We start from the raw sequence: 69,202 nt of genomic DNA, 5'->3' as shown, positions 1-69,202 counted from the left end.
GCATGTAAGCATAGTGGCTCATTTGTCAGTTGGATTTGCTCTTAATTACTAGGCGATTTTGAGTCTACTCTTGTTAGTAAAATAAAAATAAATAAAAAATATTATTTATGCTCTCTATAGTTTTACCAAGAGCATTTTACAAGCATAAATAATTGTAGATGTTAAATTGACAATTTTACCCTTTTTTACAAATGTGAATTCGGGATGAAGATGTGACCGCTTTCACCAACGAAACAAAGAACCGGTTTGTGTTAATTCATTACCCGATTTAAACATGGTTTTTAAAGATTTGAAGATCTAATTGAATCTGTCAAAAAGGAAACAGGAATGGATAGTTGGATTGAACTTTGAACATGAATAGTTGTGCCTGTGGCAAAAAGGAAACATGAATAGTTGTACTGTATCTATGCAAGGAAAGACAGGATCTGACATGGCCTATAATGTAATTTAATATCCGGGGTGCCCTTTTATCAAAAAGCAGAGCGCCCATTTACCCTATGTAAAATAAGGTAAAGACAATGCCGTGACCACTATGCGGAGGTGACAGAAACCCAGCAATATAACAGAGCAAGAGGGAGGGAGGGAGAGATAAATTGGTTCAGAAGAAAGAAAAAAAAAGCAAAAATAAAAAAAGAGATTGGAAAAAAAATAAAAATAAAAATTGTAGAGAGAGAAAGAGATAGGGACTAGAGAGAGATGGTGAGGAGGGAGAGCACACTTTATTACCTTTTTTATGATGCACGCATCCATGGCAGAACAGGGAAGGGTACAGAGTACTCTCTGCTGCGACACAAGGGTAGAAGAAGAGATTAGAAGAAACAACAACACCACCTCTACCCACAACAACAACAACAGCTGCTAAGTCTAGAGAGAGAGAGAGAGAGAGAAGAGAGAGGGAGTTGAAATGGAACTCTGGCAAATAGTAAAGTAAGATATGATGGAACTGAGAAGGAAGACAGAGAACTTGTTCAGTAATGGTGAGCTACAGAAAAGAAAGAATCAATTTTTTGAAATGGGTTTGTTTAGTTTGAGCTGAAAAGATTTCATGGCATGCAAAGAGTGGATGGTGGGTGTGAATTTGAGGAAGACTCAGAAGAAAAACGAAGAGCTTTTTCTGCACAAATCTAAAAAGAACCCATTTTCTGAGCTTAACCCATTGCTCTGCCTCTTGTTCTTGTTTCCCTGAGCAAATCTTCTGCAACTTGGTTTGATCTTTCCAAAGGTTTGAGCTTTTTTTAATTTTAATTTTTGGGTTTGTAATATTTATGCAAGAGGGATGCCCTTTCATTTTCAGCAAGGGAAGGGGGTCTTAGAAATCGCAAATACAAGCTTAGCTTCAATTTTCACAGACAACGTCAACAGCAACAGCAACAAGTACTTGAGCCAGAAAGACGACTGCTTTTTCTACAACAACAGCTTTGTGAGCAGCGAACCCAACTCTGTTCTTCATATGAGAAGAAGCCCGAGCCCACCCACTTCTGCATCGACTCTCTCTTCGTCTTTCAACGGCGGTGGTGGTGGTGGGGGTGACAAAACGACGCCGCTGGCGGCGGAGACATCGCCTCCGGTGGGACCCGCGTCGACCAAAGACGAGTGGGCCTGCGAGCTTCAATCGATTCCGAGCGGCGGGTTGGAGGCCGTGACTGGATCAGGAGGCGTCGAGAGATGCGGGCTTGGGCTTGGTGGGTTGGAGGACTGGGAGACCATGCTCTCCGAAACGGCGGCGTCTCCGGGTCAAGACCAGTCGCTTCTCCGGTGGATCGCTGGGGATGTGGATGACACGTCGTTTGGGCTCAAGCAGCTCTTGCAGAGCGGGAACCAGAACGGCAGCAACAACAACAACAGCAACCCTCTTGATTTTGACGGCAATGCCGGTTTGGGAATCGTCGATCAGGGCCCGGGTTTCGACCTAATCGGTAGCAGCGTTTCGGGCACGAGTGTTTCGGGGCCGAATTTCGGGTTTTCCAGTTCTGGGTTTGTGAGCAACGGCAATAATAGCAGTAATGGGAAGGTGGGTTTTGTGCCTGGCTCTTCTGGGTTGCTAAATTACAAGGTTTCAAATGTTGGGTTGATGCACAACAACAACAATGGTGGGGGCAACAGTGTCAATTGCAACATTCAAAACCCCATTTTCTTTAATTCATCCAACACTATGGCTCTTCCTGTTTCTTTGCCTCTTGGTCATGTGGTTTACCAGCAGCAACAGTTTGAGAGCAGCCCAGATGAGAAGCCTCAGATTCTGAACCCACAGCTGTTCGTGAACAACCCGAATCAGCAGTCTCAGCTTTCTCAAAATCCAAACTTTTTTATGCCACTGGCTTATGCCCAGCAAGAACAACACCACCTGCTTCAGTCCCAGGCCAAACGCCACAACTCGGGTGGAATTGTAGACCCTGGCTCGCATCAGATCCAAAAAGTTCAGTTTTCTGATCCGGGTCATGAGTTTTTGCTGAGAAAACATCAGCAGCAGCAGCAGCAGCAATTTGGGTATCCTCAAGGCATGCAATTTCTGCCTCAGCAGCATCATGTTCCGCAGAAGCCATTGATGGTGCCGAAGCCGAAGGTTGCGGTGGGCCATGGTGAAGAAATGGCTCACCAGCAACAGCTCCAGCATACTTTGCTCGACCAGCTCTATAAGGCCGCAGAGCTGGTAGGGACTGGGAACTTTTCACACGCGCAAGGGATATTGGCGCGGCTCAATCACCAGCTTTCCCCTGTTGGAAAGCCCCTTCAGAGGGCTGCTTTCTATTTCAAGGAGGCTTTGCAACTCCTCCTCCTCATGAACAATCCAGCTACCTCTCCTCCACCAAGAACCCCAACCCCATTTGATGTCATCTTCAAAATGGGTGCTTACAAAGTGTTCTCTGAAGTTTCTCCACTTATTCAGTTTGTCAATTTCACCTGCAACCAGGCTCTTCTTGAGGCCGTCTCAGACACAGATCAGATTCACATTGTCGATTTTGATATTGGGTTTGGTGCTCATTGGGCTTCCTTTATGCAGGAGCTTCCTGTCAGGAATAGGGGTACTGCCCCTTCACTCAGAATCACTGCATTTGCCTCTCCTTCGACTCACCACCCGGTTGAGCTCGGGCTTATGCGTGATAATCTCACCCAATTTGCCAATGAGATTGGGATAAGTTTTGAGCTTGAAGTGGTTAACTTTGATTCTCTGGACCAGAGCTCTTACTCCCTGCCCATTTTTCGAGCCAACGATAATGAGACAGTTGCTGTGAATTTCCCCATTTGGTCTACTTCAAATCAACCGGCTGCGTTGCCCAATCTCCTTCGCTTTGTGAAGCAGCTGTCTCCCAAAATTATGGTGTCCTTGGATAGAGGGTGTGATAGAAGTGACCTTCCATTCCCGCAGCACATTCTGCAGGCCCTCCAGTCCTACATAAACCTTTTGGAATCTCTTGATGCGGTTAATGTGACCTCAGATGCTGTGAACAAGATTGAGAGGTTCCTTCTTCAGCCGAAGATTGAGAGCACTGTTCTAGGGCGTCTTCGAGCCCCGGACAAAATGCCCCTTTGGAAAACGCTTTTTGCCTCTGCCGGTTTCACCCCTGTACCCTTCAGTAACTTTACTGAAACGCAGGCAGAATGTGTGGTGAAGAGGACTCCAGCAAGGGGATTTCATGTGGAGAAGCGTCAAGAGTCACTTGTTCTATGCTGGCAGCGTCGAGAGCTCATCTCTGCTTCAGCCTGGAGGTGCTGAGGAGCAGCATTTTGACAAGCAGGGGAGGTTGGTTTTTTGCAACTCACAATTTATCGCAGAGGTCCAGCTTAGTCTACTCTGATAATATGTCAATAAATATTGAACTATCTTCTTGGCGCCTCTGTTATGACTTAATCCTTGTGAATTGTCACGTTTGTGAGTCTCCTTTGCTTATTGTGTATCTAGTCTAGACAGACTAGTATTTCAACAAATCGTCTAACAGGGAAGCCTAGTAGAGTCGTATTTCTTTTGAACATGGATATTGGTGCTATGGTACTTCAATGTTTAAATAGGAAAGCTGCATTTTCTTCTGGTTAAGGTGGTTATAATATGTTGTATACTTGGCAACAAATGAACGATAAATGGAAAAACAACTTACCGGATTTCAATTCATTTTGCGAGTTTTCTAGATTGACGTTCATTCTGTTGGTTTTAGAGACAGTAGTTCATTTGCTTGCTAATTTAATGGTTTTATCGATAGAAGTTCACTTATATAGAAATTGACTGCCAGATTTTCTGCTGGGTTTTATAAATAGAAGTTCATTCTTGCTAACTTGATGTATGAATTCCGAACTTGCACGTCATGTTGAGAATGCACCTCTCATTTGACACCTTGTTATGTTTCTTTTAACATAGGGTTTCTTGCACTCTTTTGCTCCTTGGTATGTTGAATTGAAGCTAGTTCTCTGTGATTCCACTTAGCAGTTAGTACCACCCAAATGAAGTATTTCTAGCAGTTCTCATGGTAACTAGGATTAAAGTGATTCATCAAACTCCTGTCACTAGGAACCGAACAACTTATAGCGATACTGCTGCATGCGATTTTGGAACAACTAACCTAGTTACTTGAGATTTAAAAAATAAAAAGAAGAAAAAGAAGAAGAAAACTTGGTGTTGGGTGTTTCATGGTCTTAGGAACAGGTTGTGTAGCCAAAGATTTTGAAGAAAGTGTTTTTGACTCCAAATAAGCAAATACCAAATGGGCACTTAGTTGTGCTTTGAGTGCTAGGACTAAGATGATATGATGTCTCTTTTTGGCCCTTTTCTAGTCTCTTACGGATAAAATGAAATTTTCTATAGATGGATTGTTGTGAACTCCTTCAACATGCTACTTGGGAAATTAATGGATCCTCTTACCATATGTTACATTCCTTGTTTGATTTAAGAGGAGCTTACTCTGAGCTTATCAGATTCTGCGAGGAATATGGTAGAGATGTGAATCACTGACAGACTTAAAATGCTTGCTATTCTTGGCAGGAATATGGTAGATATGCTAATTTCAGAAAACTTAGATGTGTTGCTAATTTTGATTGAGAAGTTTTATTGGCCATGCTTTTTTTTTTTTATTTTCCGTCATTGTTGATAAAATAGCGATAGTATTTTATTGATATGATAAACAAACAAGTACATAGCAACTAAAGTGCCAAATATGAATACAACTTCTCCTGTAGCCAAGCTAATTAAATACAAAAAGGTGTCACAGAAAACAGTGAAACAAAAACACATAATTTATTGACATTTTAAAATTATTTTTTTATAGCTTAAACAAACATTTGTTTTTATAATAGTAGTGTCTTTAACAATGATAAGGGGTAATAACATGGTTGGGTTGAATTTTGTCATACCATGTCTGATGATAATGCTCTTTTTCATGCATGTATTACACCAAACACGTAACGCGTCATCCTCCTCCATCCTCCTCCTTCAAAAGCAACATTATTTTTTTATTTTTTTATTTCAATAATATTTTCTCAAGACATTTTTTTTAAGTTAGAATTCTTTATGCTATTATTATACACAGTGCCCTGTCTTGTAGCCTATTGAAATTTTCCCTAATTTTTTTGATTAGTTTTATGGACACCTACTAATCAAGCCACATGGGCCATGTTTGATTGAAGCACCCACTTGATTACTTTATTCACCTCTTAACAGTTCTGGTTTTGGAGGCTTTTGTTTTGTTTATTCAAATACATGCATAATAAACCGAGTTATTTACACTAACACGCCTTGAGGTTTTCGGTGTTTTCCAAAAACCTCCTAAGGTTTTAAAAATTACACGAACATCTCATGAGGTTTTAAATTATTTTCACAAAACTCTTTTTCTATTGATTTTTCATCCAAAGATTGATGATTTTATATAAAACATTTCTCCAAATGTCGAAGTTAGCCTTTGAGATTAAATAGCACATGCATTCATTAAGGTTAATTTTTTCATTTGCATAAGTTTATTTTTTTTATTTTTCAAATGAAATCATCAAGTTTCGGACGAACAATCAACGAAAATGGATTTTATGAAGACAATCTGTAACCTCAGGAGGTGTTCGTATAATTTTTGAAATCTCAAAGGGCTTTGTGAAAATACTGAAAATCTCAGGGAGTGTTAATGTAAATAACGCAGACAAAAGTTAAAAATAAAATAACAAATAACAAAAAATAAATTCAAGAACATGCCTAGTATCGACAGCGACAAAGATTAATCACATTTTCTTGCCTTCAATAATTAAGACAAATTAAGAACTGAGAAAACGTCGGTTTCTTTGAAAACGAACTCCTATAAAAATACCTGCGAACAACCTCGATAATACCCTATAGATTGAGATTAATTAACTCATTTAAGTGCATTAGTTTATCTCCATTTGGATTAAAGAATGAGGTGTCTGTGTCTGAGGATTTTGTCATTCCCCTAAGGTTTTCCTATTTATTAGTACAAAGGTTTTTTTTTAAATTGCTTCTTATTATTTTAATTTCGTGGGTCCACATGGGGTGATTAAGACTTCAATAAGGTGAGCTTATAAACTTTAGTCAGACACAATAAAGATGGTTCATTTTGATTTTTATGTAGGGCGGGTCTTAGGGTTAATGCATTGTCTTGCAGTGTAATCACTTTCTAATTATGTTACCACACTTCGTTTGGTGTTTAGGATTATATTGTATTGGATAAGTCACTAAATCTAAAGTATGTTGAAGGAGGAAATGAAGGTAGAAGTGAATGATTCTTAAGTAATCCATCTTCTACCTTCAACTTGGTCTACATTTTTTCATTTCTTCCTTTAACATACTTCAAATATAGAGAGTTATCCAATTCAATCCAATACTAGGCACCAAACGAGCATCATCAAACATTCATGTATTATTTTCCCTTTTTAACTCAAAAAATAAAATTACGAGCTTTCTTTTATAATCCATAATTGCCTAAGATCATATAAGTGTCACAATATTTGAAAAGTTCCGAACCTAAATACAAAGATTTTCAAGAAGATGATTGATATTAGCAGTTCATCTGCTATCATGTTAGCAAATCGCAATTGACAATTTAGTACCAGAATATAAGATATTAGATTAGTTAATGAAGAAATAAAAACGAAAAAATAAAAAGCTTTTGTTGTAGACCTTAAGTTGGAAGAAAACTAAATAATAATTTTCCCAATTTATTTCACAAAATTTGGGAAGCCCATGGCTCCAAGCCCAAAGGGGAGGGATTTTTACAACAAAGACCCTGCACTGCGTACGCTGTGCGGCTAGTAGTGCACAGTAGAGCTGTGAGCCATTTATTTATGGTTTGGGTGCGCAGGTGGTCCATCCCAGCCAAGCCATTGGGATGTTGGCTCTTTCATCTTTGATCTTTGATCTTGACACACAAATATATTTTATATTTATATCTTTTTCTGCCAAAAGAAAAAGAAAAATTTGTTGGGAAGGAAAAACAATCATGGGCATGTGTGGAAAGGTGATTGGTGCTTGTGATTATGTTTTTCTTAATTTAATATTTATAGCAAATAGCAATTGACCTTTAGGCCTAGTGGCCATCCTCTCTCTCTAGCTCTCTAAGAACAAAAGGGCAAACATAACTAAGGATGGAGATTGGAGTTGGAGGGTGAGTTTTGGACTTTTCTGGGGGTGGATGAGATGGAGAGAGGGTTGGTTGAATGATAAGGACCCCTTATGGCAATGCACCATTAATTTATTTCAAGCATGCTAAACTTGCAGCTACTTGACATCTGCAAAGAAACTAAGCTAATTTATTAAAAGTTTAGCAAGATAAAAACATGTTGTCGTGGCCTCAGCGGTAAAAGAGTGCATACGAGATGAGTTATGAAGTTAAATGTTCAAGTTTAAATGCTAATTGTGTATGTAAAATCACGAGTTTCTGATGTGTGATTTGCGAGTGATTACACGTATTTAGAGTTTACTTTAAAATTTTATTTGATTAGTTTTATCTTGTATACTATATTGTTTCGATTCCAAAAAACAAAAACGAAAGTCATTGGAAAAAATATAATTAGATTTGAGAGAAGGGGCAAAAAGAAAACAATCTTTATAATGATCGTTATGATGTAATGGGTGACATGTTACAATTCAACCTTTTGTGTTTTTCAATCAACAACTCAGCCATTATAAAGTATTTTTAGCCTATAATTAACAATAGCAATTGATGATTATTATAATACTAATTTATGAAACATGGTAATTTGTGATGTGAAAAAAGAGTCTAAAAATGATAGATCACAGCCTTTGAATGTCAAGGAAATCAACGGCTCACAGAAATCAAGCCAGGCAAAACTGTGCTCAAGTCAAATTGTAGCAGATCTTCATGCGTTCAATTTATTATAAGTTTGGAGCCAAATTTAGCAAAAACTTTAGGTTATTGGGTTAAGTGGGCCCCATGATCTAAGCAGCCTCTCCTGATCTGATCATCAATTTATTATAGTCGTCTAGATTTGGAAATCACAAGTTTAGAACTTAAACCAGTTTTAATTGGTTGTTTTTAAAACTTAATTATGTGTCATTAATTAATTCCCCTGCCAAAGCATCGTATAAATTTGCTGCTGCGTGTTGCCCTTGTACAAAACTGGAACTCAGAATCAAAATGACTACGGAACTCAAATGGCCCCTCTTTGTGGGACCCCCGCATGAACTGACTTGTCACTCTCATAATCTGCCACGTGTGTACGGAAGATTGGTGGTGGGAAGGGAACGATTGATTCTTCTCCTTCATATAATGACACGTCAGTGTCTACTTGGGGATTTTCCCATCCATCAATTTTGCATCGACAATCAGTGGTTTTACACACCATGCGTGGAATTAATATTAAAAAAAAGAAAATGTTTAGAGTTGCAAATAATGGATTTTAGAGAAAATCAACATCAATAATTGCACCAAAGAAAAAGAAGAAGAGAAAATATATAAATTATGTACGATGTATGTTATTGATTGATTGTGTAAAATTAGAATGTTTTTTTTTATCGATTGGCGTAACGAGATTCAAACTTTTTACCTCTTTCAATATTGAGAAAAAAATTGTATAATTAGATTAGTAGCTATTTAGTTATCCCATGTTGATTGTGTTTATTGTACTTCACTTGCTTGATGTAAATTTGTGATGTGTTTTAATGTTAATCATTGTGATTAAGTAATCACTTTCGATTAGGCGTGACATAATATGTAAGAGATCTTTTATTTATCCTAAAAATACACAGAGGCTTTTAAATTTTGTTTTGTTTATGGTAGATTAAGAGAGAGTTGGAGGAATACGGGATAGACGTCGAACAACTTTCTGAAGGCAATAGAGGAGAGAGTTGGAGGAACAACTTTCTGAAGGCAATAGACGTCGAACAACTTTCTGAAGCAAGGTATATTCTAACAGCTCACACTTGTTAACAAAAGTTTTAGTTTTTGCTTCTCGTGTTTCAAATTTATTTCAAAGTTTTTATATATATATATAAAATTACTACTTTTAACCTAAAACAATCTATATATCAATTTATATTGTATCAAAAAAAATAAATTCACATCTCCAAATTTCAGAATTTTTGTTGTTGTTGATACAAACGATATCGAGCATATATATAAGTACTCTTAACTACTTGAGCTACAAGTTTCTTATCTGAATTCCAGAATTCTAAACAGTTGTTATTTTGAAGAATAAAAAAACAAATAGATACAACAAAAATAAAATGACTAGGTGCAAAGTTGGGACCTGGACCAAATAGCTGGCCTTTTAAACAAGTCCCTTCAAGATTCTGCCGCAGTAATTTGTACCATCCCATCTCTGATCTGATGCACCACCAGTCTTCCTACAGTGTACAACAAAAGGTAACCAGCTAGGGTAATTGGGTCACAGGTTGGCTGAGTTGACTTGAGCATGCTAAGGAGACCCCAGAACCCAACCATAACCTGTCATGCTTCTAAAATTTAAACATGTTTATTTATAAATTATAATTACAGGTTGACCCTAATGGTCTTTTGGGGCACCATTGCAGCCAATCCTGCAAAAATAAGTGGGTTTATTTTAAATTTTTTAAGGTTTGGTCTGACTTTGGCTACTAATGTTTTGGTATTATAGGACAAATTATAAGTTGACTTTTAAGAATTTCCAACATCATGGTGAGGGTTGACCTAAGCATTTTCTCAACCTACCAATAATGGGATTAGTTAGTTGAAATGAAGAATGAAAAGCAGAGTTGCTTTCCAAAGGGAATGGGTTTGGCATTCTTAAGAATGCATTTCCAAATTCTTTGTGAGTGGCAATTATTTTGATTTCAATTTCTTATAGGTATCTAAACAGTACACCTCTCCTTCCAACTGTTGGAAAGTGTCATAAGCTCGAATCTCCTCTCTGACTAAATAAAACAAACAAAAATCAATTTCGGGGAATGAATTTAGGGCATCTAAAATTTGTCTTCATCAAAAGAACACAACCTTTCTTTGAAGATGTCATCTCCAACTTAAAACATTTTCTAGCTCTAGTCTTGCTTCAGTTCTTCGTATTATTAGACAATACCAGTTCAAAAACGATGAGAAATATTTTGATTCATTCCTTCCTATGTCGAAAATACATGTACATATCTTAAAATTCTCTTCTAGCTATTATTACTGATACATTAAAATAAAACAACAGGTGAAAGATACATTGGCACATCTAGGTTTGATCACATCCCCATTCCAAACACAGTCATCATCATGTTCATCTTCAACGCATCATTATAATTCATGATGCACGTGCTAAACACTCGTCAAACACAATATTGATTTCGTTCTTGTACCTATTGCCGCAAAGAGAGATAAAAAGTTGTAAAAAGCACTTAAACAAAACCTTGGGGCTTTCAATTTTAAAGCCCTAAAAACAACACTACCCATGGAAGCAATATTGGAAAGTATAATGATCAAACTACTTTTCAGTATAAATGGGGAAAAGTGCTTTTGTCATGAAGAAGCCTCTCCTAGGAGTGAGGGATTTTGGCTTAGACAACATAGATGCTCTCGTGAGACATGAACCAGCTTTTGGCAAATTTTTGGCTTCCCTTCAATCATGTATGGGCTAAAACATATGCGGGTGGGTGACCACCACCAATCAACCCTACCTTTATTTTTCTTCTTCTTGCTGGAAACCAATCAAGCCCTACTTGCCCAACTATCATCTCTTATTTTTATTTTCATTTTCCCCACTGCCAAAGCCATCCACATCCCTTCCTTAATCAAATTTCTCTATCACACTAGTATTATAAACCAACCTTGTTTTCATGCACACTTTCCCTGTCAACAACACAGTTATTTATTGATTAAATTGATGATTAAAAAGTGAATTATTTACTGTCATGAGTCATCGTGGCTGAATTGTTGCAAGAACAGCCTCAACTTGATTGTGTGCTGTGCAAGTGTGCAAGTGTGCGCGTGCTTTTTTTGCTTATCCAGACGAGCAAACCTATGAGACCTGCATAACCATAGAGAACTTGAGCAGATGATATCAATGCCAAAACCATTTCATAATCACGATACAGACACTTGAATTTGAAGTAGTTAATGACATAACAATATAAATTAGCATTTCTTTTAAAGTTTAAGAAAATTTGTCAAGTGATTGAGTGATGAGATAATATAAGTAGCCTAAACTCTTTTTTATGAAAAAGAAACCTGAAATATTTCAGTCCAATAGAGAACATTAATATGCTAAATCTGAAAAAAATAATGAGTTGAGTACCAAGTCATTTCAAAGGGAAAGGGGGCATATAACATTCAAATTCGCATGTTAAGAATCATAAAGTACAGATGAAAGTTGAATTGGCATACTAGATATAAATAAATATCAACTTCAGATTAATGGCCAAGCCACCCCTTGGATTTTTGAGGTGAATGGCCGAAGCGAAAAAGAAATAAAAAAGATTGGGTTTTCATTTCTTATGAGAAAGAAAGAAAAAAGATTTTTGTTTGGTGTGCTTGTGCCAAAGAAAAGGTGGTAGTCATCACCCAGCCTTTTGCTTCCATCTTTTACAGATGCTTTGCCACTATATCTTTTCCAATCCAATCTTTTCAAGTTTCTTTTGTTGTTTTATTTCTCTCTTTTTCCTTTCTTGTGTTCATGAGCGTAAGAAAAACGCGTTCCTTGATTTCTTTTGTGCTAAATCCCAAAAGTAAGCACTCATGAATGTCAAAAGTCGTTTAAACGTAGGCCCCTAATAAACACCCTAAGAGTTCTCTCCTTTTTTGTGATCTCATTTTCTCACTGAGGCCCCATGCATGTTGGTCCAATTTTCTTTTTCTTTGGACCATACAACTCAATGGATCTTTGGCTCCACAGGCCCCTAATTTGGACAATTTCAGTGGCCTACAGAACAGAGGTTTTCTTCTTTTTATCACCTATTCTCTTTTGTTTTCTTATCTTGTCTTCACCAAATTATATAAAGTCATTAAAGGTCAACCTAGCATTTCACAATCGATGTCTCTTTCACAATCTCTCTCTGTGTCTGTCTTTTTCTTTGAATAATTATTGAAATCCACCAGACTGATCCACTTTTCTCTTAAGTCAATCCTCAACAAAATAACCTTTATTTTGTTAACTCTCTTTTCTCTTAGTCAATCCCTAATAATACAAGAAAGCTGGAAAGGAGAAAAAAACAAACAGGCACCCATTTACAACCTTACTTCACAAGCATTGGTATTGACATAGTTTTAGTTTTATATATCATAAGTACAATATTTCTAGCATAATTTTGGGCAGGGGGGACCTTACCAATTTCTTGAACCACAAAATCATGTCACTAGTAACAACAATAATGTAACTTTTGTAAACATCATCAGCAATCAGTAGAGTCTGGTGCACAAATACTACTGAAAACAAGTTTATGTATATGGTAAATGTAATGAAAAACTCAGTGCAAATCCAGTGAAGGAAAAATATTCAAATGTCATGACCATAGAGATATGACACACTCAACAATGTAATATATCAGTTATCAACTATCCCGGTTTTTCTACTTAAATAAGTCAAAGTGATATGAAATTCGTATAATACATGTCCACATTAGAAACTTGCTTAGGAGAAGTGAAACCCTTCTTTGCCACTCTTTCTTTCGGCTTATGGATGGGGAAAAGTCTATTTCACCTCTTGTGATCTTATGCTGTGAACTAGAAATATGGTCTACTTTCAGTAGTTGATGATCAACTATTTGTGGACATCTCTCTCTCTCTCTCTCTCTCTCTCTCTCTCTCTCAGCGGACTCACAGAAACAGTGACGCAGAAATAGTGAACTATGTCGACATGTTTAAATGATAACAACATAACAGATAACGAAAGTTGATAGCCACGCACAGTAAACTTGAGTAGATGACTCAGGACTTCCGAGTTAAAGATGAAAAAGAATTTTCTTTGAAAGAGTAGAGTTGGGACAGTAATTATGTAGTAAAAAAGAATTATATAGTAACATTATTTGCAATTGAGTAGAAAAACTAGATGATTTCCATTTCCCATAGAGACGTGATATTACTATATTGAGCATCCAAACCATCCTCCACCATCATCTTTCTAAAGCCAAAAATTGTTAATAAAAAGAATACGGAATCAACTACACAAGTAGAAGTTAGAACCATCAAAATACCAGTAAGATCTTGTAAGCAGCACATAACAACTAATAGAAATTGATATAATATGATTCTAATTATTCCCTGTTCCAGTAACAAACAAACCCTCCTAACCTTTACTGTGCTTGTGCTAAATTTGTGATATTCTAGGCTTGTTTGTAATTGCTGAATACTTTTAGTACCCAGATAATATAAACTGGAGCGGCTCGCATTTACAGGTAGAAAAATGCAGCTGCTGATGGACTGCTAACTATGGATTGGAGCTAGAATTGGGCTGCACTATCTTGAATGTTCTCACTCCCACTCCCTCTATAATTGTTCACTTACTAACTAAGAGAAGACCTGGTTAGAGTCCCAAGGCCCAGAAGTACTGTGAGTTAGTTATTTTGTTGTTGGGCCTCTGGCCCCTATTCAACCAGAAAAAGAATAATGCAAGCATACACAGGTCAGCATATCCAATGTCCAAGCAACAACAGCACACTGATCAATTCACACTTCTGTCCACAAAAGAAAAAAAATCAATTCACACTTATTACACTTCTTTATTCAAGAAATATATAGACTGAGAAATTTTCACATTTATTGATTTGAGGTATAAATTAAGAGCTCTGCTTCTATTTCCCAATCACATACTTGGGCTATATAACATAAATAATTACCAATCTGATGCAGGTAGACACACTTAAATTATAAGTATCTTGTCTGGTTACACACCCCTCATCACTCAGCATTGATAAAATTCTTGCTGATTTTGTTATTACTTGGTCCAGCGAAGAGCAAATGTAGTGTAAATTTACAGAAGACAAACATAGAGAAGATATTTTTCAATACCCAAGTATTATTTCTGAACGTAGTTGCTGAAAAAGCTCTTCTGCTAGAATGACTACAACAGCCCCCACTTCCAAATTTATAAGAAACCCATATAAACAAGTTCGAGAAAATGTGATCCTGAGGCTGATGTTCCCATAATGTTTATGCCGAGTCTGGAGGTTTATAACTTTATTTCCTAACCGTTATCAATCCCAACTCTAAACCTCCCATATCATTCCTCAAATTGTTGGTCATAACGACTTTTACTTTACATAGGTCCTCAAAATGTCAATTTCCCTCATCCTTCACTTGAAATGAGAATTTTCATTATTAAAACAAGGTATCCATAATGTTATCTCTACGATTGGCTGGTACCTACTATTTGCTTCTTTTATAAAACCTATATGTATGATATAATAAACCACACTCAGTGTATTTGGTCCTTCACAATGACACTAAAGACACCAAAAGTTTTTCTGAGTTTTAGACACCAATTGATGTGGCAGAGGGCATAGCATTAGGACCAAATGTAAGCACTCATTACAAGCTTGTGTACACCAACAGAGCACCCTAACACACTAATATTAATTGCTTCTCCATATGATCCTGGCCCTCAATTCAATTGGAAATATACAATAATGCAAAAACCTAAAGCTTCTTTCTTTCTTTCCTTTTCTGGCTGCAAAAGTGAAAAATAACAAGAAAATTCCCTAATAATCGATGTTGATGAAATGCAGAAAGGCAAACAACGGTACAGCTGAAACTTCACATTTTGATGAAATGCAGAAAGCAGAAATCGCGTAGATGACGGCAACAAACAAATACATTCGAAAATTTCAGAGAGAGATAGACGGAGATAAGAGAGATGAACCAGGTAATGTAATGTGATTGCCTCCCCGGTGGCGGTGGCTGCAGGAGAGGCCTTGGTCGTAACTTTCACCTCCCTCCACTGTTGTGGACTTCGGCTGCAAGATGAAGATGCCTGGACTTAAGAGTGGTTAGGGCCAGAAGCATTCAGTTGTAGTTTTCTTCTTTTGTTTGGGCTTCAGCCCACCCATTAATTGAACAAAGACAAAGAAAGAAAGAGAGACTGATAATAAGTTACACGCAATGAGAGATTCCTATAGGAAATGGAGCTAAATAGTTCACTAAAGGTAGTTTGAGTTTGAGATTGCTTTTTTAGGAAATACTGCTATTAATAAATGCTTTTATTGGAAGAACGTGCTAAAAACACAAGCGTTTCTAGAAAAGTTCTTGAAAGTGCTTCATGAATACATACTACTCCACAAATCTCTTTTAAGATCCGTAAGTACTTTTGAAATGTTATGCCAAACACAATATTAAGTGTTTTTGATTGTCTGAAAGTCCTTTTAGTCATTCGAAAAGCATTTTCAAACAGGCTTTAATTCATAATAATGTGTTCTATGTCTCTTTAATAAACCAGGTTTTGGTACATTGGTCGCATAAAGAAATAGGGTGAAGCACTCTAAAAGCAGCAATACTGTGTGATATACATCGCGACTCCTCAAATAAATAGAAGCCCAAATTCATGTTATAGCACCCCAACCAGCCAAGCTATGGGAAGCTAATTGCCAGTCATGCTACATTAGGTTGATTGATCGCATGATATTTTGATGCTGTTTGTGTGACATGACTTGATGTGGTGACCTTTTATTTATTTATTAGGTTTCTATTATAGGTCTCTAAAATTAACTAATTTAGGCACAATAATAGAAAAAGAAGATAATTATAGACTTTAATATGAACTCAATCCTTTGCTTAAACTCATATAGCCCATAATGCTTTGATGTTTTATACAATTTTAGGCAATAACACAGATTGGTCTTGCCTGGGTGGGAAAATCATAAAGAGAGGCAATGGCGGCTTAAGGTAGCACGAGGAGGGAGAGAGAACGACATCATCTAATTCCTTTTTTAAAAAAATTAATAAATTAAATGAATTGGGTCATACTATAACAGAAATGGTATGTGATCACTTACATCTATATGTACGAAGTAAAAGTAGAGAATAGTGAAACATTCAAAATACGAGAAAATTCATTTAGTTGATGCAAATATTAAGAATTAAAATTATTAATTATATGATGATAATATGATAAATTTGTACTTTTTCATATTAATTTTTTTTTTAAATTTAAAACAAATCAGATCATGGGTCCTAATCTTAAAAAAAACAAAAATAAAAACAAAAACCAAGGGGGTAGCATCCAATAATTTGGTTTATATGGAAGACAATTTGTCATGAAATTTAACATTTGAATAAAATTATGTGCATAGATGTATTCCAACCAATTTCTTTAAAAACTTTCAGAAAACAAAGAAGTTGACTTGCAAAAGGATTTATGTGCATAGCATTTAGTGTTGGGTTTCGATGGAAGTCTGAGCCTTTTGGTTTGGTCCCAGTAATGGATGCAATTTCTGTTGTGAATGTAGTTCTTTTCTCCGTTTGGTTGCTGAGAAAGTGTAGGAATTGAAAGGAAAGTTTTTGGGATTTTGTTCAATTGGCTATTCAATTTGGAAATTTGTTCAATGTGCATAGCTACCTTCCTAGTTCTTAATGCTAATGTCTGTTCAATGATTGAATTCTCCACAATTTACTGAGAATTTGCTTCCTAATCCTCCATTCATGAGCCTTGCATTTTAATCATCAATACCTATTACAAACCATGTATTCCTATCCAAAAAATAAAACCATGTATTCTCACATAGAGGGTGATAATCTGTTAGCTTTTCTGTGGTAGCTTTGCTAATGTATATTTATAAAACTACTGACAGAAAAACCAGGAATAAAAGTAAGCATTTATCATGGGAAGGCATCGATTCGAAAATAGATACGATCATGCTCTATAATTTATAGTTTTCCTGCTAGATAAAATCTCTACTACATATGTACATTAGTTTCATATATCAACATAAAGAAAAATGTAAAGCAGAAGTTGAAAGTTGCCTCAGCTATTTTTGTAGTAACATGTGAATCGTAAGCTGCCTCTGTTGTAAGCTCCAGGATTGTGCATTCTATTCAATGATCACGTAGAAGTCACTTGAAACAGAAGAGGCTGTGTCACCCTCTGATGGAGACGAAGAAGGGAAGGCCAAAGGGCTCTCCATCTTGTGCAACAAACGCCACTCATCAATGCTTGAAATCCGACGAGGGTCCATACTTGGGGGAATTCTCTGGTCTAGAATATTCAGAATGTTTTCAGTTTTACCGAGAATGCAAACGGCATGCCTCACACTTTCCTCCCTCTCTTCAATGGTGCTGTTCATACACTTCCTCTTTATAACTTGCTTCATATTCGTGAGACAAGCAGCCAGTATGTCAGATATCATGACAGTCAATGCCTCAAATAATCTCTCACCTGTCTGGTTGAGGCTGCCTTCATAATTTCGCAGAAGAGTTTCACTTATCCTATACATGGAATTAGCAGCCAATTCCTTGACGGGCCATTTTGAAGGGGTATCTCTTAAACATACATTCGTAGTCTTTTGCTTCTTTTTAGATTCTTCAAATATGAATTTTGCAGTTTCAGCAAGTCCTTCAAGTATCTCCTTTGAGCTCTTTCCATGAAGTGACAATTTACGGAGATCCACATCCAGCCATGTATGGTAGAGATCAACTCCTAGCCACACCATATCTGCTGTCTTTCTGATGTTGGTAACATCCTCTTTAGAATCCAGGAAATTTTCAACAAAATTTATGTACATGATCCCTTCATGGACACCACCTATTAACTCTTTTATTGAACAACTGCTGATGTTTGGAAGTGCAAGAGCAATACTAGTTAGTGTTACAACAGGTAGAGCCCAACTGTTTGGTGGTTCTGCCAAGTCTAGACAGGGAACTTTTTCACTGTCGAAATCTGCTACTCCTTTGAATCCTTGTGAAAAGGTTGATTTCTCCAACAGTTTAACGATATATTTAGGCTCTCTTTTCTTTCCCCTCTGAAACCAATGATCTGTAGCATCACAATTACTTCTCATCATGTGCTCAACCAATGCATCCTCACCTTCAAGATGCAGAACATAACGGCTAAGATCTGGCTTTTGGTTTGGCTGTGACTCTGGCCCTGAGTTGTCAAAATCAGTGTCGAATTTGAACTTCTTCTTCCACTGTTTGCAGAAGTCGCAGCATAACAAGATCCTGCTTACAAAGAAAATGGAAATGAACCGAATTGCTTTACTCATTATGACATTCCCTGTCTGCATTCCAATACACAAATCCAAAAATTTGTTTCTTGTGTCATGAGCAAGTTTCCGGCTGTGCCTAGTTTTGAATCTTATTAAAGATAATGGGCACTCTTTCAACTCTCTCAGTCTCTGTGTCCAGTACTTTTCTATTTTGAATTCTCCTTTGTAGGTGGCGTTTCCTCTTTTTGCACACCTGAAATTTATGGCGATGAACCATCTAGATGCAGGACCAATTGTACCAACTGCTACTGCAATTGTTTGTGTAGCAAGAACCAAAGTTGTTGACCACTTGTAGTCAGACTCACCTCTGCAAAATGTAAATGACCAGGGCATCAAGTAAGTCCGAAGCATGGCTTCTGCTAAAATCATGGTACTCAAAAGACAGATTGCTCCAGAAGCTGTGCACGTCGCTGAGCGCCCCATCACAAACTGGGGACTAGAGGTATGAGCCATCATCCAATGTTTCATCAGATGTTCTTTAAGTTTGCTAGCCACTCTTTTATCAGTTTCATTTTTGCCTTCTTTCAGAGCTAATTGGTACCTTTTATTGTACTTGTGTTCTAAAGAACGTTTAGATACGGGAATAGTTAAAGCAGAGAAATTCATCATGATAAGTAAAATAAGCATGATGAACATGATGAAAACATGCTCCTTGCAGAAAACAAAGATTGCACCAGTAGCTAGCTGAATGCAGATATTCACGATAAGGGTAATAACCAGTATTCCAAAAGCAATTATATTCATCATGATTTCTTTGTTTTCCATGGATCCAAGAGAAGGCATAGAGTTACCCATCACCGTGCAGATCAAGACAGAACTGCTAAGCTTGGCGAGCTGATCCTGGCGGCTAGGCATCGCAGTGTTTAGATCCACTGACAATTTAACTGCTACGCCTATCAAGGTCAAAGAAGTGGCATTGATGGAGAAGAACTTGCTAGGGAACCAGAGTTTCCAGTGTCGAAAGCCGTGGACGACATCTGCAGCCATTGCAATTAGGCAGGCCAGGGATGCTGCTGCTACATAAATGCCAATCCAAGGCATAGGAGCGCTAAAATTTTCCTGGTTCAGGTTCCCATCGACGTTGCAGCCACCCATCTTCTTGCTCAGGTGGTGTTCTCCTGGGAGAAAAGCTTTCTGCTCTGGTTGTGCAGCTGCTGAATGTTATTGGGTCAGGTATTGCCGGTCCACTTGGTTAGCCTTAATATCTTGACTACGTTACATGCCCTCTTTGATGTTCAGGTCAAGACCACTGCTGCTGATTATGAATGAAGATTAATTTTTTTTTTCCTTTCTTTTTTCAATGGTTGGTTGGACTTCTTGTTGAGAGTTGAGAACAGGCTAAACATTTTTGTAATTTTCCTCCATGAGAGTCAAGTGGACTAAATTCAGGCTTATCTCGTCAGGCTTATCATACAACTTTTATAGTATATTAATTAATCGTGGCTAACGTGCTTGATTATGTCACCCAACATGGTTTGGAGCAGATTGGACCGCACAATGAGTGCATTATTAAGGGGATCGGGAAAAAAAGGAGAGAGAAGGGACCTGTTTTCAGCAACAAAACAAGGCCCGGGAGCTAGGTGGGACCCATCAATCCGGGCTGGCCCCAGTGCCAGCTTGAGTTTTGATGTTGACGTCAGTCTTGATGTTCAAATGTTTTTAATGTTGGCACTAGCACGCGCCAGCGTTAAAAAAATTTGACTATGCCACTACATTACCGCCAACGGCTCTTTGCCACATGTCGCGTTTTGGTCTATCCGATTAGAATTTTTCCTCTAATCTAATGGCAACCAATTTTTGTGCAATAAAAAAAATGAAAAAAAGTCAAATTTTTTAATAAAAAAAATACTGAATTTTTTATTTCTATAAATACAAACCAATACTCTTCACTTTTAACACCAAATCCTCTTACATTTTCTTCTCCTTCTACTATTACTCACTTTCTACTCAATATTTTTTTCACTTTCAAGTTTTATTTTTCTCTATCATATTATGGTTTCTTCTATTGAAACCGGAGGAGCATGGAGCATGATGGAAGATGTTTTGTTGTGTGAGTGTTGGGTCCAAATTAGTCATTGTCCCGTAATGGGCAATGAGATGAAATTCTGTCATAAGTGGAAAAAAATTCATCAAGAATTTTGTGAAAGAGCAATTGGTTTGACCCGTACATAAATGACATTATCTAGTAGGTGGAAAATTCTCAATAAAGAGTTGGCAAAATGAAGAGATGCCTTGGCAAAAGCGATGGACAACCATAGAAGCGAGTAAAACCTTAGCAATGAGGTAAATTATTTGTAATTTTTCTTTTATTAATTTCTATGTCATATTAATTTTTATTTAAATGTTTCTTGCAATTTATATATTTTGTTAATATTTCTTGTATTTCCAATATTTATTTAAATGTTTCTTGCAATATTTATATTTTGTTAATATTTCTTGCATTTCCATTTTTTTTTATACTTGTTGCATTGCCAATAATTTTTTTTAAAGTTTCTTGCATTTACATTTTTTTATATATAGATTATGCAAGCACAAATGTGGTATGATGCTACTGGGCAAGGCAAAAAAACTTTCAACAATACCGAATGTTGGGAGGTGGTGAAGAATTGTAAGAGATTCCGAATTATTCCAACGGGTCCGACGGTGGTGTTGAACGAGACGCCACTCCATGATTCACGGGCATCTGATTCACCTATGGATTCTCTTATGAGTTAAGACTCACCTATCCAAAAGGAGCCGATGCCTATTAGGAGGAAGGCGACAAAGGCGAAGAGAGGGAGTAATTCTACCAATAATGCATCTAAATTTGGAGGAAATTTCAAGGCACCAAGCCATTATAATTGAAATGGACATGAAAACCCAAGAGCACGATAGGGCAATTCAATTAGAATATGCAAAAGAAAGGGAGTATACAAGTATAGAAAGGGAGTACGCCAAGAAAACATTGAAAAAAAGGATCGGGAAACCATGACCATGGATACAAGCCATATATCCCCTGAAACAAAACAATTTTGGAAGCTAGAAAGAAGGGATGTTGTGAGACGCAGTCTTCTCGAGAACCACGGTGGCTCTAGTTTTCTTCATCAAGCAAAGCCACTGCTATGACAAGTTGCTCATCTAGTTCTCTCTAGGCCCTTTTGCTTGCAGCTCATCTACGCATTCTTTCTCTAGTTTCTCGCTCTTGCCTCTCCAAAACCTCTTGAATGGCTGCCATTGAGAATGAAGAATGAAATCTAAAATCTGAGAAATGAAAATGTAGAGAAGATCTGGTGTGGAAGGTATGAGTTGAGCCTCTGATTTTATAGAAAAATTTAGGCAGACAGAGATGACAAGTAGCGCAATTTTAGAGGGTGAAAATCTTATTTGAAATTTGAAATTCATCAAAATTTGAAATTTGAAATTCATTTGAAATTTATCTGAAATTTGAATTTTGAAATGTATATGAAATTTGAAATTTATTTGAAATTTGAAACCGAAAATCTTATTCGATATGAATAGTATTGACACGTAGGAACCCAAAAATCTTATCCGAAAATATTATCCAAATTAATTGTTTAGGTAAAAAAAGTTGTGAAAAAAACAAAAAAATGAATAGTATTTGCCATGGCAAAGGGCAACTGCTGGAAATACACATTTCTTTTTGCAAGGGCATCCACTATTCACTTGAATAGTAGCTGCCCTAGCCTCCCCCATGGTAAGGGACAAACTGCTGGAAGTGCTCTGAGTAACAATGAGAGCATATAATTATTTTGTTTGGAAATCGTGAGGGTTAGTATAATTAATTATATTAAAGTGGAAGTTTTTGGTACAAATTCAAATCCTCTTGTAGGAATGAAAGCAACCATGGGGGCCCTCCTCAATCTACACTAAGTTGACTTATAACTACAATGCCTAAAGAGATTATATGAAAAAACCCTGCTACAATAACAATTGAATAGTCTGTGTCCATGAAAAAAATATTAAGAGTGATTCTTGCATACGATTGGTTGTATATAAGTTTGTATCTGTTTCTCTCGTCACATTATCAATCACTTGATGAGAAAGATATATTGGCTTTGTCACTCTCTGATATTAGAATTGAAGTGCAAGCCACCAAAGGGATCTTGGGTTTGTGTAACAAACGCCACTCATCAATGTTTTCCATTTGGTGGTTATCCAAACTTGAAGGAATTCCCTTGTCCACAATACTAAAAATCTTCTCAATTTTACCAAGAATGTGAACTCCTTTGCGTAAACTCATATAGCCCATAATGTTTTGATGTTTTACACAGTTTTAGGCGATAACACACGCTTGGGTCTTGCATGGATGAGAAAATCAGAAAGAGAGACGACGACGGCTTATGGCAGCACGAGGAAGGAGATAGCACAATATCGTCCAATTCCACTTTAAAAAATTTAAGAAATTAAATGAATAGGGTCTATGCCGTAACAGAAATGATATGTGGTCACCTAAATCTATATGTACAAAGTTTTTTTTTTTTTTTTTGGTTTGAGAAAAGATGGTATTTCATTAAACCAAAAGGAACATTACATGGTAATAACTAGCATGTTAACTGTGGTCTTGTTAAAACCTTCCTAGAGAAACAAAATCCCGAAGTAGGAAAGAGTACCACCCATGCTATTGACTAAACAAAAGAGCTAAACAACTTATACTACAAACCAACCTAAAACCCAACCACAAAACCCTTAAAACAACATCCCATCACTACGTAGATACTGTCAAAGAAGTCCTCCTATGATATAGAAAAAGCATCATAGTTCTTCGTACAGAGTCAAAAACGTACTATGATTATTAGAATAGATCCAACTAATCACTTAACCGCAAAACCATTGAATCACATCTTATCACTACGCAGATACTATCAAAGAAAGCCTCATATGAACTAAAGAAAGCATCATATTTCTTTGTTCAAAGTCAAAAATGTATTGTGAGCATCATAACAAATCCAGCCAAATATCAACCGCCACCTCCAATTTTCTTGATCCAGAACCCTATCTGACAAGCAAGGGAGACCAAGATTGGCCTCTTAGCCTAAAGAAAATTCCGAAGAAAGATCTTCATAGTAGGAACGTTCATTGGTTGCCAAGCCCATGAACGTTCCATAGGAGAATTATTAAGGAGATCTTGGAGACCCCTCGAGGTTGGTCTTCTTCGTCTTGTCAACAAAATCCTAGATACAAAAACTATGCTTACCAGAAAAATCCATGCCACTAACAATTAGATACCTAACACCAGCTTTTGCATGCTTCTGATTCCCTTTGGTGGCTCCTACTTGTCATTCCCTTGAGCAGAAGAGGCAGTGGTCACCTTTATAGCGTTAAGATGGAGACCACTGGCTCCTTAGGAATCAAGAAAGGAAGCCAACGTAACCACCCCATGGAGAACAAAAGAGCAACAAAAAAATGTCGTACCCAATTCACCAAGAAGAACTCAAAGATACAATAAAAAAAGATTAAGAGAGACTGTCACATCCTGGGATCGGCTCAGTAGCACGATATTGTTCGCTTTGGGCCTCCTCTCTGCCATCAGAGTTTTGTTTCTGGGAACTCACGAGCAACTTCCCAGTGAGTCACCCATCCTGGGATTGCTCTAGGCCCAACTCGCTTAACTTCGAAATTCCCATGACTCCGAAGCTAGTGAGCTCCCAAAAGGTCTCGTGCTATATGGAGGTGGGCATGTACATATAAGGCACATCACCCCTTCTCCGTTGGTCGATGTTGGATGTTACAATCCACCCCTTTTAGGGGCCCGACGTCCTCGTCGGTACACTCACACTACATGGCAGAGTGGCTCGATACCAAATTATCACATCCGGGATCGGCTCTGCCGTAGCACGATATTGTCCGCTTTGGGCCCCATTTTTGACCTCACAATTTTGTTTTTGGGAACTCACGAGCAACTTCCTAGTGGGTCACCTATCCTAAGATTGCTCTAGTCCCAACTCGCTTAACTTCGGAGTTCCTATGACTCCGAAGCTAATGAGCTCCTAAAATGCCTCGTACTAGATGAAGGTGAGCATATATATAAGGCACATCACCCCCTCTCCGTTGGTCGATGTGGGATGTTACAATCTACCCATCTTAAGGGCCTGACGTCCTCGTCGACATACTTACACCACATGGCAGAGTGACTATGATACTAAATTGTCACATCCGGGGATTGGCTCCGCCGTAGCACAATATTGTCCACTTTGGGCCCTTTCTCTCTAACCTCACGGTTTTATTCCTGGGAACTCACGAGCAATTTTCCAGTGGGTCACCCATCCAGGATTGCTCTAAGTCCCAACTCGCTTAACTTCGGAGTTCCCATGACTCCGAAGCCAATGAGCTTCCAAAAAACCTCGTGTTAGATGAAGATGAACATGTGCATATAAGGTATATCACCATCTCTCCGTTGGTCGATGTGGGATGTTACAGAGACGGCCCAGAGAATGAGTAAAGAAAACTAGAGAAACCTTAACCCTAGCCGTTAAGGCTCTTCTTGCGTGAACGAGAGAGCGTCCCAAACCCTGTATCACATATGTACAAAGTAAAAGTTAAAGAATGATGAAACATTCAAAATATGATAAAATGTCTTTAGTTAATGCAAATATTAAGAATGAAAATTATTAATTAAATGAGGGTAATATGATAAATTTATACTTTTTTATATTAATAAAATTTAAAATTTAAAACAAATCAGATCATGGGTCCTAGTCTTCAAAGAAAAAAGAAAAAAAAAACACAAGGGGTAGTATCCAATAATTTGGTTTATATGGAAGACAATTTATCATGAAATTTAACATTTGAATAAAATAATGTGCATAGATGCATTCCAACCAATTTCTTTAAAGGGGAATGCTAGCAACCTTCTCTCCAACCTTTTCCTTTGGACCTTCTCCCTTCTTTGCTTGACACGTGTCACTGTCTTTACACATAAAACAATACTATTTATTATAGAAAAACCAAAAATTATATTTCCATATTTGCCCTTGAAGCTAAAACGTCTTCTCTTTGCTTTATCTTTCAGAAGAAGACGCTCTGCATTTTCAACTCTGTCTTGTTTAGCTTCTCTCCCTCCAAGTCTTGGTCAAAGGTATGGTTTTTTCATTTCTGATGTATTATTGTGCTGAAAATTGATATCTTCTGAAAATATTTTCTTAGGTTGATGGGTATTTCTTTAGCTTTTCTTTTGTTAATCTAAACTGTAATATATTTAGGTTTTCATATTGAATTCGATTTTGGTGATTTTTTATTCCTGTACATAAGGCATATATTGATCTACTTCCTCATATTGTCATTGCCTATCTATTAAATATACTTTTCATCTTTTTTCGTAGGCACAAGCAAATCTTGGACTATCTAATGATGGGATGGAAAGCTCCTTGCCAAGACAGGTGCAATATATCAGTTTTCTTTTGGAATTACCTTTTAGGTGCATATATAACATATACATATGAAGGTGTTTTTTTTATGTTATAGGAACAAGCACGCACAAGGTATGATGCTTCTGATAACTACAAGGATACTCATGAATGCTTGCAACAAATAGTAAGTATACCATAGGTGATACACAAATTCTTCTTTTCAGCACGTAATAATCATAACCTTTTATTGAATTTTGTCACTTATCAATAAATCTTGTTTTTCTTTGATATGTTATAGGATGAATATGAGACTCTTGAAGGGCATAATGGAATGAAAGTAAATATGGACTGGATGGTAGTGAATATTGTCATATATGATTTATTTGTGTTTATAACTAATATTTTTGTATTAATTAAGGTGCATATCTACTATATGTAACAGGGAAATTTTAATTTGTGGACCTCAGACATGCATGAATATTTTGCTGGTCAAGCTACACAAGATGGTATTGTTATAAGAACTTTTTATTTATTTATTTATAGAATTTTTATTTATTTGTAAGAACTTTGTTTATGCTTGTTTGACCAATTGAATTTTGTGGTAATAGGAACAGTTGATACATATTAGAGAAGCTTTGCATATGAAGTCTGGGAAGATGAGAAGTGAAGTCGCATACCTTTGAAGAAGAGAAGTGAAGTGAAGTCTGGGAAGATTAATCATCTTTTGTTTCTACTACTACTAGACTCTGGAAATTTTTTGGGAAGACTTTAAAATTGTATAAAGATTTCACTATTTGGTGTTTTGTAACCGTTGCTAATATTAAAATGTGTTGTTTTGTTTCTACTCAGATTTGGGGGATATTTTTGTTTATTTAGTAGTATAAGAAATGCAATCAAACCCTTTGTGTTAAAACAAAAAACGAACATTACTTCTTCTTTTTTTTTAAAAAAAAAACAGACATTTTCTTTAAAAAAAATAATAGTAATAAAATAATAAGAAAGTTGTGAATTTTTTTTGGGATAAATTGAATATATTTAATAAGGGTAAACTTGAAAAGCAAAATTTAGCTTGTATAATATATAAATTGCATTGTTTTATGTGTAAAGAGAATGACACGTGTCAAGCAAAGAAGGAGAAAGTCAAAAAGAAGGTTAGAGAAGGTTCTAGATTCCCCTTCTTTAAAAAACTTTTAGAAAACAAAAAGTTGACTTGGAAAAGGATTTGTGTTGATTAATTAACCTCTTACCCAAGGAAAAGCTATTGACCCATCACCCAAGAAAGAGTGAGGAGCAAGAAGCCGATCCCTACAAATTCATACAGTGATTCAAATCCAAAGCATCCAAAACCCGAAATCCAAATTCCAAAACCCAAATCCTTTTTCCGTGGAAGCTCAACTTTTGAAAGCGCAAAAGCACTTTTGGCAACAATGGGCATAATGAGAAGCAGCTTTCTCGTTTATATTGGGCTCAGTGTTCGGCATGTACGTTGCCCAAAACTACAACGTCCCCAACATCCAGAAGCTCTCCACCACTGGCCTCTTGATCGCCAAGCACATCGAAGAGACTTACCGGAAGCCTAAGAAGAGGGACGACGAGAACCAGAACCAGTAGATCTCGCCGTACGACGTCGTTCCGAAACAGGTTCTTTTCTCGTAGCGGAGAGTGAAGCGCATCTTTATTTCGTTGGGTATATATGTATTATTTTTCTTTTTTTTTAGTGTTGGGTTTTGATGGAAATCTGAGCCTTTTGCTTTTGGTCCCAGTAATGGATGCAATTTCTTTTGGGAATGTAGTTCTTTTCTCCGTTTGGTTGCTGAGAAAGTGTAGGAATTGAAAGGAAAGTTTTTGGGATTTTGTTCAATTGGCTATTCAATTTGGAAATTTGTTCAATGTGCATAGCTACCTTCCTAGTTCTTAATGCATGTCTGTTCAATGATTGAATTCTCCACAATTTACTGAGAATTTGCTTCCTAATCCTCCATTCATGAGCCTTGCATTTTAATCATCAATACCTATTACAAACCATGTATTCCTATCCAAAAAATAAAACCATGTATTCTCACATAGAGGGTGATAATCTGTTAGCTTTTCTGTGGTAGCTTTGCTAATGTATATTTATAAAACTACTGACAGAAAAACCAGGAATAAAAAGTAAGCATTTATCTTGGGAAGGCATCGATTCGAAAATAGATACGATCATGCTCTATAATTTATAGTTTTCCTGCTAGATAAAATCTCTACTACATATGTACAATAGTTTCATATATCAACATAAAGAAAAATGTAAAGCAGAAGTTGAAAGTTGCCTCAGCCACTTTTGTAGTAACATGTGAATCATAAGCTGCCTCTGTTGTAAGCTCCAGGATTGTGCATTCTATTCAATGATCACGTAGAAGTCACTTGAAACAGAAGAGGCTGTGTCACCCTCTGATGGAGACGAAGAAGGGAAGGCCAAAGGGCTCTCCATCTTGTGCAACAAGCGCCACTCATCAATGCTTGAAATCTGATGAGGGTCCATACTTGGGGGAATTCTCTGGTCTAGAATATTCAGAATGTTTTCAGTTTGACCGAGAATGCAAACGGCATGCCTCACACTTTCCTCCCTCTCTTCAATGGTGCTGTTCAAACACTTCCTCTTTATAACTTGCTTTATATTCGTGAGACAAGCAGCCAGTATGTCAGATATCATGACAGTCAATGCCTCAAATAATCTCTCACCTGTCTGGTTGAGGCTGCCTTCATAATTTAGCAGAAGAGTTTCACTTATCCTATACATGGAATTAGCAGCCAATTCCTTGACAGGCCATTTTGAAGGGGTATCTCTTAAACATACATTCGTAGTCATTTGCTTCTTTTTAGATTCTTCAAATATGAATTTTGCAGTTTCAGCAAGTCCTTCAAGTATCTCCTTTGAGCTCTTTCCATGAAGTGACAATTTACGGAGATCCACATCCAGCCATGTATGGTAGAGATCAACTCCTAGCCACACCATATCTGCTGTCTTTCTGATGTTGGTAACATCCTCTTTAGAATCCAGGAAATTTTCAATAAAATTTATGTACATGATCCCTTCATGGACACCACCTATTAACTCTTTTATTGAACAACTGCTGATGTTTGGAAGTGCAAGAGCAATACTAGTTAGTGTTACAACAGGTAGAGCCCAACTGTTTGGTGGTTCTTCCAAGTCTAGACAGGGAACTTTTTCACTGTCGAAATCTGCTACTCCTTTGAATCCTTGTGAAAAGGTTGATTTCTCCAACAGTTTAACGATATATTTAGGCTCTCTTTTCTTTCCCCTCTGAAACCAATGATCTGTAGCATCACAATTACTTCTCATCATGTGCTCAACCAATGCATCCTCACCTTCAAGATGCAGAACATAACAGCTAAGATCAAGCTTTTGGTTTGGCTGTGACTCTGGCCCTGAGTCATTAAAAACAGTGTTGAATTTGAACTTCTTCTTCCACTGTTTGCAGAAGTCGCAGCATAACAAGATCCTGCTTACAAAGAAAATGGAAATTAGCCGAATTGCTTTACTCATTATGACATTCCCTGTCTGCATTCCAATACACAAATCCAAAAATTTGTTTCTTGTGTCATGAGCAAGTTTCCGGCAGTGCCTATTTTTGATTCTTATGAAAGATAACGGGCACTCTTTCAACTCTATCAGTCCTTGTGTCCAGTACTTTTCTACTCTGAATTCTCCTTTGTAGGTGGTGTTTCCTCTTTTTGCACACCTGAAGTTTATGGCGATGAACCATCTAGATGCAGGACCAATTGTACCAACTGCTACTGCAATTGTTTGTGTAGCAAGAACCAAAGTGGTTGACCACTTGTAGTCAGACTCACCTCTGCAAAATGTAAATGACCAGGGCATCAAGTAAGTCCGAAGCATGGCTTCTGCTAAAATCATGGTACTCAAAAGACAGATTGCTCCAGAAGCTGTGCACGTCGCTGAGCGCCCCATCACAAACTGGGGACTAGAGGTATGAGCCATCATCCAATGTTTCATCAGACATTCTTTAAGTTTGCTAGCCACTCTTTTACCAGTTTCATTTATGCCTTCTTTCAGAGCTAATTGGTACCTTTTATTGTACTTGTGTTCTAAATAACGTTTAGATATGGGAATAGTTAAAGCAGAGAAATTCATCATGATAAGTAAAATAAGCATGATGAACATGATGAAAACATGCTCCTTGCAGAAAACAAAGATTGCACCAGTAGCTAGCTGAATGCAGATATTCACGATAAGAGTAATAACCAGTATTCCAAAAGCAATTATATTCATCATGATTTCTTTGTTTTCCATGGATCCAAGAGAAGGCATAGAGTTGCCCATTACCGTGCAGATCAAGACAGAACTGCTAAGCTTGGCGAGCTGATCCTGGCGGCTAGGCATCGCAGTGTTTAGATCCACTGACAATTTAACTGCTACGCCTATCAAGGTCAAAGTAGTGGCATTGATGGAGAAGAACTGGCTAGGGAACCAGAGTTTCCAGTGTCGAAAGCCGTGGACGACATCTGCAGCCATTGCAATTAGGCAGGCCAGGGATGCTGCTGCTACATAGATGCCAATCCAAGGCATAGGAGCACTAAAATTTTCCTGGTTCAGGTTCCCATCGACGTTGCAGCCACCCATCTTCTTGCTCAGGTGGTGTTCTCTTGGGAGAAAATCTTTCTGCTCTGGTTGTGCAGCTGCTAAATGTGATTTGATCAAGTATTGCCGGTCCACTTGGTTAGCCTTAATATCTTGCCTATGTTACAGTGCCTTCTTTGATGTTTGACTTGTTTCTGGTCAGACCACTGCTGCTGATTATGAATGAAGATTAATTTTTTTTCTCCTTTCTTTTTTCAATGGTTGGAACTTGGACTTCTTGTTGAGAGTTGAGAACAGGCTGAACTTTTTTAGTATTTTCCTCCATGATAGTCAAGTGGAGTAAATTCAGGCTTATCTCGTCAGGGAAAATATCTCATCTTATTATCATACAGCTTTTATAATATATTAATCAAGGCTAGCGTGCTCGAGTATGTCACCCAACATGGTTTAGAGCAGTTTGGACGGCACAATGAGTAACAATGAGAGCATATAATTATTTTGTTTGTAAATCATGAGAGTTGGTATAATTAATTATATTAAAGTGGATGCTTTTGGTACAAATTCAAATCCTCTTGCAGGAATGAAAGCAGCCGTGGGGGCCCTCCTCAACCCACACTAAGCTGACTTATAACTACGATGCCCAAAGAGATGATATGAAAAAACCCTGCTACAATAGCAATTGAATAGTCTGTGTCCACTAAAAAAATATTAAGAGTGATTCTTGCATACAACTGGTTGTATACAAGTTTGTATCTGTTTCTCTCGTCACATTATCAATCACATCACATTATCAATCACGTAATGAGAGAAATAGATATATAATTATAATTTTTTTTTAATGAGGGACACGTAATTACATACAACCAGTTATAAGCAAGAGACATGTGGAGTCATACATAGGTTATGTGTTAGGTCCACTATCTTAGATCACTTCATTACAAATAACAACTAAAGGGTAACGAGTCTCATGCCCTGCAAATATAATCTAAAAATATCATAGATGAAGCAAAAGTTGAAAGCTGATTTCAACTAACATTAATTATACAAATAACATGTGAATTTCAGTCCATGGTAAGGTAGAAATGATCACTTGTACCTGCAGAAGAGGCTTTGTCACTCTCTGATATTAGAAATGAAGTGCAGGCCACCAAAGGGATCTTCGGTTTGTGTAACAAACGCCACTCATCAATGTTTTCCATTTGGTGGTGATCCAAACTTGAAGGAATTCCCTTGTCCACAATACTAAAAATCTTCTCAGTTTTACCAAGAATGTAAACTGCATCCCTCACACTTTCCTCCCTCTTTTCGATTTTGCTGTCGAGACACCTGATGGCCATAGATTGCTGTAAATTAGTGATACATGCACCCATTATGTCAGAGATCATGACAACCAAGGCCTCAAATAATCTTTCATCTGTCTGGTTTCTGCTGCTGTTTTCACAATTTAGCAGAAGGGTTTGGCATACTCTGTACATGGAATTAGCAGCCAATTCCTTGATTGACCATTTTGAGGGGCTATCTCTTAAGCAAATTTTTTTGCTAATTTGCTTCTTTTTAGATTCTTCAAATATGGATTTTGCTGTTTCTGAAAGTCCTTCAAGTGTTTCCTTTGGGCTCTTTCCCTGAAGTGACACTTTCCCAAGATCCACATCTAGCCATGTGCGATATAGATCAACTTTTAGCCACACAATATCTGCTGCCTTTCTGATGTTGGCAAGATCTCCTTTGCTATCCAGCTGCTTCTCAATGAGATTCATGTACGTGAGCCCCTCGTTTACGCCGTGTATCAGATTTTTCATTGAACCACTGCTGGTGTTTGGAAGTGCAACAGCAATACTTGTTAGTGTCACAACAGGAAGAGCCCAACAATTTGGAGGCTCTTCACAGTCTAGAGAGGGAACTTGGTCACTGTCAAACTCTGCCACTCCTTTGAATCCTTGTGAGGCTGTTGAGTTCTCCAAGAGCTTGATGAGATATTTGGGCTCTTCTTTCTTTCCTTTCTGAATCCAATAATTAGTAGCATCGCAATTTGTATTCATCATGAAATGAACCAATGCATCCTCACCTTGAAGATACAAAACGTAATCGCTAAGATCTTGCCTTTGGTTTTGTTGTAACTCTGGTCCAGTGTCGAATTCAAACTTCTTGATCTTCCACTGTTTGAAGATGTCGTGGAGTAAAAGAACCGACTTACAAAGAAAATGGAAATGAATCGGATCACTTTACTCAATAGGACCATCCCCTTCTGCATTGCAATACATAAGTCCAAGAGCTTGTTCCTTGCTTGATGAGCAAGTTTCCTGCAGTGCCTGTTTTGGATTCTAAAGTTTAAAGGACACTTCTGCAACTCCATCAGTCCCTGAACCCAGTACCTTTCAATTTCAAATTCCTTTTTGCAGCTCAAGTTTCCTCTTATCGGGCACTTGAAATTTATCGCCATGAACCATCTAAATGCTGGAGCAATGGTACCAACTCCTACTGCAATAGCCTGTGTAAATAGGATCAAAGTGGTTGTCAATTTGTAGTCTGATTCGCCGGTGCAAAACTTTATCGACCAGGGCATCAAGTATGTTCTAAGCATGGCTTCTGCCAAAATCATGGCACCAAAAAGACAGAAAGCTCCAGAAGCAGTGCATGTCACCGAACGGCCCATCACAAATTGGGGGCTAGAGGTGTGAGCCATCACCCAGAGTTTAGTCAATATCTCCTTGAGTCTGGAGACCTCTCTTCTGAAACTTCCATTTTTGCATTCTGCATACCTTTTCTTGTACCCTTTTTCTAAATAATTTTTGGTGGTAGGAACAGATAAAGCAGAGAAAATCAACATGAGGAGCAAAACAAGCATGATGAAAATAATTGAAGCATGCTCCTTCCAGAACACAAAGATTGCTCCAGTGGCTAATTGGATGCAGATGTTGACAATAAGGGTAATGACTAAAATTCCCAAAGCAATTACATTCATGAACATCTCTTCATTCTCCATGGCTCCAAGAGAAGGCATGGAGTTTCCCATTGCTGTGCAGATCAAGACAGAGCTGCTGAGCTTTGCGAGCTGATCTTGGCGGTTGGGCATGGGAGTGTTTAGATCCACTGATAATTTCATTGCCACACCTATCAAGGTCAGAGATGTGGCATTGATGGAGAAGAACTTGCAAGGGAACCAGAGTTTATGGTGCCGGAAGCCGAGGATTATATCTGCTGCCATTGCTATTAGGCAGGCAAAGGATGCTGCTGCTACATACATGCCAATCCAAGGCATTGGTGTACTAAACTTCTCCTCATGCAGGAGACCATTCATGTCACAGCCTCCCATACATATATATTTTTTGTCTTCTCAGGTGATATATATATATATATTTTCTCTTGGGAGAGAGCTTTTTGTTCTGATTCTTCTGCTGAATATGTTATCTGATCAAGAACTAAGTCTTCCTGGTTTTAAATACTTTAACATGTTGACACTGTTACATTCCTTCTTTAATGTTTGACTTGTGTATGGAAGAATGTTGGATGAATTTGAGTATATTTTTTGTTTTTGTTGTTGGATTTTTCTATTTAGAGCAGCCTGAGCAGGTTAACTTTTTTTGTTGCTTACTGATCATGGGAGTCGAGTGGAGCAGTTTAGGCTTTGTTTTAGTAATAATTTGTCTGTATCTCGCCCTTCTTATCATATAGTTTCTTGAAATACACTCGTGTATTATATAGGTAATAGGTGCGTAATGTAACGATAGAGGAGAAGTTTGTGTGAACGTAATATTGCCAAATCTCGTATTACTAATTCCCGTGTCATAATATTGGTGGACGACATTTTTGAAAAATTACTTATGAGTTATGATAAAGGCGCTAAATTTTCAAACACATTATATCAAATTGATATGTTAATTAACAATTTGAATATTTACCACATCTCTAATAGATATATGTAAAAAGACCGTCTATAACAAAATCCAAAATGAGTTGTCGAACATAAAACCTCTTCTAACATTTAGAATAAAAATACCACTAAAATACGAGCTAGTTTATAATCAAGTAATATAATTTAATCGTTCATGTTTGCATGCTTTCCGCCACAAACAAAGCATGGTTGTCTTGTCTAAGATTTGATTTAAACAACCATAATGAGTAAGAGTGAGAGAATAGAATAGAATAATAAACTGAAAGTTATTGTCGGCCAAATAAATGAATAAACATCTCTCATGTTAATACCTATCTTTGGTTCAATTCATGAATGAAAACCTTGAAATCGTCATTGAAATAACCACCATTTGGATTTTATGTTTAGAATTGCTTAGGTTCAATCTCTAGACTATTCTCGTACTCTATTTTATCTCACCTTCGGTTTAATAATAACTAGTCCCTAAGTTTGTGCCAATTGATAGTTTAAAATGAAATTAGTGTTATAATGTAGGATAAATATTTTTGAAAGAAAAAAAATTGGGGATAAATATTCTTGAACACCATACTCTCACACCACAACTCCCTTCTATGTAAACGACACACACAAACTGAGTTGTTGCTCCCCACTTGATACTCAAGTGAACCCAAGAGAATCCCCTCTTGATTTTCCTGGAGTTCGTGGGACTGCTTGCTTGCATCTCACAAGCAGCCCACTCCCGCTTATATTTGTCCCTCACTGGTTTGACACACAGCACACATCGCTTGCATGCACAAGCCTCTCAGCTGCTGCATATTAATAGGCCATTGCTCAACGTGAAAAGCAAAGCTTTTCCAATACTCCTCCTATGTCGTCGGCAGCACCAATGAAGACCAAAGTGTCTTCAATTTCAACCACTCATTTAATATAACATGGCAACCTCTACAAGCCAAGCCTACACCTTGCTCTGCAAGATTTCAACCACTCATTTAATATAACATGGCAACCTCTACAAGCTAAGCCTACACCTTGCTCTGCAAGATAACGCATGACTTCCTCCAAAAGCCAAACCAAAGTCCGAACTTGCTGCCTCATTTACTACATGGTCCCACGTGAGATTTTTACCAATCTCAACAAAACACCACCAAGATTTAAGATGTCTACATTTTCACGCATTTGGAGTAATCTTTGTCGCTTATTTAATTTTAACTAGCCTCCCTGCGTGTGTGCGGAGGGCTTTTTTTTCCTTCATGCCCGTTACACACAACTTACAATTTTTTTTTTAAAATTGTATTTTTATATGGTCATTTTAAAAGTTTTCTTTTATCACTTGTATTTTCTAGATGTCCGTCTTAATAGTTTCTTTATTTTTTTTTTATTGAGCGTAAACTTTTAAACCAGAGATCTAGAAAAGTTGTAAGTCCTGTTTAACGCGCGTGGAGGAAAAAAAGCCAATCTTTGTTCCCACGTCCTTTATTTTGTTGTTGAAGTAGTGGAAGCACTTCATTGCATAGAATCCTACAGCAACTCCCTGTCCCTGCTAATTGTTACATCAATCTTCCTTTGCTGCCATTGAATCAATTTCAGAAAATTAAAGCCTATTATTGATTTGTCATATGATTGTAAGGAAGTATCAGCATCTTCATATAAACATAGTTAAAATTCTCAAATAGTTGAAAATGCTAAACGAAGAAACAATGGGTCACTACCAAGATAATCATACATAAAATGTTTACTTCACAATGAAGAATAAGAATCACAGAGACAAAGAAGTGCCCAAAGAAATATAGTAATTTCATGAAACCACAAAGAGAATACGAATTTAAGGGCGAACATGCATTTGAAACAATATTATGCATAATAAAGGAATACAATCTCATACGCTTCTTCATCCATTCCAAATGAAGGCAAATGGAAAATCAAAATCAAAGAGAGAAAATCTTTGGATATATTTATTGTTTAGATAATAATTGTGTTAGCAATTGATGGCCTATTGGTAGTGCAGCACTTTAATTCTTTTTTTCTCTATTGTGTTTTATATTTCCGTCTTTTTTTTTGTGTGACAGCCATAGGTTAAGTCCTGTTTTTTATTTTTTGGTAAAAAAATTTAGTGAGAGATTGACTACTCTCACCACAAGAGCCATAGCAGAACTACAATCTCGAGCCAGAAGGACTTACGCGTGGCACTTAACTCCCAGCTGCCACCAATATAAATTTATGTAGAAAATTACAAATAATGCAACAAAGAGAACTATTGACAACAGGACTCGAATACATAGCAGAGATGTCTCAAGTAGTTCCACGTCAACGTAATTTGTTTTAGGCCCAATTCACCTTGTGGTTTCTATTTTTCTCCATCTCTTTTCTTTTCTTTTTTGTTCGAAACATCATTTTCTTCTTCTCCTTCTTCACCTGCGTGCCACAAATTATTTTTCAAAATAAAATTAATATTTTAAATATATTACTATACTATTATAGAAGCAGCCCCCAATATTAAGCTACTCATTCGATACACCAACCACAACCACACAGTCCACAAGTGCCTTCTTCTTCCCCTTCTTGCTCAGCCATGAAACCCATTTCCTTATCTTCATGGTGGTCTCAAAACAACGACGTTTTGCACACACTGCTCTTCATCACTTTCTCTGTCGTTATATTCTCATTCTGGGTTTTATTCATGAAAAAATACAAGACCACAACCACCACTCCGCCGTTGCCCCAGGGCCAATAGGCCTCCCATTCTTTGGCAACCTCCTCTCCCTACGCCCACACTTCACTCCAACTTTATGGGCCTGGCCCAAGCCCACACCTAATCTTTAGGCTTTGCCTCGCACCAAGACTTGCATTGTCGTCTCCTCTCCTTCCTTCGCCCGCCACATCCTCAAAGACCATGACGTCACCTTCGCCAACACGACTTCCCGATGTAAGTCGGGCCGCCACCTATAGCGGGTCGGATATCTCTTGGACCCCGTGACGGACCCGAGTGGCGAATCGAGAAGAGTCTGCATGCTCAAGATGCTCAACAACACGACCCTGGACTCGGTGTATGAACTCCGCAAAGACAGATCCTAAGACCGTCGGTACTTGTATGCCCGGTCGGGTCGCCCATCAACGTGGGCGAGCAGGCGTTTTGACGGCGCTCAACGCCAGGATGAACATGTTGTGGGACCGGAGAGGGAGACGAGAGGCGGGTCTCGAGCCGAGGCGGAGTTTCGGAAGTGGTGTCGTATAACAAGCTTAGGCACTTCCAAAGGGGAATCTTGCCATGGCAAGGGGCTAGGTGACACTATTCACGAGAATAATGTCCGCCATTGCAAAGAGTAAGTTGCACTTCCAGCAGTTGCCATGGCAAGGGGGGTACTATTCAATTTTTTGTTTTTTTTCACAAATTTGTTTACCTAAACAATTAATTTTGACAATATTTTCGGATGAGATTTTATGATAATAACGGTGAATGAAGTGAAGTGAAGAACATTTTTAAGATTTTAATGTTTATGTGTTTATGTTTAGTTATGTTTGGTTTTTTTATGCTTTGGTTGTGGTTTGTTTGTTTTTATATATTTAATGCTTTGGTTGTGGTTAGTTTTTTTATGTATGGAATGTTTTGAATAAAAAGAAAGTTTATTTAATAGTTTCTTTGATAGAGAAAAATTAAACTTGAAAGTGAAAAAAATTTAGAGTTGAAAGTGAAAAAATTATTGAGTAGAAAGTGAATTTGTTGTTAAAAGTGAAGAGTATGGATTGGTATTTATAGAAAATAATTCAGTATTTTTTAGGATTTTTATAAAAAATTTTACGATTTTTTTCATAATTTTTTGCCTTGAAAATTCCAGCCGTTGGATTGGATGAAAAATCAAAATCGAAGGACCAAAGTTGCGCCACGTGGCAAGGGAAAGAAAAATTGATTTGCGCTCACGACGCCGCGCTTCAGTCAGCTCGAGCTCCTCCCGCCTTCGCCAGCCCAGCTCGAGACCCCACCTTGCCCGCCAACCTTTGTTGCCGGAACTTGCATTTGGGCTTTGCCTCTAGCCCGAGCCCCGAGGGGCTGGAAGTGGCCTTATTAGGAAGTCGAACGCTTTGACTTTTATCCAAGTTTGGCTTGGTTCGATTTGCAAGGGATAAGGAAGCAGGTGAAGAGGCTGGTCCAGAGGTTGGATGAGATATATGAGGAGATGATTGATCGACGGCTGAGGATTGAGAAGGATGGCGGCAAAGAGAGCAAGGATTTTTTGGCTTTTTTGTTGAGTTTGAAAGATGAGGTGGATTCTAAGACGCCTCTCACCATGAACCACGTCAAAGCCCTGCTTATGGTATGTTATTCTCTTTTCTAATTTTTTTAAATTTATTGTATGCGGTAGGTAGGCAATTTTTGACAATTCATTTTTATATATTTGCATATTTTAGGTTATGTTTAAATTTTTTTGTATTTATCAAATATGGACTGTCAGTATATATTGTGTTAAGTAAGTTGATCAGCATATTGTGCCCGTTACGTTGCGCTTAAATATATTTTTCCCTTAAAATTAAGTTAATTTAAAGTAATTTAGATCATCATATATATATATATATATATACAGTCCCCTTCTATTGAGGGATCCCTCAAATAATTTTATTTGAGGGACGCCCTTTAGGGTACCCTACAATTTTTTTTTCCAATGATCCAAACCATCTATTTTTTAGGTTTTCATTCATAGATCATCCTTACAAAAAATTAGACAAATCGGAAACCGTTTCGACATCTAATTGGGTCCTACAAGATCAATGAACACGGTACTTCAAGAAAGTACTAAAATTTTCAATAACTCAATTGAATGGTCAAATGATATCGGATTCAAATGATTTTTTGTAGAGATGATCTTTGAATGTGTATTTACAAAATAGACGGTTTGGATTAGTGAAATACAATCCGGAGTGGGCCCTACAAGGGGTGTCCCTCAAATAAGCTTATTTGAGGGATCCTTCAATGGAAGATCTCTGTATATATATATATATATATATATATATATATATATATATATAAAGCAAAAGGCAGAGAATGGTGAAACATTCAAAATATCAGAAAATGCCATCAGTTAATGCAAACATTAAGAATTAAAATTTATTAATTAAATGAGGATAATATGGTAAATTCACACTTTTTCATATTAAAAAAATTAAAATTAAAAGAAAAATCAGATAATGAATCCAATTTTTATGGAACACAACTATTTATTATCTTTTTTAATTCTAAAATAAATTAAATTTTTTTTTTATTTTATAAAAGGCCTCTCTCAAAGCTGAAGCTCGTGAGAGACTAGTATATATAAAGAAAAAATATATTAGTCTTTGGGTTGTATTTTAGATAATGTGATATGGGAATCCATTATAAGTTAGGGGTGTGATGGTTGGGGATGGTGTGGGTTAGGTAGGGATGGTAACTGATCGGGTATGATAATACCATCCACGTCCCTGCTTTCCATCCCTGACCCGCCCCGCTTAATAGTTTTCGGGAATTCCTGTCCCGCCTTCGCTCCCATGGGAGGACTATCCTCCATACCCGCCCCGAATCCCCAAATTTTTTTGCATAAATATTTATCATACATTTTAATATTAAGTTTCATATTAAATTATCATTCAACAAATCCAAATTAACTATAAAGTTCAACTCAACTATTCAAAATCACATCAATATGAAATTTCAGAGAAGATTAGGAAGAATTATGAGAGGGAGGTTAACTTAGGGTTAAAGATAAATATTATAATTATATATTTATTTATTTAAATATAAACATATATATTTTCGGGTCAGGTTCAAGGATGGGGACGCCAATACCATCCCCTCTCCATACTCGCTGTGATTCACATACTCGATAACTGCTTGTTCCAAATTTCTCCCCGCTAGGTCAGGGACCCGCCCTCGTGAGGGATTTTTGCCATCCTTAGGTTAGGGTCATTATTAGGCTCACACTCATGGGTTGATGGTGGCTCGTTTGGCCCATTGAGAAAAAGCTTGACTCAGCTTGTTATGGGCCATGGACCGGTCCGACCCATTGTTGAGTAGGTTGGGTTTGAGCTTGAGTGTCTAAAGCCTAGCTCGTTTGAGCCTAAGAAAGTCTGACTGCTTGCCCATAAAAGCCCAGCTTGCGGGCCCACATACATATAAATAAATATAAAAAAACTCAAATGAAATGAAAGATGGAATCATTATCTATTATCATTGCAAGAACTAAAAAAATGAAGTAGGGCATAAAATATAATTTTGTTAATATTGTGGTTGTATAACTATATCTTCATATTTATGGAAAAAAAAAAGAACTATGAAGTTATGAACAAAGAAAAAAATGGAGACATAAACATATGGACAAATGTAAAAAGAGAACTACGAAAAAAAGGGAAACATAGAAGAAAAAAAAATTTGACAAAAAAAAAAATACAAATTTAGAAATAAACCAAATTCTAAACATGTATTTATAAAAAAACCCAAGCACTATTTAAACATAGAAACACACCCAAAATCAACTTTTGGGTGTGTTTATAAATGGGTTTTGAGTGTATGTAATGATGGGTTTTGGGTGTGTTTATATGTTTACATAGTGCTTGGGTTTTTTTACAATTTCAACCCCCATTTTGGGTGTTTTAGTGAAACTCCAAAAAAAAAATCCAATAAAAAAAGAAGACAAAATAAAGTAGCCTCATTTTGACTCGGCACATCCCGGCTCAATGGGCTTTCTCAAGCCCAACTCATGGGCCAGATTTGGGTTTTGAATTTTCTAAATAAGCCCAATTCGACTCAACCCGTTATTTTCCCTCTCCTCCTTAAAGTCTGGACCGACCCATTGACGAGGCCTAGTGTGGGTACCTATAGCTACCCATTGTCTATCCTTAGCTCTGAAGAAGTTTGTCTATGCATGATGAAGTTCTTTGAAGCTTAAGAGCTTGGGGTTCAATCTGAATATTAATTAATGGAGTAATACTTTGAAACTCATCATCCTTACAACTCAAGTGGCTCAATTGAAAAAACAACATAGTTAACCAAATGAAAAATCCCCTTTAAATTGAAGTAACCAAATATTATGTTACTAAGTTAATTGGGGCAATGTCGACAGAGTCTAGCCCAATGAAAAATAGCATTGATTTGCATATTAGTACTTTCTGGTTTGAACTTCCATGATACATTGACAGTGTGTGTGAGAAAAGCCCTCTCCCCATTCTTAACTTTGGCCCAAAAAAAAAAAAAAAAGGTTAATTGGGGTAATAAGAGAGGATATGAAGGGCAGTTTTGATGCGTTATTAACTAGATAATATGATATTTGATTACTTATTTATAAAATTTAAATTTTAAATACAAGCGACAATTTAAATTACTCTAAATTAATCTAATCTAATCTATGAAAAGTGAATTCGAACTTTAGTGCAACGGAGTAAGCTCATTGCACTGATTAACTGGCCTAACCCACATTTGCAACATCTCTTATTTTTAAAATTGTAAGGATAGTGTGAATGAAATAGTGCATTAACATATGACCTTGGTGTTCAATATTGTGGACAGGATATGGTGACGGCTGGAACCGACACATCCTCCAACACAGTAGAGTTTGCCATGGCCGAAGTCATGAACAAACCAGAGGTGATGCAAAAAGCCCAGCAAGAACTAGACGCGGTAGTTGGCAAGCACAACATTGTAGAAGAATCCCACATTCATAAACTACCCTACTTACAAGCCGTCATGAAAGAAACCCTTCGCTTGCATCCAGTCGTGCCACTCTTAATCCCTCACTCCCCAACCGAAACCTGCACCGTCGGAGGCTACACCATCCCGAAAGGGTCTCGGGTTTTCGTCAACGTCTGGGCCATACACAGAGAACCTTGTAACTGGGAGAACCCATTGGAGTTTGATCCAAACAGGTTCTTGGATAGTAAATGGGATTACAGTGGACGGGACTTCACCTATTTGCCGTTTGGGTCTGGGAAAAGAATATGTGTCGGGATCGCTATGGCTGAGAGGATGGTGATGCATTTGCTTGCTACGCTTTTGCATTCTTTTGACTGGAGATTGCCACAAGGGGAAGAGCTGGATCTTTCAGAGAAGTTTGGGCTTGCTATGAAGAAGGAGGTGCCTTTGGTTGCCATCCCCACTCCAAGGTTATCGGATCCAGCACTCTATGAGTAGCCCTAATGGGTAGGAGACACTTGTATAAAATATTGGAAACTATGTATAATTCAAGCTTGGGTATAGTTATTGGGTAATGTTGTATTCTAAGGCAGTCTAGTATATGTGTTGTCTAACTTTGATTCTTTTGTTTTCATCACATTTCATCAAGTACAAAAAGCATAGAAATATGTTTCAACAAGTTTCTTAACATATTTATATTATTTTCTATGCTTTATTACACTATACAAGAGAAGGTGTGAGAAAAATTAATTATGTCCTTATTACACTATACACAATTGATTTTGAACATGGGGCTAATTCGCAAACTTCACTTTCTATCACCTACACTCTTATTGATTGATCTAGAAGGTAGTTTATTTTTCCATTTTCGGTTTAAATTTAATATGATGCGTTAAGTTAACAGATTGACACGAAACAACTCGTTAAATAGGGTGCGAAAATTCAAATACGAACACAAATTACAGAATTAATAATTTTTTCAAAACGTCCCTACTTTACCTGTTAAAACAACAAAAAATGATAAACTATGTTCTTTGTATAACTTTTTATTATAGCTGCCAACCCTAGTAAAATGCTAATTATGTTGCAATTGCGAATTATGAATACAAGAAAACTCTCTTTTTGTTGTCGACTAGAGCATTGCGTTAAGTATGGGCTTGACAACTTCATGTTGAAATCTACTTCCATGTCAGCTGGCCTGGTGAGCCCATCTGCAGGGCCCATAGCTTTCTGACCCAACACCTATTTCTTCTCCTTCTTCCTCGTCTTCATCAAACTATACCTCTTCGATATGCAGAGAGCTACAAAATGGGGACGAGGACAAATTTCTACAAGAACCCTTCCATTGCTTACAAGAAGGACCTCAGTCTCTCCTCCGTTCTTCAGAACCTGAAAGGTAGCTAACATTCTCTTGTCCTTTCTTTTTCTCCGCATCGACCCAACAAGCCTCTAATATGAATTAACTCAATTTCCTCTGTTTTCAGCTTACAACATCGCCACTGGAAATGCTCCTCCGATTGAAGAACGGCAACCAGCTGCTGATGGCAAAACGGCATGTCGTAAACGCCAGCGTAATCCGGAACTGCCACCGCCGCCTCGTCGTCAGACTCAGAACCGTGAAATCGAAGGGAACGATGGGCCTATGTCTCACCAGGATTACATAGATAAAAGAAGGCAAGAGCTGATTTTTAGTTTCAATTATCAAATTCCATAGTTAATGAATTGCAGTTGTTGCTTTTTTTTATAAAAAATAATTTTAATTTTAAAAATAAATAAATTGCTTATTATATTAGTTTGTGAAATGCATGAGCAGAAAAGAAGTTAGTGCATCGCAGGCGTATGAGGAATTGACTGCTGATGTTTTGGTAATTGAAATTGCTGCTGTTAATTTGTTTGCATTGTAAATTTGTGATTGATTAAGGTCACATTGTGAGGTTTGGTTTCTTGTTTTGGCAGGGAAAGCCGGGAACTTCGTGCCTAAAGTTGGTACAATATGACAGTAAGCTTTCTCTTTTTCTATTTCCTCTTCATTCTCTGATATTAGTCAACGATGGTTGTTTGTCACTAGTAGGAGCTAGTCAAGTGCCACAATTTTGATAGTTTTCAGCCAATTGATAAACATGGTAATGTGAAAAATATAGGTGACGACAGTACTTCGGAATGTGAGTTGAAGCAGGATTCTCCAAGTTCTGGTTAGTTATTCTTGTATAAAGAAATATGTAAAGATACTCAATTTTGCTGATAATTTCCCTTACTATAGAGTGCGATAATCTGATTGGGTTGGGTGAATCAGCTCAAATAGAGATATGGATTCATCGATAGTTTTTCCTAATAAATTTGTTTATTTGTAACTTGAGGTGGCTAATTGCCAAGAAATTCATTAATTTGTCCTTGTTAACGCTACTTTCTCTTGGCATGCTTCTTTCAGGTCACATAAATGAATCTGATCGAGTAAAGAGCAGAAGTGAACAGCGTTTCCCTCATCCAGGAGAACCTGTTTGTGTCATATGTGGTAAATATGGAGAATATATATGCGACAAGGTGGGTTATGATATTATGTGAGCATTTACGAATCTATAAACTTCTACCCATGGAGTCCCTTTGCACCCCTGCACTGCATGGTAGTAATCTCTAGACTCTAACTGGTGTTTGTCTGTTTTAATAGACCAATGACGACATCTGCAGCATGGAGTGCAAAGCTGATCTATTGGAAGCTCTTAAAGTTGTGAAGGTACTTAGCAGACAAGTTTGTTGTAGTGTTTTATTTATTGCTTCCATTTGTCTGAAGTCCTCCGATAAATTATTTTCTCAGGAGCCCTCGAGCAATCAAAGACAAGATGTCTCCTCATATGGATCCAAATTTACCTTACCAATGCATGATTTTGGTGAGGACACTTGGGATTATGAGCGGCATCGCTGGTCCAAGAAGATTTCTAGTCTTTCTACTTATGAATGGTATTTATTTCCTTAGACATCTTGTTTGTTTGTCGCCTAAGTTTCTCAAGTGTAAAAAATGGCAGTAAAATAGAGTCCATGCACCAGAGAGAGGCCACTGTTGTATTTTTCGTTGCAATTTTATTTGTTTGCATTTCACTTGTATAAAATACATGTTCTGATCATTTTAGCTCTTTATTCACCTGTGATTGTGAATTTGTATGTGTAGTTGGAAATGTAGAAGGCCTGGACACCTTGCTGAAGATTGTTTGGTGATGACAAGTAACCAGGTTCTCTATTAATTCTTTTGGTTATATTTATAGTAAACACGCACCTTACTGCTTCCATGATTGGCCTTTGTAATGAATGGAGAAAAAGGGGAAAATAGATGGTATAACTCATTAAAGTCTATGTTTCGTCCAGGTGACGTTGGGCCAAGGCAAACCCAATTCAATACCTGCTGACCTTCTTGCATTGTACAGAAGGTTTGGAATTTATTTTTCCTAATTTACCTTTTTGTTTTTGTTTTTGTGCTTTGGAATTTTGACTTGTCTTATGTAGGTAATGATGCCTTGCACCGATATTATTATATTGCCAAAATATACAAATGAATTTTTAAAGTTTAGGGATCCTCCTTCCTCTTGTTTATTGCATTTAGCCTGACCTTGTGTTGTTGAGTCTACTGAAAGCTGTTATGCAGGAGAAAATTTCAAGTGCTCATTGCCATAGAAAGTAAAAGTACTGACTCGTAGCTCATGTTATCCATTGTGGTATATTTAGTGGATGTTTCTATCCTGTATTGAGCTAAGGAGTCATATTATCTCACCTGCAAGCAGTTATATGATCATATCTCATCAGCAACTTCATTTTCATCTAACATTGAAAAAGAATATTTGTAGGAATATATATTATATAGTCTAAATGGATTGTTAAGATGGTTAGGCAAATGCTTTTTGACATTGGATATCTCCACCAGTTCAAGATTTCCTGAAATGAATAGATTTTCGGCTCTCATTAAGCAAAATGGGTAGTGGATTGTTTACTTAAAGTCAGAATGTTATCCAGTTGTATTGAATTTGTTCTGCTGCCCACTATTGCATTATAGTTCATTTAATTAAGCTACCTGTGGTGTGTTTTTTAGATTATCTCTTCACATAAGCTTATACTTGGCTGGAGAACATAATTTATTTATTTGTTCTATTGATCACATATTCAAAGTGGACTCAGGATCCCTTTTGTGGCCTTTTTGTGTTTGCAGATGCCACCAGATAGGCAAAAACATGTCAGCTGCAAAGTGCAATGAATGCTATAGCTCACTAAATTTAGCCACATGCCTTCATTGTAGCATTCCGCTCTGTGACAAGTAAGCAGAATAGTTCTACTTTGTGGATTGATTAAGTGTACTTATGGCATAACATAAGGTTGTACTGTTGAACATTTATGCATTTCTTGACATCTAGCAAATTTTTTTGTTTCCCTTATGCAATTTTTATCTCACTTTTCTGTTTACTGGACTGATTAATGTTGCAATGTGTATGGTGTGTCAGTATATTAGTAGATAAACCTTTTCTCAAGGGAAATTGCATTGATGAGCATACATAGTATTTGAATTTTGTTTTTCTTTGAAACTTTTAAGGCAGAATTTGTAACTTATTTTCATGATTATGTCCATCGGATTATTTTGCTTGCTTTGCTTTGCATTTCAAAACAGTTTTGAAGTTGAAATGCTCTTCCTCAGAAAATACTTCGACCACTTATTATATTTTTATGCTGCTCTGACTTGATTCATTAGATTCTGTTGTTGCTACGCTGCCATTCATGGGTTTCTTTTCCGTTATCTTTGTTTGTTTCTTTTATTGAACACTTGAACATAATGATGAGGCTTAAATCCTGAAGTTAGAAGTTCAGTTATCATGCTTGGAAAAAAGAGCATCTCATCAACTAGTCAAAAAGGGAGTCAAAAGGGCTTGGAAATTGTTGATCCTTGGCGTGCAGATTAATCTAGATATTTTTCTCTGAACATCTTAGTTCATGTTTAAATTCCTTGCTCTGGCACCAGAGCATTGGTAGACTGATAATCCTAATTTCCAGTGCAGGTCATTTGAATGAGCATATACAGGCAAATCCATCTCATCGACAATATTATTCTCATAAGCTCTCTCGTCTGGTGGGTACTAACTTTGGTTCACTGTTACCTAAGAGTTTTTTAGAGAAGAAAAAGATGCTGTACCAGCAATGATCTGGGTATAGTTGACAGGGTCCAATTTGTGTAGCATCTTGTTGTATTATTTTACACTAGTACTGACATAGAACATGAATAAACATAAACTTCTTTGACTCAGCTTAGGAGACAAAAGTTAACATACTGGTTATTTTAGGATCTAGAAATTCTAGTAAAGCTCTTCCTTCTGCTTCTTTAAAATCTTCCCCTTAAAACCTTTGACGATGGCATCTGGTCTCTCTCATGTATTGAATTTTGCTTCCATGTAAATAAAATAAAGCTGCTATGTGACTCAAGATTGCAACCATAATGTAAAATCATAATATATTGGGACCTATGACTCCAATCATTAAGTGGCTCTTTTGTATTATGCTTAATCATTTATAATTGATTGGTGTAGGTGAAATGCTGTAAATCAACATGCAAAGTGACTGACATCAAGGATCTTTTGACATGCCATTACTGTTTCGATAAAGCTTTTGATAAGTTCTATGACATGTATACTGCAACTTGGTATGGAATTAGTATGCTAGAAATTAATTCTTATTTCTCCACTTATTTTTCTGATTATAGATTTTGCTACCTTTAGTTTGGCCTTCACTCAGAAGGATTGGGGACTGCTGTACCTTTTAATTTGTTGGAACTTAGGTTTAGTTTAGTCTGTTAATTCTTAAGTGGTATGTCTGTGGGGGTCATACCTCATATGATCTTTGAATTGACATCTTACCCACTGAAATCTAGTGATTGAATTTCTGTAAACAAAACAAAACAAAATAAAAAGATGAGTCTTGAGTGAGAAGATGGAATAGATATACAAACATAAAATGATCAACAAAACGATCCAAAATGATCCTAAGAGATTGTGATGCGTATATTTCTTTTCATTGTCCTATAAATAAAGTGATCCATTAGTGTACAATAAATTAAATATGCACGTATGTTGCAGGAAAGGCACAGGGCTTTCAATCATATCGGGTTCTATTTGCTGCGAAGATCACTTTGCTTGGTAAGCATATCTGTACTGTTACCTTCTGGCCTTTACCGTATGCCTTAGACATCGGGTTATTGATCTTTTTGGTGACTTGTTAATGCTACAGGCATAGGATGAACTGTATGAATGCTAATGTGGAAGAAAGTGCATATATCATCAGTAAGAGTTCCCAGAAAGACAAGCGTGTTCAGCTCAGTGACTTCATTTTCTAAAGGGGTCACGAGAAAGACCATACTTTGGTTGATCATAGACTCATAGTGGTGCCTCTTTGTATACTCCTAGTAATTCCTGTAAAAATTAAATTGGAGGTGCATAGCAGGAAGGGCTGCTGTATAGAGAAAGTTAACATCGTAAGAGCATGGGTTTTCTTTAGGTAAATTATAACGGCGCAGTCAGTACATCTATGAGATGAACAGCATTTAACTCTCTATGACCGAAAGGAGGACAAGACCGAGTCAGAACAGAAGCATGTACGTTGTACACTGTTTATTCTTGAACTTGTTCTTTTCTTTTTGGTTATGTAATTTGGTGAAAACGTACAAATGTAAAGGTTATACATCTCAACAATAGTATAGACGTTAATTTATATTGTACAATTATAAGGTTGGGGGCGAGATCGTCAATGTAAATTATAAAAAATTAAAGAATTTATGGAATTTTAAAATACTAATCTCTTTTTTTATTATTTATTTTTATATATAGAGTTTTTTTATTTAAACCCTATATTTTTCTTTGTTCACCCTAATACTTAAATCATTAAGCTTTTAAGTTTTATTATTGTGTAAAAAGACAAAAAAGGTCATCCAACTTAATATTTAACCCTAGTACATATATACACACACCCTATCACTCTTCATCTTTCTATAGTTGTTTTCAAATTATAGTCATTCAAATCTATCTTATAAGAATATATAAGATCTTAATAGTTAAATAGCATGTAATTATTCATTAATAACTCAACTGGAAATATTACAATTTCTTATTAGAAATATTAGAATTTTCATAGCGAAACCGAACTTTTATAATTTTATCCCAAATTTTTTTTATTTAAAAAAATCTAAAAATTATGACGGAACAAAGAAAATTTACAAAACAATGGCAACAAAAGAAAGAAAAGGGGTAAATTTTAATTTGATGATCAGGGTACAACAGGAAATTTCGTAAAACCTTTATAGTTGTTGGGTCCAAAGAGCAAAAAAATTAGGTTCCAATAGAGTTTCCCAAAAAGAATAGAGGTAAACCCAACATGAATGCAGTACGATTAAACGACAACCGACTCGTTCCCGGGTTCTTTGGCCTCGGTTCTCGATCGAAGCTTCAGGCGCTAAATCGCTTTATGGTCCTTTGAACTTTGAAGTTGAAGTTTCTGAGTAAGCATCATCTATTTCTTACGTCTTCGTTTTTGGTTTATGATTTGCTTTGTGATACTCATATAATCGATTCACGTGTACTGTTTGTATCAGTTCACTCATCATAATCCAACTCGATGGTGCGCAGTTTCTGAAATCACAGAGTTATAGCACTCAGTTATCATTCCATCTCTGTTAGTAAGCTTTACTTTGCATTGTAGCTCTTAACAACTAAGCCAAACCCATCTCAATCACACCAAATTATATTTTGGTTGAAACAGCAGCAAGTCTATCTATAACCTGTCAACCAATATCTCATTAACATGTGAACATCAAGCAAGCAAATTTTCAGAACTTAGCCTATTGCATTATTGAATTGGTGAGTGCAAGGAGCAAGCCTCCATTGCAATGCGAATTCAAGTGCTCAGTTCAGTGGTCACCAAAAGTCTAGAGCTTTAAACAATTGGAGACAAATAAACGGTGTTATTATCTTCCGCGTAGCAAGACAAAAAAAATATTTGAAAACAAGAAAAAAAAAAGTGTCTCCAGTGATTTGAAAGAGAAAGTGTTCATAAGCAGTACCCCAATTTTATGAACTAGCCAATTATATAGCAGCATCATCACTCAAACTAAAGTAAGATGAAGCAAGCAAAACCCAGAACTCATCTACCCTTGTTACAGCAAACCCTATATAACCCCTACACAAATAGCCAAACCCCAAATTGCGTCTTCTCTTTCTTTCTATTCCGTTGTTTAATAGACAGTACAGAGCAGTATCTAGAGCTTCACCTAATTCTTTCTGAGTTTGAAACCCTAGTTTGCCAAACGAGAGATATAGAGATCGATGTGCTGTCGCCGAAAGATCGTCTGAGGTCCTGGCGAAATCCCAATTGATCGTTTTTACGTATTATGTGTGAGGAGATGGAGGGTTAGGAAAAAAAACAGCTGAGGATGAACCTTTTAAATCAAACGACGCCATGTGTAATAAATATAATTTGGAATCGGTTCTGAGACCCGAGTTGAGTCAGGTTCACGGTGGGTGGTTCGGTCATCGGTGGTCTAAAAAGCAGTCTCATGTGATTAAACTGGCCTTGGCGCTATCGAAGCTGTAAGTGGAACGATGTTTGCTTCTCATATTCATATTGCATCGATTGTAAGCTAAGCTAGGTTGCCAGTGCAGAATTTTCGGCATGCGAATTCATGGACTTCCGCGTAGCAGAAAAGACTGCAGCGTATAGCATCGGAAAGAATTCCGTTGTAGCCCTAGCGTTCAAGATCGTGTATTACAGTCATGCATGAATATACTGCCTCAGAAGCGGTGGAATGTGTACAACTTTGAGTTCAAGCGTGAACTTGAGCAGCTCCGGACTGCCCGTGGCTTGGCTCCGGTGAGCCAAGGGGAGAAGCCTGCTGCAGTGGAATCAAAGCCGGGTCATATTAATCTGTTTGAAGGGATTAAGATTTTTGACCCTATTAGAGGATTAGAGAATGAGGGAGGTGATGGTAAAGATGGGTTTAAGAAGAATAAGAAGATGAAGAAGGAGGAGAAGCCCAGGGTTGTGACTGCAGAAGATGAGAAGTATAGGTTGGGTTATGGAGTTGCTGGTAAAGGAGTTAAGCTGCCATGGTACCTTGAAAGGCTGAGTGCAGATGCAAATGATGACAGTGGTGACGGTGATGAATCGTCCAGAGGGACTAAGGGGGAGATGAAGAACAAGAGTGGGAAGAAGACGTTGGAAGAATTGCGGGAAGAACGATTAGAAAGGGAGAAGCGAGAGAAAGAAAGGGAACGCGCACTGATTCTGAACAAGACCCGAAAAGATGGAGCTGCTTTGAAGGATAGAAGGTTTTCTAGGAGGTGAGTTTACGGTAGTGTTCTTAATTAACCAGAACTCTGAATTATCTGATTCAAGTTGTATTTGTAGACTGTATAGTTTTGGTGTTTAACGTTTTGGATGCGTGATGCATCAAAGGATGTTACGGTTGTTTCTATGGTGTTACAATGATATTACATATAGTGGATTGATGCCCTGCAAGTCGCTTATCTGTTGTCTATTTCACTTCATATATAAGTGCTAGTTGAGGTAATTGCAGTATCTGTAATCTCATTTTTCTAGGTTAAAATGAGTAAGATGAAAAAGAGAATAGACCCATGCCCCCAATAATGTGGTTAAGAAAAACCAACACACACTTGTATACACAAAGCCCGTACGAGTAAGATGAAAAATGATTTTAAAGTAATCTCTTTTTCTGCTAAGAATTGGACTGATTAGACTTATTTAGTGAGATTGAGCATGAACCATGACATCTATTTTATTCATGTTGAACTGGGTCTAAACAAAACTACATCACCGAAAGAAAATGTACACACTCCAAAACGAAAACAGAACAGTTCAGTCTGTCTCAGACACTCTCACTCGACCTTAACCTCAAAGACGTCCTTCCTCTCGTCCTCTTTCACCTTAGGAATCGCCAGCTTCAGAACCCCGTTCTTCATCTCAGCCCTAATCGAATCGAGCTTGTAAAGATTGGGAGGCAGATCCAATCTGCTAGAGAACCTCCTGCCTCCACCTTCTTCATCCTCCGAGTCTTTATCTTCTCCTTTCACAACCAGCGTGTTCTGCTCCACCGAGATCTTCACATTCTCTTTGTCTAAGCCTGGCATGTCCATCCGCAGAAACAGAGCTTCCCCGTTTTCCTTCACGTCCCAGCCTCTTCTGGACCCTGCAAGAAATGGGTTCTCCATGAACTGGTCCATCATGTTCAGAACCTGGCTCAGACTCCTTGTTGGTGAAAATGGATCAAACGCATCTGCAATTCCCAAAAACACAAAAACCCAATTGAGATATTTGACTAAAACGAAAAACCCAGTTGGGACTTCGAAACATCTGACCAGGAGAAAAAAACCCCAATTGAGATAACCCTCAATATTATGCCAAAAAAAGATATGAAACGAGCCCAGATGACCAGTACCTGAGAAGAAGGTGGGGCCAAAGTCACGGCGGCGAGAGGGAGACCTATCGGTGGTGCTGCGATCAACAGGGACACTACGATCATCTTGATCGTAGCTTGTGACCTGGGCGTTGGAGTTGAAGGAGCGAGAGACAAGGGGAGAAACTGAAGCAGAGCGAATGGGGCTGGAGAGCTTGGAGAAGAGGGTTGGGGCTGAGGCCCTTCTAAGAAGGATCGAAACTGAAGAAGCCATTTGTGCTTGCTAGAAAAGAGACTGAAGTGGCTTTTTTCTACTGTGTTGGGTTTTTGGTTTGATCAGTTTGTGAATGGAGATTAGACTTTGTACGTGTTGGGTGTTGACGAGATTTTGAAGGCACAGGGTTTTATATAGAGCAGACACATATGGTATGTTGACAGGGGAGGCTTGGAGAAGGGGAAAGGAGAGAGAGGCTTGGAGAAAGTTCCAGAGCATACAGGGATACTGGTGAAGGTTCTAGAAACAAACAGTTTGATCGGATACTTTAAATTTTTTTAGATTTACAAGTTATGAATGCAAAACCCGAAATAAAAAAATGTCTTGAATTTGGATGTTTTGCATTCGACAATGCTCTGGATTTCTTCAATACCGCTTGTAATAAAAATAAAATAAAATAATTTTAAAAAAATAGTATAAGCATATATTACAAATTGAAACTGTTTACTAAAATAGAAAATTTGGGCTAGTCCTTTATTAAAACAGTACTTAAATATTTTTAGTTTAGAATAGGTACCGAGGAAAATTCATATTATTTATGTGGGTCTAAGGTGTTTAAGGGTATTACTATTATTTTAGCATGACCTAATATACAAAAGTCCTTATATTTATTTGGAGCAAAAAATCCAAAATTAGCCACATTTTATTTTCTAATTGGTTCTTATAAAATTTTAATACAATAAGAATCAATTAGAAAATGACAAATGACTAGTTTTGGGTTTCTATCTCTCTCTCTCTCTCTCTCTCTCTCTCTCTCTCTCTCTCTCTCTATATATATATATATATATATATATAGGTTCTATATAAGTTATTGTATAATATGTCATGCAAAAATAATTTTTAAAATAAATATCTTTTATTTTTATCTTTTGAGGATTCGAATTTAAAATCTCTTTTTATATTGAAAAAGATATATGAGAAGACCGAATGCTAGTTAGTAAATGGGGAGGGCGCATTCGATCTCTTTCTCGCAAATTTATAATTATATCCTCTTTATTTTATTTTGTTTCATGTTTTCATATCGGTGCACTTTGTTACGCAGTTGCATGTTTTCACATGGGAGTACAAATCTACAAACTTCGGCTACTTTCCTGTTCAAAACTAGGGATGGCAACTGGTCGGGTATGACAATACCATCCCCGTCTCCGCTCTCCATTCCCTCCCCCGTCTTCGAACCCATCCTTGTTTAATAGGTTTTGGGAATCCTCGTCCCCATCCCCATCGGAGGACTATCCTCATACCCGCCAATCCCTGATTTTTAAAATTTTTTTTGCATAAAAAAATATTTATTATACATTTTAACATTAAGTTTCATATTAAATTATAATTCAACACATTCAAATTAACTATAAAGCTGAACTTAACTATTCAAAATCATATCAATATGAAGTTCCATAGAAAATTAGGAAGAATTTGGAGATGGAGGTTAACTTATGGTTAAACATAAATATTATAATTATATATTTATTTATTAGTATAAACATATATATTTTCTGCTCTGGTTTGGGGATAGGGACACCAATACCATTCCCTTCCCATATGCGTAGGGGATTTTTCAAGTTCGGGGATCTCCATACCCAATCCCTATTTGGCCCGAAATCTACCCCTGTTAGGGTCGGGGACCCACTCCCACAGGGATTTTTGCATCCCTATTCAAAACCGCCAAAACCAACATGACTGGCATTGCCTGCTTCAACAATAGAAAATGTTATTTCTTGTTAATCATTGTACTTTGTTCATTATACAATTTAAAGCCACGTCAAACCATGGAAAATTCAAACCAGACAGACACAATTCTTCCAAATTTTGTACTTCAAAAATGTATAATTCTCATTGTCAAGCCTACAAGTAGGGTTGGCAATGGGTCGTGTAGTGTCGGGTTCGTGTCGTGTTGGGATAATAAACGTATCAAGAATGCTCAACCCGAACCCAACCCATTTAATAAAACGTGTCGTGTGAGGTTCATGTCGTCTTTTATCGTATGCGGGTTTCGAGTCGTAACGGGTTCGTAAATAATAACATGCATGTTATGAAACTCATAACTGAAAAAATTTAAATTAAAAAAACAGAGAGTAGAGAAAATATAAGGAAAAGAAAGAAGAAAAATAGAGAGAGAGAGAGAGAGAGAGAGAGAGAGAGAGAGAGAGAGATATAAGGAAAAGAAAGAAGAAAAAAATAGGGAGAGAGAAGAGAAGATTGAAGGAAAGAAAGAAAGAAAAAAGAGATATGAGAGAAAACTAAAGAGAAGGAAAAGAAAGAAAAAAAAAAGGAGAGAAGAGGAAAGGAAAAGAGAGAAAAAAAAGAGAGAGGAGAAAGAAGAAAGGAGGAAAAGAAAGGGGGAAAAAAAAAGGGAGAAGAGAGACGGAGAAGAAAGAAAAACACAAAAGAAAAAGAAACATTATAAATATCAAAAGGCATACCATAAAATCACAAAGTTGTTGGTTAGAATTCCTGGTTTCATTTGATTTCATGAGGCTACCTATTTTAGTTGTTTGATGACAAAGTCCGCAAAATTATTCATTCCCTTTTCTTTTTTTTTCACGAGCAATATCCTAAACAACTCTAATGTACAGGAAGGCGTTCGAACTCGGGTGCAATAGAAAGGACATACTATCTTGGTCAACTGACCTAACCCACATTTGTTATTCCTTTCCCATTTAAACCCACTGTTTTACTTTGCAGATTAAGTCAAAGACCTTTAGTTTAGATGCAAACCCCAAAACATACCCAAAAAATGATAAATAAACAAAAATTAAATAAACAAAAAATGAGAGAGTGGGATTCATTAAGATAATTACCGACAAACTTGAAACAAAGAAAAATAATATAGAAGAAATAAAGACATGTTTTACATCACACTGAGATGTATAAAATTATTAACAACCATCAGAGATACAGTTAACCAAAATCTCTCAAAGTTGAAACACAAACGAAACAAAGTGAAAATCATCCTCTTAAGTTACAAAAGAATGTAAGTTTACCACGCACTAATCTAGAATTCCAGCACCTAAGATCCACAGCACCACCTAAACAAGTTTGGAAACTTTCGCAAAGCTAACTAAAAACGAGCCACCCTCAGTTTTTCCTTCCACCATCATTCTTCAATGACTCGGAAGGAAACAGCACGACACAAGATTTGTAACCAAGTGCTTACGACTTCTTCATGAGATAGCCCAAAAGTAAGCCAATCAAGCCAACAATAATGACGAAAAGGATTGAAACACCACCACGACTTTTGCTCCCTTGACGCTTCAAGAGTTCCTACACAAATACACAATAAGAAAAGCACAACAAAATTTGGGAAGCAAGAGACTTAACAATGCAATATAGTGAAATCCATGGAAGAAAATAGTATAAAGCCTTTTTATTGTCGATAAAAGAGAGTGATTAAGGTAGCAGAAGAAAAGACAAAAAGTCCAAGAAATAGTTACTGTCTCGACATTTACTCAGAAATCAACCTCAAACATCTCCAAGAAAGTAACAATACTAAGTACCGCACTCTCATCCATAAGCTTCATATGAAAAAATCCATACTTCAAATGGAATACAATTCGCAAAACTATATTACTATCACAGGATGGGAAAATCACTACAACATCCCTCGACAAGGACCTACCTTCAGAAGAGAAACTTCAAAAGAGTTGAATAAGAAAAACTCAACACAGTAAAGATTTTTTATTCTTCAATTTTGCACTATCCCTTACATATGTACAAAGTGCAAACATACACGTAATGATAACTGAAAACATGTAAAGTAATCATGTTTAAGCACACAAAGCATACTCTTGCCTAAGGATAGGAACCCCTATCCCCTATACCCTCTCCCAAATAAATAAATAAATAAATAAATAATGGGTAAAGAAGAGGACAAATTCTACAGAAGCTGCATGTTAAGCTCTCACCAGCTCCTGGCGAAGCCTGTTACTTTGTTGATTTGCTTTATTCTTTTCCTCTGTCAGTTTCAATAAAAGTGATCTTGCCTGCAATTATAAAAAAAGAAGTATAAGAACTACCATCCCAAGCACCACTAGTAATATGGTAGACAACCTACTACTTAAGGCAGCAGCACACATGAATGCAGGTCACATTACAAACCTGTGTAGATTATGAATTGCCATATTGGTACAAACGAAACTATCAGGAGGAAGAAGAGAAAAGGCAAAAGAAAGTCTCTAACAAAAAAAGATTAAATCCACTATCTGTTTGCAAAAAAAAAAAAAAAAGGTATGATTTCTAGTCCAATTAAAAGCACCAAGGAACAATCACAATAAACCCAAAGATGGAGTCCAAAATTTCCATTATTTCCTAACAAGCCCCAAACTCAGGTAAGGATAAACTCTAGCCGGTGACAGAACGAGGAAAGAAAAACCAAGATATTTAAAGTCATTTCTCTAATGACTAATTCCAATCAATAAATCTTCTCCCGTCTTACGAATCATGACAACAGCTTTCTTCACATTCTAAAAGGACTGATCTTAAGATATAATTGTAGTACAATAAAGCCCATATAGAAAAAGGTTCACCATTGTATGCATGTCGTAAGAGCATGCATGTATGTGCAATAAATATCACGCTAGACAAGTTGCATTAGCGTCACAAAAGCTCAACCCAACTATCAAATAGACACATAAGATGTTAATCCCCATATGAAGCTTTTTGTCACACTAACTAGTCCAACAACTAATTTCGATTTTTTCTAGCAAATATTTACATGGTTCTTGGTCGTAAGGATACTCATAGCACAACGGAAAAGAGATACATGTAACAGACATCTGACCTAAGAACATACAGAAGTCATAACAGATTTCTGATACACAAACAAGAAAAAGTCAGAAACTGGATAGGGTATAAGACACAAGTGCACACACATAAACAGATATGTTGTCTGAGTAGGCATTTACCTCTGCAGATCTCTCCTGAGGTTCAAGCTGCTCACTAAATGCTTTTGCAGCCTGTAATCACCAATAAATGGCATGCCAATCAATATCTCTCTGCTGACTGAGGATAAGAAATCATCATAAAGTCTACCTCAAGTACTCACATTGGAAAACTCAGCACCATTCACATTTCCATTCTCCATAACAGAACCCCTTGGTGAAGACCCTTCTTCAGACCCTTCTGGAACCGGAGAAGGGGGTTGAGGTGGAGAAACATATACCACTCTCAATTTGCACTCCTCAACCACATTTCCCGCCTCTTTATTGAACTACACAACATCAATTCCACAAATGAATAACATTCGGCATAGAGTACACAAAAACACCAGTATTCACACCATTGTATAATATCATTATATAACTACCACTTCTGGAGTAATATCCTTTGGAGTTGCACCATCATTGGTTTTTACACTCTGGAGGAGAAACTTGTCCTTGCATTGCATGTCTGGAGGAGCCTCTTTTTGTGCTTGCATTGTAACTAAATCAACAAAAAAAAAAAAAAATTTGAATTAATCATCGAAAATTTCAAATCCCATATTCTATATAAACTATACATACAGTCGAACAAAATAATTAATATGCACCTATAACATCACATGTGGATCGAGGCGAGACAATTCCCGTGTTCGGACGAACACAATACTTCTTGGGATTTGTAGTTTTGACCTGAACATAATCGAATCAATATCAAACATCCAAAGCAAATCTACAAACTTCACAAATATAAGTTTCATATCTACCAGCAATCTGATATTTGGAAGAAAAACAAACCAAACATAACAATTGTCGTATTCGAATTTTTTTCTTTTAATGCTGTCTGATTTACAACATTCGTAAATCACTCCATTACAAACTAGCATGCAGTAAATATTAAAAAGATAACAACAATTCATGTTCATCGAGTGGAAGCAGTAACTTTTCGGGTTCCAATAAAAGAAAATCAAATGATAGAATATCCACATTCTCAATTCTCCGTTTGTTTTATTTTTCGTTTTCTTTCCTCACATTTTCCAAACAACCAAATGGTGAATATAAGCAAAAAAAAAAAAAAAAACAATTTGCAGAAGAATTTGAAAGCACAAACACAAAACAAACACAAAAACAAAAGAGGAGCACCTTGAAAGCGACATAGTTATCGGTCTTATTCGAGAGCAGAAGCGAACAAGAGATCTGCTTCTTCAATTCGACTGAAGAGAGAAAAAAAAAACAAAAAAACAAAAAATGAAAACTGAAACAAATACCGCAAACATGAAAAAACAAAGTCTACAAAACGCAAACAGATCGAAACGAAGAGAGCGTTACGAAAATTTTACTAACAGGGGAACTTGAGCTCCAGAGGCTCGATGCTGAGAAGCTCGCCCGTGCTCATTGGATTGATTGCTTGATCGATTTGGTTTGGGTATGCTGTGGAAAAAGGTGGAATTTAAATTGAATTTAAATCAAAGACAGAGATAGGCGGAGAGATCGAGAGAGAGAGAGAGGTTGTTGGGAAATTGGAAGAAAATGAATTTGATTGTGAATTTATGAGAGGGGAAGTGTTTTTTCTTTTTCTTTTTCTTTTTTTCTGTTTCTGAGAGAAATTTTTTTTTTTTCTTGACTTTTTATGATTTATGTGAGAGTAAATGAGTAGTTACTAATTATGAATTTTAATATGAATGAATGTGCGTTTATAACACCTACTGTCTCTTCCTCGATCCCTTATTTTGGCATATCATAGAAGGATATATACTCTATCAATTTCTTTTTATTTTTATTTTTCTTAATTTGCTTTTTAGTTTCTTTTTAAGTCGGACTAAATACTTTATTTTTTATTCAAGCGATATTGGACACATCAAAATCCAACATAGACGATGAATGTAGGAATAAATATTCTTGATTACTAATGGCATATTTATTTATATAGAATGAATATTAAAAATTATTCTAATTTCATACTCTTGGTGCCGTTACTAACACATATAAAAATAAAAATGATTTAAAAAAAATAGAATTAAAAAATGAATAATGCTACTCTTACTAATTTCATACTTTTGGTTTTAATTGATGTGATTGTCACTTCATGAGATCATTCTCTTAAAAAATATATAGATTGCATAGTGTAATCCAATAACTTAAAAACTATGGATTAGATTAATTTTTTAGAGTAATTTGTCCCATACTCATACCTGTAACTTCTTTGTAGATTAATTTTTGGTAACAAGAGATCATTCTTAGATGGTCTTTTAATACTCTTAATGAGTATTCTATGTTGTAGAAAAACTTTAAACCTCTTCTCCTATACTAATCTTTTTAAAATAGTACCTTTCTAAGAAATCAAACGTTAAACCAACTTTTAATTAGTGGTGGTGGCGATCTGCCAAATCGAAACCCCTAGCCCTCTCTCTTTCAAAAAAGACTTTAGAGCTGTTTTCACTTTGAGGGGAGAGGAAGTCACTGTTCTTCCTCCCATCTCCCCTCCTCCCTTTCTCCCTTATCCTATTTTCCCCAATTTTCAGAGAGACAGAAGGTTTTCTCTACTTGTCTTCGTTTTGTAATGATCCTCTACTCATTACAAGCGGATGCGTCTCGGCATTGGATCTCCACCTGCGTTTGGTGTCGGATCTCTACCACTATCCTTTTTGCGGTTTCTTTATGTTTGAAATAAGTCGCAAAGACTCTTTGGATTTTCTGTGTTGTTTTCACCTATCCTTTTGTGAGAGTTTTTCACCTCTCATTTGTAAGAGGTTTCCACCTATTCTTTGTGAGAGGTTTTCACCTCGCTTTTGTGAGAGTTTTATTTATATTGTTATGACTTGGTTTTTTTCAAGCTTTATCTATTTTTGGTTATTCTGAGTTTGCTCTCTTAGTTGGGATGCCTATGCTAGAATTTCTTCGATCATGTGTGATCATTAGTAGAGGAGTCCTAGATTATCTGAATTTTGATGTTAGATCGCTCCGTTATTGTAATGACCATTTGTGACTAGTGACTTTTTTGGTTGAATTATGAATGCAATCTTAATTTCTCCAACAACAAAAAAACCAATTTAAAGAGACTAAAATGCCCTTCCAATCCTTGAAAACACGCAACCTGTTTGGGCCTGGTTGAAATTTGATCGGGTCAGGCCCGAGATCCGACAATTAAACTAATAATGAGCCCAAGTTATATTTCGGTGGGCCTAATCAATAAGGCTAGATAGAAGCCTAAAATCATAAATATAGCATAATATCTGCATGTGGTGGAATACACCAATCTGGCTGAACACATCAATATGGCTGAGAGCATAAAAGTGGTCGAAAGCCTGTATGCGGCCGAAAGTGTAGATACGGTCGAAAGCCTATATGTAGCCGAGAGCATAAAATCAGTCAATGCTTAATTAAGGAGATGGATAATCTGTAGAAGGATTTTCTCATAGGTTACAATTCAAATATGGAAGGAATTATGTCAGCTTGATGGTCAACTGATGTTATTGTTGGGAGAGCTCGAGATGGAAGGAAAATCAAATCAAATATTATTATTTACATTAAATCACACGCATGAGACAAGAGATTGAAGATATTGTGGAGCAATTATAATTGACGACCGACCAAATTGAGATGCACCAAAGCCCCTATAAATACCAAGCTTATGGAAGAGAGAAAGGACCCCCGACAGAACACACAACTTGTCATTTTACATTCTCTTCAATTTCTATCCTAGGAGTAGCATAATGTAGCCATAGCCTAGTTCTTATTTTTTCTGCTCTAGTTTCCGTAGATTTTAATTATGCATTTACATTCTTGTTCTTGTTTTTCAATTCTATTTTAATTACAATAATTTCAATTCACATTATCTTTACTGTTCTTCGTAATCTAGTTTACTTTCCGCCCTTTACTTTACGCACTCTCGCATTTCAATTATTTAATTTATGCAATTTACATTACGCACTCGTCTTTATATTGTTTAATTTATGCAATTTACATTACGCACTTTCTTTACATTCTTTATTTTATGCACTTTAAATTACACGCTCGTCCTTAAATTATTTATTTTACGTACTTTACTTTCCGCACTTGTCTTTCAATTATATTTAAATTCAAGCACTTTTTACTTTACGCACGTGTTCTTTGTTTCATTACATTCCACTTTCAATCTTCATCTCCACTCACTTCACATCATTTGGTTGCTCACATAAAGCCTTGACTCCGAGGTAGTGAAAGAATCTAGGCCGTGAGTAGGTTCCTTACTCGGCCGAACAATCGTTTGATTAAAGTTAGATTTCGGACACATCATCTACTTACATTCCATTCAAGCATAATTCGTGGCTTGGTGGTGGCACGCCCCGCACTCAATTAAAGAAGGACCAAAAACTCATTCAATCGGCCTACCCAGTCGAAAAGAGGGAAACACAACCTCAACATCAGTCTCAAAGCTCATATGGCAATTCATTCCCTATAAAATAAATAAATAAACAAAACTACCTAAGAGCATGTCTAGGGGTGGGGCAAAGGGCTATCCACCATTTTGGCCATCTAGCCGTTCAAAATTTATGTTGTTCTAGTGCGGAGGAACTAGGGACCATGGGCCATTTTGGCCATCTAGCAGTCCAAAATTTATGTTGTTTTAGCGGTGAGTGAGAATTCAAAATTTATGCCAACGGGGTCTAGCACAATGGAAAAGGACTCAAGTCTTTGACTCTATAAGCTAAATGGAGCATGTTCATTGGAATATGTGGGATATGACCAAATTTTCTGTATCAAACTTCAAAGAGAGATGCCAATAGAGTCTAACCTAGTAAAAAATGGTCTTAACTTGCAAACTATAGTGGTCTTAGGTTCAAACGCCGATGACACCTTGGTTGGTAGCGTATGTGAGTTTCTCTCCCATTCACTTGTAGTTTAAACTATCACTTGTATTAAAAATTAAATAAAAAAAATAAAGACATCAAAGAGAGATGTGACCTTTCGGGTGTCGACGAACAACAAGATGATTATTCTCTTTTCTTAAGTGGTCATGGGGATCATGTGTGTTTTCTATCTATAATCAATGATTGAAGAATTTCTCATCTCAGATTCTACTCGCATTGCATGTGTCTTTTTGATATGGCACTCAACAAAGCTCCTCCAAAGGATTTGATTTGATTTTGAGACTCCTTGAATTATTGCAACTATTATCAGCCACATTTCTTTGGGACGGGGCCCAAATTGTGCTTGCTAAATGGTAGATGAAATGACAATGAAGTTCATTACCAAAGTTCAATCGTATCATTGGCTTCTTTCTTAAAAGTCAGTTTGTCCTATGTGTAGGGATGACGTTGACTCCAAAAATGTTGGGCAAAACTTTATCATTTTGGGAAAACGTCTTTGTCCATGAGGCTTGAGTGGGAGTCCATATTGATCCAACTCACAAACATTGAATTAAAACTCATAAAAAAATAGGAAAACCTTGGGAGTGACTGCAAAATCATTACACGTGTTATAACATCGATGAAAGATATATTAGAGGATAAAATGATTTGAGTTATAAGATGTGATTCTAATTACGCGACAATTTCTGAAGTCAACATATTAATAACTAACCACGTGTTATAATATATTAAAATTATAACATCACGTGACTATTTGACTATTATACCAAATAATTCTTTATTAAAAAGGGATGGCTCTCCCTACGCTCAGAACTAAGACCATCAATACACACTGATTATTATTATTTCCTGTCTGGGCCCAAGGTTAGGCTAGTCAATGTTGAACCATCAATACACAGCAGTTGGGCTGGTACAAAGCCAGCCAAAGCCAGCCAGCCAAAGATTGATTTATGAACAAACTTAAATTGTACCGTCTCTAATGACAATCACTTGGTTTATTGACAGAAACAAGAGCGAATAAAGGTCCTTGAAAATATTGTTTAGTTTGTGAAAAGGGAGAGCGTTATTCGTGCTCCTTTATATTAACTTCTCTGCATTTCTACGAGAATGTATCCGCAAGAGTACGAGAGAGGTTAAATTATATATAGACCGTAGGAGCACGAATAGCGCTCCCCTAGAAAGATACACATTTATTTGATAATTTGATGAGCTGGGCTATCCTTCCCAAGGAGTTGATCTCAACTCTTCTACCTGCTGGCCAAGTTCTTTCAAGACCTGTAAGAAGAAAATAATGAAAGACTCACTAAAGATGTTTAAGGCTGGTACCAATATGAAGAATTTTTTTATGTTTTAGGACTCACTATCTTGGCTTCCTCAAGTGCAGCTTCTAATGCTTGAATTTTCTGCAACACAACAACAGTTAACATGTCTTTGTGGATTGAATTGTAGGAAATGAGAGGTACAAGTATTTTTAGAACTCACTTTGTTGGCCTCTCTAAATTCTGCTTCCAAGGCCTTGATTTTCTTTTGGTGCAATTCCACACAAAACAGCATTATATCAGAATGAAATCTTTTTCTTTAATTCTCTTCTCAGTAAATCCGAAAGAGCATTATAAATTCGAGAAACGGAGATGAAGAAACGCATAAACAAATTTCTTTAAAAAGAAAAACAACAATGGTGCTGCAACTGAAATAAGTACATCAAACAAAACTAACAAGAAACAGATATATCTGAATTATGCAGAGAGCAGAAGTATGCAAGGAAGGCATTGGTTATATTTGGTGTGCTTACTATATTTCGTAAAAGCCCCTCATCTGAATCCAAATGACCATTTTCTTCATAATTGTTGACCCCATTATCGTCTGCAGTAATTGCCTGAAAATATAGACGAAGTATTATTTAACCTCTACTGTATTAACTGCACATGGTTAAAAAGTTTAAACTGCAATGCAACAAAGTTTGAAGTAAAACACTTGGGAAGGAATAAAGTTGATCACTTGAAGCATTTCTGTAATATCTGGATTGTTCCAGGGTCCTTTGTCACTTAAAAGGCAGCCTCCATAATCAGAACAGGTGCAGCCTCCACCCAGAAAAGTTGGCAAATTGCTGCAGAGAATTGAATTTCTTTATTCTTAATTATGAAGAATAAATCAGAAAAAGAACCCTTTTTTCTCTCATTTCTAAATTATTTATACAAATATCTGTGCAAATTTGTACCAACTTGGGATTGAAATGCTTACCTTTGATCAACAACATCAAGCAGGTTACTTTGGTAATTGTATCCCAGCACCTGAAATAATAATAAATTTAGTCCACTGGGATTAAGGAGAAAAACTTTCTGGCTAGAAATTAATCCGCCCTAGAGAAAAGAACCCTCACCTGAATCTTTGCTAATGTGCGTGTATCAAGGAAAGCCTTCACTGCTTTCCAAAGCATTTTAAACCCAGATCCAGCATTCACAATAAACAGGCGATTTAGAGTCTGAAAAATATCAACAGCTCTAAAGTCATTGACAGATAAATAAGAGCACATACACTACACTTATGTTAGTATCTCTCAAAATTAAGTGTCATTCATTTCATTTCAAAAAAATGAAGTGTAATTCATCAATTTTCAGTAGGAAGGGACTTGGCATTCCTTTTAATCCGATGAAAATATCCCGCCTTCTAATACCCGATAATTAAGTTGACTATGATAGCTTACAGCAGATTTGGTGTTTAGGACTGGATTGAATTGGATAACTGACTAGATTCAATGTGTATTGAAATAAGAAATGAAAGTGAGGTGAATGATTTTTAATATTGTGGGAATTAGAATCGATAAGTTATAAGGTGTTAATATCCTACTATCTTGTGGGGTTTTGAAGGGATAAATTTCCTTAATCACTAGTCCATCAACTTCAAATTGGACAAAAATTTGGAAGTTGGGTCTCGTTTCATCCTTCAACATACCTTGAATATAGTGACTTATCTCCAATCTAATCTAATCCTATGGACTTAATGGTAAGATTATCGACATCTTCATCACTAATTTTGCTAATTTTTTGTTTTGGAATCTAGATTACTAATCTCCTGACTCACCAATCAACCATTCTAACCATCTTGTTGTTCACATAGCATCCCTGCAGAGACAATGACAACCCACGTACCTCTGGGTAGTAATTGCTATCAATCTTCTGAATTTCCATGAACAGATATCTAGCAGGCTTTGAGAAATTAGCCAATCCCTAATCAAACACAAATTTCAAGTATGTTAGAACTCACTGTTGCAATTCAAATAACACATTTGACGCTGTTTTATTTTTCTTAGCCAGCAAAATCAAATCTTCATGAAATAATTTATGGGATGAACAACTTTGTATGGAAGTTTGCTCTAGATCAAACATGAGAAAAAGATGCTCACCACTCCATGCACATCTAAAATACTTGTTGTAGATGCTACATGCCTCTTGGCTGCAAGTGAACATGCAGGGTATCTCCAATTTAATGTTTTCTCTTGTTCCGACACATGATACTTGACAAATCTTTCAAGGTTAGTTACTTGCAGAAGCTTGTTAAGGTCTACCATTCCGATTCTTTCGATGTACAACGGTCTACCGTACCGGTCTACCCCATGATATCCATGAGGATAGCATTTCTTTACTGCTTCATACTCCTCAAACTTAAACTCCTGCAATATCAGAACATCTACTATTGGATTAGCCAAAAACAGGGAAAGAAAATCTTGTAGTGATGTGCCCTGCCGTAGTGAGACTAGTTGACGTAGAATGATAATGGTACAATCTATAGATGGCCTGCAGTCAAATTTTAAGGGTTAAAATTGTTCCCTTTTTTTTTTAGTTGAAACTTTATATTAAATCTCATGAAAGCTAGAACTAAAACAGGCTTTTAGAGTAATTAATATAGACTTGGCGGTTTATCTTTTTTGATACAAGCGATATTCTACTTTAAATTAATTTAAACTATAGGGAGGGGGATTCAAACTCAGGTGCATAGTGGAGAGCACATCCGGTCTAGCCAACTTGGCTAAGCTCATGTCTGCTGTGTTCAAATTTATCTTAAAACAAGCCTTTAGATTAACTTGTGCTTCAAGCTTCTATACATTGTAATGTTTACATAACATGATATCCCTGTATTTATGTGCTATAAGCACACAAAAATTAAAGCTTCTGAAATAAGTCATGCTGTAAAACCAATATGAAATATATCATTATCCTCTGTATCTGTTGGAAAATATAGTTCGAAATCTTTCACCTTTGGAATTGCATCAACCATATAATCCTCGCGCCACTTAAGATAACTCAAGAAGGCATCTTTTGCTTTTGTAAAGTCAAAGTCCCTCATTCTAAGAAACCTATAAAATGAAACCTCAGAAAGAAAGAAAGAAAGCATTATCAATGAAATAGAAAATTTGGAAACACTTGATGTCAAATAATGTTCCCATCAACTTACCTTAAAAGGGTATGATAATCATTGTGCTGTGGAGGAAGCTGGCCCTCAAGGAAAAGCAGTTCTCTGAAACACTCTACAACGTTTTCATCCTTTGGATCACGAACTCCTCCGAGAACCGTTTTCAAGCTCTTATTGCTGCTGATGCTGCTGCTACTCCCTCCAAGCTTCTTGAACGAGTCGCGGAACTTGATCATTGTCTTGAGGCCTAAGTTTGAAATTGAAGATGAAGGCCTGTGTTTGTCTTGAGGAGGGAGATGCCAATGGCTTTCAATGGGTGGATGAAGAATTTTGGTCTTTCCTGAACTTGAGGCAACATCGCCATCTCCATCTCCATCTCCACCACCTTTAGATATGACTATATCCCTGTCTTCTTTTGACTTATACATAGGTAAAGACCAAAAGCATGCCCTTAAAGAATCCAACTTTAATTGTTAGAACATAAACAATTAATGTTTAATTGGTATGAGTTTGGAAGGGGAAGAAGTTGAACTAATTATTCTTGCCTCAATTACAGGAAGAAACAGTTTTGCTACAGAGACAATGGCAGCCCATTACAACATTACAGTGTAGGGAGTTGTTGAATTTCAAACAATTGTGCATGAAATTTATAAAAAATGCGCAAGGAGAGAACAGCAAGCAGAAGAAGGTGAACACAACATAAATAAATAAAAAAGAAAAGGAAAGAAAAGAAAAGGTGAAACGATGTTGGGCTGGGTATCCAATTCCATGCTTTGCTTGCAGCTTCGAATGCCTGAGCTTCAAGCAACCTGTGTAGATAGCTCTCTAATGATTTGTTTCATTCGAGGTAGCCTGTAGTATATCATCAGTATGTTAAATGAATTCTATTCAATTCAAAGTGAGATCATATCGCCAACAGGGTCAACCTAATAGAAAATGGTATTGATTTGTAGGTCAATGGTCTCATGTTCGAGTTCCATGACACTAGTAGTGTGTGTGAGAAAACCCCTCCCTCTTATAATTTAGAGTATCACTTGTATTCAAAGTGAGATCATATCAAAGATATTCAAACTGAACTACTAAGCAAAATGTTAGCATAATGCAATAAAAGCTTGAGCTAAGCTTCATTCAAATGATGGCAAAATTCGAATCTATATTGTACCTTTTCGCGGCACAGCCCCAACGACACTTGAATAATTAGAGTTCACCACTCACTTGAGTTTACAATGTATTTTAGTATTATAATTAGATCTACATAGTGAGTTTTCGCATGTTCGTGTCTTGTGTGAAAATTAGCTCCTATAAAATACGGATACAGATACGCAATACGTGATATCATACAATATAGGATATAGGATACAACAAATCTTTAAAAACTAAAATACAATTACGACAAGCATAAGTTAATTAAAATAATATATATTTTGAAAATAGTTACCCTTAATAAATTCCTAAGATGGCATATAAAGGGCAATTAGAGATTCTTTTTGGCAAGAGAATGGAACATTTTTAAATAGAGTTTTGGTTGAAGAGTAAAGTCATAGGTTGGAAACTTGATAAAATAAAATATAACATATAATAATTGGTTCCACTACTAATAACATTTACCTTTTGTGATAAAACCTCATATTTGCTGGATTTTACAAATGGTTATATTGGGGACAATATTTTATATCTTGTTGCAAATTATGTAAGCTATCATGTCGCGTAAGCTTTTTGAGAATATAAATATTGTAGTCAGGGGCAAAGCTGTGTTAAGGCCAGGGGTGGCCTTGGGCCCCCAAATTAATTTTATTGAGTTATTTATTGGGGAGTTTTGTTAATTTTGGAAATAGTGGACTTTGGGTTGGTGTCGGTTATGTGGAAGAACATGGTATAGTTTGGGGGAGATATTTCTCTGGCGTAACTCTCTCCTCCAGATCTAAGTTGCAGGGAAAGAGAGGGAGACATAGTACGGGAGGGGATGGAGAGCTGAGAGAGAGAGAGAGTCGATGGGAAGAGAGAGAAGATGAGGGATTTGACAGTACCGTCAAACTTGGGGGTGGGAGGAGTTGTTGGGTATTGTTCAAAAGTTATTCTTAATTTATTATTATTTTATATATTTTTAAACATTTTAAATAATTTCAAGCAATTTTTTATTTTTTATTTGAATTTTTAATTTTTAATAATTAAATTTACCAAAATACATACCACTTCAGCTGATTTAACGATTTTTATCTGAAAACTAACCGAATGGGGCAACCTTGGTCACATAATGGAAGTTCACGAGGGA

The 69,202-nt window shown here is 36.8% G+C and overlaps 10 protein-coding genes, 2 long non-coding RNA genes and 2 pseudogenes across 15 annotated transcripts; 7 read left to right on the top strand and 7 right to left on the bottom strand.

The window, feature by feature from the left end:
* The first annotated feature begins 585 nt into the window (after positions 1 to 585).
* LOC103337183 (scarecrow-like protein 22) lies at positions 586 to 4,108 on the top strand. 3 transcript variants are annotated; one of them, XM_089041164.1, is made up of 2 exons: positions 590 to 1,222; positions 1,350 to 4,108. In XM_089041164.1, exon 2 carries the CDS (start codon positions 1,451 to 1,453, stop codon positions 3,713 to 3,715), a length of 2,265 nt encoding a protein of 754 aa, XP_088897290.1. In that variant the 5' UTR covers positions 590 to 1,222; positions 1,350 to 1,450; the 3' UTR covers positions 3,716 to 4,108. The 3 variants fall into 3 exon arrangements, with proteins under 3 accessions (XP_008238556.2, XP_088897290.1, XP_088897289.1); XM_089041163.1 differs by having other exon boundaries at positions 1,295 to 4,108; XM_008240334.2 differs by having other exon boundaries at positions 586 to 4,108.
* Positions 4,109 to 10,854: 6,746 nt separating this feature from the next.
* On the bottom strand, positions 10,855 to 15,599 carry LOC103337182 (uncharacterized). Its single transcript, XR_016128428.1, has 2 exons — positions 11,308 to 15,599; positions 10,855 to 11,249 (listed from the first exon to the last, which is right to left on the bottom strand). It is a non-coding gene; the product is annotated as an uncharacterized LOC103337182 (long non-coding RNA).
* Positions 15,600 to 17,219: 1,620 nt separating this feature from the next.
* LOC103337179 (uncharacterized) lies at positions 17,220 to 19,957 on the bottom strand. The gene has a single exon (XM_008240330.3). The coding sequence runs from the start codon at positions 19,682 to 19,684 to the stop codon at positions 17,417 to 17,419; it is 2,268 nt and encodes a 755-aa protein (XP_008238552.2). The 5' UTR covers positions 19,685 to 19,957; the 3' UTR covers positions 17,220 to 17,416.
* Positions 19,958 to 25,824: 5,867 nt separating this feature from the next.
* Positions 25,825 to 26,777, top strand: LOC107881605 (uncharacterized). Of its 2 annotated transcripts, XR_016122262.1 has the most exons (4): positions 25,825 to 26,119; positions 26,234 to 26,290; positions 26,378 to 26,441; positions 26,544 to 26,777. It is a non-coding gene; the product is annotated as an uncharacterized LOC107881605 (long non-coding RNA). The 2 variants fall into 2 exon arrangements; XR_016122261.1 differs by having other exon boundaries at positions 26,234 to 26,441.
* Positions 26,778 to 27,171: 394 nt separating this feature from the next.
* LOC103337180 (uncharacterized) lies at positions 27,172 to 27,796 on the top strand. Its single transcript, XM_008240331.3, is given in 2 exon segments — positions 27,172 to 27,383; positions 27,385 to 27,796. Coding segments are annotated over 2 exon segments (183 nt in total). The 5' UTR covers positions 27,172 to 27,362; the 3' UTR covers positions 27,547 to 27,796.
* Positions 27,797 to 28,114: 318 nt separating this feature from the next.
* Positions 28,115 to 30,816, bottom strand: LOC103337181 (uncharacterized). The gene has a single exon (XM_008240332.3). It carries the CDS (start codon positions 30,575 to 30,577, stop codon positions 28,310 to 28,312), a length of 2,268 nt encoding a protein of 755 aa, XP_008238554.2. The 5' UTR covers positions 30,578 to 30,816; the 3' UTR covers positions 28,115 to 28,309.
* A 133-nt stretch (positions 30,817 to 30,949) lies between these two features.
* LOC103337215 (uncharacterized) lies at positions 30,950 to 34,265 on the bottom strand. Its single transcript, XM_089041692.1, is given in 2 exon segments — positions 30,950 to 32,723; positions 32,726 to 34,265. Coding segments are annotated over 2 exon segments (2,250 nt in total). The 5' UTR covers positions 33,849 to 34,265; the 3' UTR covers positions 30,950 to 31,596.
* Positions 34,266 to 36,998: 2,733 nt separating this feature from the next.
* Positions 36,999 to 37,638, top strand: LOC148915655 (cytochrome P450 monooxygenase 76AD131-like; annotated as a pseudogene).
* Positions 37,639 to 37,751: 113 nt separating this feature from the next.
* On the top strand, positions 37,752 to 42,555 carry LOC103337214 (flavonoid 3',5'-hydroxylase pseudogene; annotated as a pseudogene).
* A 737-nt stretch (positions 42,556 to 43,292) lies between these two features.
* Positions 43,293 to 48,557, top strand: LOC103337177 (uncharacterized). The gene is made up of 15 exons (XM_008240329.2): positions 43,293 to 43,453; positions 43,542 to 43,731; positions 43,871 to 43,922; positions 44,014 to 44,056; positions 44,199 to 44,249; positions 44,486 to 44,598; positions 44,723 to 44,788; positions 44,870 to 45,012; positions 45,221 to 45,281; positions 45,415 to 45,476; positions 46,250 to 46,354; positions 47,083 to 47,158; positions 47,613 to 47,725; positions 48,159 to 48,218; positions 48,310 to 48,557. The coding sequence occupies exons 1-15, from the start codon at positions 43,366 to 43,368 to the stop codon at positions 48,413 to 48,415; spliced, it is 1,329 nt and encodes a 442-aa protein (XP_008238551.2). The 5' UTR covers positions 43,293 to 43,365; the 3' UTR covers positions 48,416 to 48,557.
* A 2,290-nt stretch (positions 48,558 to 50,847) lies between these two features.
* Positions 50,848 to 51,594, top strand: LOC103337176 (leukocyte receptor cluster-like protein). The gene has a single exon (XM_089041971.1). The coding sequence runs from the start codon at positions 50,848 to 50,850 to the stop codon at positions 51,412 to 51,414; it is 567 nt and encodes a 188-aa protein (XP_088898097.1). The 3' UTR covers positions 51,415 to 51,594.
* Positions 51,595 to 51,840: 246 nt separating this feature from the next.
* On the bottom strand, positions 51,841 to 52,884 carry LOC103337175 (heat shock 22 kDa protein, mitochondrial). The gene is made up of 2 exons (XM_008240327.3): positions 52,526 to 52,884; positions 51,841 to 52,363 (listed from the first exon to the last, which is right to left on the bottom strand). Exons 1-2 carry the CDS (start codon positions 52,755 to 52,757, stop codon positions 51,966 to 51,968), a joined length of 630 nt encoding a protein of 209 aa, XP_008238549.2. The 5' UTR covers positions 52,758 to 52,884; the 3' UTR covers positions 51,841 to 51,965.
* A 2,679-nt stretch (positions 52,885 to 55,563) lies between these two features.
* Positions 55,564 to 59,216, bottom strand: LOC103337174 (vesicle-associated protein 1-2-like). The gene is made up of 8 exons (XM_008240326.2): positions 59,015 to 59,216; positions 58,814 to 58,884; positions 58,282 to 58,363; positions 58,060 to 58,175; positions 57,799 to 57,963; positions 57,659 to 57,709; positions 56,660 to 56,737; positions 55,564 to 56,018 (listed from the first exon to the last, which is right to left on the bottom strand). Exons 1-8 carry the CDS (start codon positions 59,064 to 59,066, stop codon positions 55,908 to 55,910), a joined length of 726 nt encoding a protein of 241 aa, XP_008238548.1. The 5' UTR covers positions 59,067 to 59,216; the 3' UTR covers positions 55,564 to 55,907.
* Positions 59,217 to 63,334: 4,118 nt separating this feature from the next.
* On the bottom strand, positions 63,335 to 67,582 carry LOC103337173 (Sec14p-like phosphatidylinositol transfer family protein). The gene is made up of 11 exons (XM_008240325.2): positions 66,973 to 67,582; positions 66,775 to 66,874; positions 65,924 to 66,190; positions 65,670 to 65,747; positions 64,901 to 65,002; positions 64,762 to 64,811; positions 64,519 to 64,627; positions 64,313 to 64,396; positions 64,003 to 64,044; positions 63,882 to 63,923; positions 63,335 to 63,795 (listed from the first exon to the last, which is right to left on the bottom strand). Exons 1-11 carry the CDS (start codon positions 67,356 to 67,358, stop codon positions 63,736 to 63,738), a joined length of 1,320 nt encoding a protein of 439 aa, XP_008238547.2. The 5' UTR covers positions 67,359 to 67,582; the 3' UTR covers positions 63,335 to 63,735.
* Positions 67,583 to 69,202: the final 1,620 nt, after the last annotated feature.

Source organism: Prunus mume, linkage group LG7, assembly GCF_029339155.1.
Source record: "Prunus mume cultivar Tortuosa linkage group LG7, ASM2933915v1, whole genome shotgun sequence".
Taxonomy (NCBI): domain Eukaryota; kingdom Viridiplantae; phylum Streptophyta; class Magnoliopsida; order Rosales; family Rosaceae; genus Prunus; species Prunus mume.
The sequence above is the reverse complement of the archived record's forward strand: the minus strand, read 5'-3'. Positions and strand labels throughout refer to the sequence as shown.

Excerpts from the sequence above, each read along its gene's own strand:
- LOC103337183 (XM_008240334.2), top strand. The coding sequence starts at position 1,277 with ATGCCCTTTCATTTTCAGCAAGGGAAGGGGGTCTTAGAAATCGCAAAT.
- LOC103337179 (XM_008240330.3), bottom strand. The coding sequence starts at position 19,684 with ATGGGTGGCTGCAACGTCGATGGGAACCTGAACCAGGAAAATTTTAGC.
- LOC103337181 (XM_008240332.3), bottom strand. The coding sequence starts at position 30,577 with ATGGGTGGCTGCAACGTCGATGGGAACCTGAACCAGGAAAATTTTAGT.
- LOC103337177 (XM_008240329.2), top strand. The coding sequence starts at position 43,366 with ATGGGGACGAGGACAAATTTCTACAAGAACCCTTCCATTGCTTACAAG. Across the intron at positions 43,454-43,541 it reads CGTTCTTCAGAACCTGAAAG|CTTACAACATCGCCACTGGA; the intron begins GTAGCTAACATT and ends CTCTGTTTTCAG. Across the intron at positions 44,599-44,722 it reads GAGAATATATATGCGACAAG|ACCAATGACGACATCTGCAG; the intron begins GTGGGTTATGAT and ends CTGTTTTAATAG.
- LOC103337176 (XM_089041971.1), top strand. The coding sequence starts at position 50,848 with ATGAATATACTGCCTCAGAAGCGGTGGAATGTGTACAACTTTGAGTTC.
- LOC103337175 (XM_008240327.3), bottom strand. The coding sequence starts at position 52,757 with ATGGCTTCTTCAGTTTCGATCCTTCTTAGAAGGGCCTCAGCCCCAACC. Across the intron at positions 52,364-52,525 it reads TGGCCCCACCTTCTTCTCAG|ATGCGTTTGATCCATTTTCA; the intron begins GTACTGGTCATC and ends TGGGAATTGCAG.
- LOC103337174 (XM_008240326.2), bottom strand. The coding sequence starts at position 59,066 with ATGAGCACGGGCGAGCTTCTCAGCATCGAGCCTCTGGAGCTCAAGTTC. Across the intron at positions 57,964-58,059 it reads AGGATATTACTCCAGAAGTG|TTCAATAAAGAGGCGGGAAA; the intron begins GTAGTTATATAA and ends GATGTTGTGTAG. Across the intron at positions 56,019-56,659 it reads ACAGGCTTCGCCAGGAGCTG|GAACTCTTGAAGCGTCAAGG; the intron begins GTGAGAGCTTAA and ends GTATTTGTGTAG.
- LOC103337173 (XM_008240325.2), bottom strand. The coding sequence starts at position 67,358 with ATGTATAAGTCAAAAGAAGACAGGGATATAGTCATATCTAAAGGTGGT. Across the intron at positions 66,191-66,774 it reads TGGTTGATGCAATTCCAAAG|GAGTTTAAGTTTGAGGAGTA; the intron begins GTGAAAGATTTC and ends CTGATATTGCAG. Across the intron at positions 64,812-64,900 it reads GCACATTAGCAAAGATTCAG|GTGCTGGGATACAATTACCA; the intron begins GTGAGGGTTCTT and ends TTATTATTTCAG.